This window comes from Sciurus carolinensis, chromosome 16 (assembly GCF_902686445.1).
Source record: "Sciurus carolinensis chromosome 16, mSciCar1.2, whole genome shotgun sequence".
Lineage (NCBI taxonomy): Eukaryota > Metazoa > Chordata > Mammalia > Rodentia > Sciuridae > Sciurus > Sciurus carolinensis.
In genome coordinates, this window is record NC_062228.1 from 179428 (window position 1) to 232157 (window position 52730).

Below are 52730 nucleotides of genomic sequence, written 5' to 3' on the forward strand. Positions count from 1 at the left end.
CCCTCCCTGCCTTCCCAGCTCAGGTCTCAGGTTTAGGTCTGAGGCTAGTTCCTGCACTGAGCAGGAGATGATTAGAGAGAAGCCTGAGAGTAGGATTCCTCCTGAGTCATAGGAGATGCACTGAGGTTCTGGGACAGGGCTTTATCAGACATGGCTGGTATCCTCCAGCTCCCCTTCCCCACTTCCAGGAGCTCCCCAGGGCTTTGCCCTTGAGATACCCGGCTTCCAGCATAGGTTTGTCTCAGTCACCAGCCTAGGAAACCATGGCCTGTCCCTACTGGACCACCCTGCTACCTCTCCTCACCCTTCTGAGACACTTTCACAAAAAAAAAAAAAAAAAAAAAAAAAAAAAAAAAAAAAAAGTCTCCAGCACCAGGCAGGGGCATCTGACAGCAATAGATTTATTAAGACCCCCCCAAAATATAAACACAAACCAGTAAAAAACGAAACAAACCATAAAACACAGGCCTGGAGCCACAATTAAGGAGACAAAATGAGCAACACGAACACGGAAGTGGCCTAAGTGGGAGGACAGCCCAGTGGACTCCTGTGGGGCGGGGTTGGCCATAAATACTGAAGGACAGCACGGGAGCCCCCAGGTGCTGCGACGGCGCTGGGAAGCCAAGCTGGGGCAGCACGACCGCGCCACGGCGCGGGGCCAGGCCGCGCCGGCTGTGAGCCACCTCACTTGGGGCCCTGGGCCTCCGACTCCTCCTCGTCGTCCTCGTACATCTCGCCCTCCTCCTCGGCCGTGGCGTCCTGGTACTGCTGGTACTCGGACACCAGGTCGTTCATGTTGCTCTCCGCCTCGGTGAACTCCATCTCGTCCATGCCCTCGCCCGTGTACCAGTGCAGGAAGGCCTTGCGGCGGAACATGGCGGTGAACTGCTCCGAGATGCGCTTGAACAGCTCCTGGATGGCCGTGCTGTTGCCAATGAAGGTGGAGGACATCTTGAGCCCACGGGGAGGGATGTCGCACACGGCCACCTTGACGTTGTTGGGGATCCACTCCACGAAGTAGCTGCTGTTCTTACTCTGGATGGCCAGCATCTGCTCGTCCACCTCCTTCATGGACATGCGCCCACGGAAGACGGTGGCCACGGTGAGGTAGCGGCCGTGGCGTGGGTCGCAGGCAGCCATCATGTTCTTGGCGTCGAACATCTGCTGGGTGAGCTCGGGCACGGTCAGCGCGCGGTACTGCTGGCTGCCCCGGGCGGTCAGCGGCGCGAAGCCCGGCATGAAGAAGTGCAGGCGCGGGAAGGGAACCATGTTCACGGCCAGCTTGCGCAGGTCGGCGTTGAGCTGACCCGGGAAGCGCAGCGAGGTGGTGACCCCACTCATGGTGGCCGACACTAGGTGGTTGAGGTCCCCGTAGGTGGGCGTGGCCAGCTTGAGGGTGCGGAAGCAGATGTCGTAGAGCGCCTCGTTGTCGATGCAGTAGGTCTCGTCCGTGTTCTCCACCAGCTGGTGGATGGACAGCGTGGCGTTGTAGGGCTCCACGACCGTGTCCGACACCTTGGGCGAGGGCACCACGCTGAAGGTGTTCATGATGCGGTCGGGGTACTCCTCGCGCACCTTGCTGATGAGCAGCGTGCCCATGCCCGAGCCGGTGCCGCCGCCCAGCGAGTGCGTCAGCTGGAAGCCCTGCAGGCAGTCGCAGTTCTCACACTCCTTGCGCACCACGTCCAGGACGGAGTCCACCAACTCGGCGCCTTCCGTGTAGTGGCCCTTGGCCCAGTTGTTTCCGGCCCCACTCTGACCTGTCAGGGAAGAGGAGGTGGTGACAGGCCCGGCCAGGGGCCTGCTGCCCAGATCAGCACCTGCCTGAGCACGGCAGAGGGTGACTGTGGAAGAGCTGGTGCCTGCGTTCTGTAAGTACATAACCTGCCCAGTGCACCTTCTCCACCTGCCGAGGGTCCCTGGCCATGGCAACTGGGTGCTGGGGGCCCCAGCTGCATGATGCCCAGCATCAAGAACTCTGGACAGGAAACTGAGACCCTGGGGTCAGTCCAGTGCCTTGCTGTCTCCCAAGGGCAACCTGGATGTCCAGCCCACCTTCCCTCCAACCTCAGAATACTCGGTAACTCAGGACTGGAGGAATACTAGCATCCACCAGCTGGGCGTGCCAGATCAGGAAGGAGGAAGTGAGGTGAGGCCTCTTTCCGCACCTGTGTGAGCAGGTGCCTGCCTGGGGCACAGGCGCAGAGGTATTGGCCTCTCCCTGCATGCTCATAAATGGTGTCCCCAGCTTCTGTCCCACCAGTTCTGTAATGATTCCAAAATCTTACTTGTATTTTACTCCTCATTCTTCTGGAAATGCAAAAGTGGTGTTTCCCACACAGAATCCTTTCTCTGCACCTCCAGTGCCCAAAAGATTATTTTCAACCTGCAAGAGGCTTTGTCCTATTTCTGACTCGCCCCCTCTACAACCTGGGTTCACCTGCCCAGGCTGCTGGACCCTCAGAGCATATATAGCAGGGGAAACTTACCAAAGATGAAGTTATCAGGCCTGAAAAGGTGCCCGAAGGCCCCAGACCGGACACTGTCCATGGTTCCAGGCTCCAGATCCACCAGGATGGCCCGAGGCACATACTTGTGAGCTGAGGGGAGAGGGGGGTTCAGTAATGTGGTTACAGTGAGTCAGGACTCCCCTCTTCCTTCTAAATCCCGCCATGTGTAAAATGGTCGATACCCTAGATGGGCAGAATCAAGTCACACATCCCTGTGGGCAGGTTAATATTTCACCAGTTTGCTTGGAAATCACTGTGTTGGTTACCAAACAGCCCCTAACCAAGCCCTCCAGGTGACCTGGCTGTGGGCCCTCCCACTGCCTGCGCCTCTGGACTGCACACATGCCCCGATGGCCAGTAGATGTTTGCAGCTCACTCTGCGCTGGTTGTCAACTGATCTGTCATTTTCATTCTGTGAGTTTGGATGCCCCATCTCCAGTACACCTGTTGGCCTCTAGGCCACCTGGTGGAGGTGGAGATGTTAGAACTCCGCCTGCCCAGGCGCCCGTGCCCAGGGGGAGTGCTCACAGGAGGCTTCGTTGTAGTAGACGCTGATGCGCTCCAGCTGCAGGTCTGAGTCTCCCACATAGTTGCCACTAGGGTCGATGCCATGCTCATCACTGATGACTTCCCAGAACTGCAACAGAGGCACAAGGAGGGTCAGCAGGCAGCCATGCCCCAGGCTAGGCCCCGTCCCACCTGGAGTCTCACAGCCCACAGCCCATGACTAGAAAAACCCTGGCTGTCACCTGTCAGTTGACCCACTGCTTGCATGACCAGGCTGCCCAGGGCCCAGGGGTGGACCAGGGCTCTGCCCACACAGACCAGGTTCCCAGACCCAGCTTTGCATTCATGGGCAAAGAGAAAACACCTCCTAGGGTAGTTTTACTATTCCTTCTTTCCAGACAAGGAAATGCAGGCCCAGATCTGGCATGTTCTCAGCCATTGTGTGTGGCCCTTGGCGCAGAGTAAGCAGGGTCCAGTGCTGGGGCTCAGCACTGCCTGTCATGATTTAGATGTGAAGTGTCCCCCAAAAGCTCACATGTGAGACAATGCAAGAAGGCTTAGAGGAGAAATGACTGGGTTAAAAATGACCTAGCCCAATCAGTGAACTGATCCGCTGACAGGATTAACTGAGTGGTAACTGAAGGCAGCAGGTAGCGTTAGCCAGAGGAGGTGGGTCCCTGGCCTGGGGGCGGGGGGGTTGTGCCTTTGGGGTATATACTTTTTATCTGGCATGTGGAGTCTCTCTCTCTGCTTTCTGATCATCATGTGAGCTGCTTCCCTCCGCCACACTCTTCCACCATGATGTTCAACCTCACCTTGAACCCCAAGGAATGGAGCTGGCCTTCAATGGACTGAGACCTCTGAAACTATGAGCCCCAAATAAACATTTCCTTCTCTGATTGTTCTTGTCAGGTCTTTTAGTCACAGTAGCAAAAAAAAAAAAAAAAAAAAAAAAAAGTGACCAAAACACTGCCTCAACCAGGTGGACTCCAGGGACCCTGAGAGCCAGTCTCAGCAAGCACCCCAGCTGGGCCACTAGGGTCCCACCCAGGAACAACTTCCCTGAGGTCACCTCAGCCAGCCTGTCCACATGTAGCCTGAGGTACATGTTCTGCCTCCTGCTACTCTCACCTGTCCCACCTTAGACAGGAACACACAGTGCTTCTCAAACTCTGGTCCCACACCTGCAGCAGAGCAGGGTAGCATGGGGCACATGCAGAAGCATGGTGAGTGAGGACTCACAGCCTGGCCCCACCTCTTCCCAGCTGTGTCACCTCAGGCAGGTCACCAGGATTTTCTGTGCCCTGGTGCAGTCTATACAGTGAGCCAGATGATAACAGGTCTTTGTAGGAATACAGTGAGCTAATCGATGCAAAGCAAATTAACAGCTCATGGCAGATAGTTAGTGCCATGCAGAACCATTAGCACGCATGCCAGCACACAACACACCCCAGGTGAGAGGGAGCTGCAGAGAAGGTCTGCTTTCAACCCAGGGACACTTCCTTGGGGCACAGGGTCTCCTGACAGGAAGCAGGCCTCCTCAGTCACATGCCTATGACTCCCAGGTCTGTAGGACTGAGGCCCCTCCCATCACCTCCTCTTTGCTCCTCAGGGCAGCTGTGACTTTCAGAAGAGTTAATGGTGGGAAGGCCTCCAGAAACAAAGGGCCTCTACACAGGAGTCATGTGCTGGTGGGAGAAAACCCTTTGCATGTGCTTGTCTATATTTAGATGTCTGACAGAAACAGGGGTGCCTGGGCTCCTGGGCTGGGAGAGGGACTGCTTTTCACTGACCACTCTTCTTTGGTACTGTTGGAATTGTCATGTGCACATGTTGGCTTTTAAAGTAAGATTAGTTAAAAATAAAAAAATTTAAAAGTCCAAAGAGTTTGAACAGAGCAGTTATTAATAAAACAGGAACCTGGCAGCTTATCCCAAGGGACTATTTTCGGAGGTCACCTCTCAGCAAGATGGGACTGGATTTCTTCCCCTCTTGTGCACTTTTGTCATTACTAAGTTTTGTTGTTCTCTCTGCAGTAAGTGTGTGGTAATTTTTGTCAGGGAAATAAAAACACGGAAAGGTCGGAGGCATTTGGAGCTGTTTTGCTCTGACCCTGGAGGCCATCTCAAAGAACTGTTTGGTTGCTGACAATCCAGAGCCAGGGTTGAGAGGAGCTCAACAGAGTGTGTGTGAGCCACTCAGTCACACGTGGTAGCCATGCATCCAATGAGAAGCAAACCTCCCCAGAGAGGGGACCAGTCTCAACCCTGACAGGGTGGGCGAAAGAATGACGCTCACAAGTGACGGCCCAGGCTTGACAAGAAAGCCTTCCACAGGCTTCCTGTGGGCCTCACTGCTAACGAGACCTTCAGTGCTATTTAAAGTCTTAAAGTCACATGCACAGGTGACTTAAATGATGTGGACCAGAAGAATGGGAAACCGTGTCCGGGCTGGGGAGTAGGACCCAGAGGGGAAAGGTGTTTCCGGTTTGCGGTGCTTCTTCCTTTTTTTTTTTTTTTTTTTTTTTTTTCTTCAAAGTCTCAATACGTTGCCCAGGTGGGCCTTGAACTCCTAGGTTAAGTGACCTTCTTGATCCCCCTGTCTTCCCTAGCAGCTGGGACCAAAGACTAAAGCCATCAGACTCTGCAGTGTCTCAACTTTTTACAGGAAAAACATATTAACCATTGCATTTGTAGTTTAAAAAAAAATTGGTGGGCACAGTGGTGCACACCTGTAATCCTAGGGACTTGGGAGGCTGAGGCAGGAGGATGGCAATTCATGAGACCCTGACTCAGTGAAAAATCAAGAAAAAGGGACTGGGGATGCAACTCAGTGGTACAGCTTCCCCAAGTTCACCACTCAGATTAAACAAATCTAAAAATCTTATCAGTAAAATACATTATGTAACATGTTTAATAAACAAAGCAATATAATTTTGAAAATTAAATAGCATTATTGCAGAAAAGGCGTAGCATGGATCCCTGGTTCCGGGTTCAGTCTTGCTTTGCGACCCCAGGTTGTCCACAGCAGCCGGCGCTGCAGCCTCGGAGGACGGGAGGACCGGGCTGGGCCCAGAGCGCCAGGCGGGGAAGCTCCCGCCCAGTGGCTGGCAGGCCCCGCCCGCAGGCCCCGCCCAGCGGCGGAGGGCGGGGCGCCCAGTCCTCCCGTCCCGTCCCACCGCGCAGACAAAGACGCCTCGAGGCCAGCCCAGGACTGCCCTGCCCCGGGCGGAGAATGGGGTCGGGCCCAGACCCCGGCAGGGAACCGGGGAGGGAACAGGGCGCCGCCTCGTCTGCTTGGGTGGAGACGCTGGTCCCCGCCCACCCCGTGGTGACCACGCCGTTTCTGCAACAGACCTGGACCTAAAACCCTGCTCTGCCCAACCTGTGGCGTGATCCCGGGCAAGTGACTCAGCTTCCCGGAGCTCCGGCGTCCTGTCCTTGGGGGCGGGGGTCCATCTCGCCACTGCCTTCGAGATGACGGAACAAAGCCCTAGGACGGCGCTTCAGCACGCTCGCACTCGGCGGTGCTCTCACGAGCAGCCAATGCTCTGCTGCCTCTGCCGAGCAGCGTTCCTCCTGGCCGCCCACCCTGGCCTGCCTCCACCCACGCACCCCAGCCAGGCACCCCCTGGAGCCCTTGGCCCTTTGTTTTGAACCAGGCCCACCCAGGAACCCAGGAGCAGGGAAGCGGCCCCTTGCCCACCTGCTGCGAGTAGGCAGGTGAAATGCAGCCCATGACAGGGACCCTGCCACCGGCTGTACCATTGGCAAGCAACAATGGCCAAGAAATGTCCTGTGGTCTGGGGTAGAGGCCGAGCAGATGAATCCTTCACATAGGAGCGGGCCCAGGGGCTTCCAGCTTAGTCTCTTGGGACCCTCCAGGGCAGGGTTGGGGGGCTGCAGAAGGGAACTGCTAAGTTGCTTCACACTGATCACTGATCACCACAAAGGGGGAATGGAAAAGGAAAGTATCTCTATCCCCCCAAGAAAATTTGCCTGTTTGCTTGTTTTTGTTTGTTTGTTTCCTTTTAGTACTAGGGATTGAACCCAGGGCCTGCCACACACCAGGCAAGTGCTCTACCTTTGATAAACATGCCCAGCCCTTTATATTTTGAGACAGTCTCACTAACTTGCTCAGGCTGGCCTCCAACGTGGGGTCCTTCTGCCTCAGCTGGGATTATGGAATAGCTGGGGTTAGAGGCTTCGCCACCACGCCCAATCAGAATTTTTTTTTTTTTTTTTTTTTTTTTTTTTTTGTACCAGGGATTGAACTCAACCACTGAGCCAGCCACATCCCCAGACCTATTTTGTATTTTATTTAGAGACAAGGTCTCACTGAATTGCTTAGGGTCTTGCTAAGTTGCTGAGGCTGGCTTTGAACTCTCGATCCTCCTGCCTTAGCCTCCGGAACCACTGGGATTACAGGCGTGCACCACCATACCTGGCCAGAAATTGTTTTATTGTTGTTGTTGGTTTTGTTTTGGTACTGGGGATTGATCTCAGGGACACTTAACCACGGAGCCACAACCCCAGCTCTTTTATTATTATTATTATTTTTTTTTTATTTTAGGGTCTTGCTAAATTGCTGAGGCTAGCTTTGAACTTGTGATCCTCCTGCCTCAGCCTCCCCGGTGACTGGGATCACAGGCATGCACCACCACGCCCAAGACAGAAATTAAGTTTTTAAACAAATTAAGAAGAACAACTCGAAAGGAATTAAAACAGGCAAACCTAAGGTCCATAGTCTAGTTCTTAAGACACTGTCCAGCACTCTGTAGGCTGCATGAGGAACTGGGTATAGCCTTGACTTCTAGCCCTGAGCTTTTGCCTGATGCCTGCCTGTGGGATTTAAGTGCTGGGCCAGTCCTAGCAATAGGAGCAGGGTCACCAGGCAGGCCTCAGGGTTGCCAAACTTCCCTCCCCAAACTAACCTCTGACTCTTCCAGGAGCAGATGTTCAGAGCAGGCCTGGCCCCTGTGACCACAGTAAGGAGTCTTCAGCCCCTCCCATCAAGTCCAGGCAGCTGTCACAGAGTGCCCCAGGGGTCCTGATTAGATCTGAGAACCCTGGCCCTCAGGCCTCCCCTCCCCCAGGATCCCTCCTAGAGGGACACAGCTGTCTCTTCTGGTGATTAGGGAGTCTCCCAGGTACTGCCCCCCCCCCCCCATCAGAGGCATCTCCACCCTAGAGCTGAACTTGCAATTAACATGTCAGCCACGTGGCTGCCCCAGCCCATTGTAATTAGCTTTTTTGTTCCTGCCTGGTTTCCATGGTAACAGTCTCCCGAGGAAGTCCTTGCCCAGCCCCTTCCCCTCCAGGACCTGTCTCCCCCAAGGTCCTCCTGGGAACTAGCTCCACAGCATCCCTGAGCTGCTGTCCCTGGCTTCAGTCCTGACAAAGCCCTGTCCCTCCACATTGTTCTGCGGACGGACGCTTCCATCCACCCAGCCCAACCCCAGGTCTGCAAGGGATAGAGCCAAGGGGACAGCCAGCTGTCTTCCACCTGCTGTGTAACCTTGGGCAGGGAACACCCTTCCAGGACTTGGGGACAGGACAGCTACCACACAGTTTGGGAGGGGATGAGGACACCTGAAGTTCCATGCAGAGTCACACACCAACACCTTTCCTGGGCTCAGTCTGACATCTGTGAGGTGAACTAACAATGAGGGAAAAGTGGAGGGGGATGCGGCCTCCATCCCTGGACCACCCTTTGTTCCGGTGTCCAAGCTGTAGTGGTAGGCCCTGGGTGGGCGCGGTCCAGGGAGGCAGGGGGGCCTTTGCCCAGAAAGAGCAGGGTTGAAAGCAGAGTCCAGTTTTGGACCAAGGTCACCCCAGAACAGGCCCAATTACTCCAACAAAGGAATAGGGTGGGGCTAGGAAGCTAGGGTTGTCAGAACAAGGTTGGGGACAGGAGGGTGGCTGTGTCCCTTGGAGGACATCCTGTTCCTCCAGTGAAGGTTTGGGCAGAGGGAATGATTGTGGCTTTGGGGGAGAGCCCCACCCAAAGCTGCTCACCCTAACCCTCACTCAAGGCTAAGGTGCGGCCCCAAAGAGGGCCACGCCCAGGCAGTCCCCCTGCTGGCCTGCTGAGGCCCCCGGGGGAAGGAGAAGGCATAGATGGAGCTGAGGTTTAGAGGTTGACGTGTGCTGCCCCCCAACTGGCCGAGGTCACCTGGGCAAGGGCTGAGGAAAGGCGGGGTGGGGACGCAGGGCGAGGGCGGGGGACGACGCTCATCCCTTTGTTCCGGGCTGGGAGCGGCGCGGGGTGCAGCCCGCGGTGCACCACGTATCGCTGCCCGGGGCCGCTGCCCGGTGGGGGCGCCGGGCCGCGCCGGGACGCAGGGCGGGCGGGGGCGGCGCGTGTCCTCACCTTGGCCCCGATCTGGTTGCCGCACTGGCCGGCCTGGATGTGCACGATCTCCCTCATGCTGGCTGCGTCGGGCGGGCGGCGGCGGAGCGCGAGCGGACAGTCGGGCGGGCTGCGGAGGGTCGGCGGCCCCCGCCGCCCGCTCTTATAGCGCCGGCCCCGCCCCCGCCGGCCTGACATCAGCGGGCGCGGCCAATCCCAGGGCGCCGCCGCAGAATGCGGCACCGGCTCTGCAGCATCAGCACCGCGCATCCCGGCTCCGCCCGCGCAATGCGGCGCCTACTCCCGCCGCCCGGACTGGGCCCGGCCGGTGCCTCTGAAAGGAGGGGCTGGCCCCTAGAGGGGCCGGTTGTGCGGGTAGGGGCTCCGGGGAGGACAATAGAGCTCCCCGTGGCCCTGGACATCCCTTCCCGCCGCGGCTGCCCTATTGGGTTCCACCGCTGCTGCAGCCCCACCCCGAGGCTTTGTGAGGAGGGTCTTTCTTCTCCTCTTCCGCTTAGGAACCAACTCCCATCTTCCCGGGTCCCTGTCTTGTGGCAGACAAGGTACTCTGTTCTCTGCCGGGTCGGTCCGTAGGGGTGGGTGGGCGAGGCAGGAAGTGCTGGAGCAGACCCTGAACCCACTAAGAAAGCAAGCTTCAGACGGGACCCAGAAACATCCAAGTCAGGAGAGCTATGGGACAGAGGGCGGCAGGTTATGTGTGCAGCTCAGAGTCAATGTCGTGGCAATGGAGGGTGCCACCTGCCCTTCTTCCCCAGTGGGATGCCGTGAGGAGGCATTGCACTCCCGGGCATCCCCAGCGCCTGGCACACGGCCCCTGCTCTATGAATATCCACCTCAGGAATCGTCCTAAAGGTACATAAGCCAGGCAGTGGACCCCCGCCCGCCCCCAGGGCAGAAGGTAGTGGGCAGCAGTTTCTGACTGACTGGTTCCCTGATGTCACCTATATCCTTGGACTTTTGCTACAAGTGAGGGCGAGGAGCAGGCCTGGAGCCATCGGGAACTGCCTACCTAGGGAAGCTGTGTGCATGGAGACGGGAACATCTGGTAGAGAAGTCCAATGGTCAGGAGAGGAGGGAGAGGGGAGTGGCCGTGCCCCACTCTATACATACTTACTGCACTGGTTTAATACTCATCTAGGGCCAGACATTACAGTGGCATCTTATAATGAGGTCCTCCTGACATTTTGATGACAGAAATCCCTTAGGAAGGGTCTCCGGCAGCACCACAGTGGTAGCGCCCCAAGCAGCATCCGCTTCACAAGCCAGCAGCTGAGAGCAAGCCCTCCAGTCTTGCAGGAGTGCTCTGTGGTGAGGTCGCGTTTCTCTGCCCTCTCAGGAGAAGCTCTGCACTTTGGCAAGCATAGAAATGGGTCTTTTGTTCTCAAGATGTGCCCCTCCCCCATGGTGTCCATGATGTGGCTTTCTGTGGTTGGATTCCAGCTGTCCCCATTCAAGGAGTCCTGGGTGAGCATTTGGCTGTGCCTCCTTGTCTGAACAAGGGAAGAAGCTTGGAACCATCCATAGGCCTGGACTGCCTCTCTGCTGGGATGGCCTCAGACCAAGCCAGCTCCCCCTCTGTCCCCAGAGGGCTCTGATGCCAGGCTGAAGGCTGACTCACTGTTCTGTCTCCCAGCAGAGACGGGCCTTGCCGGGAACAAGCAGTCAGCGCTGGAGCTGATGGCATGGTGGGGGCTGCTTACTAGACCTGTCTGAGAGAAGGTTAGCACACACAATAGCTCCCACAGATCCTGCCCCAGGGAGTGACATCCACTGTCTATGCAGGAAAATGAGGTTGCCATCTCAGCGAGAAGCCTAGGTCGCCTCAGAGGAGGGGCCCAGGGGGTCTACCACTCCCTAACACCAAGCAGTGTAATTCACCCCAATTCGCCTACAGCCCTGAGCTTGCTCTTGGACATCCTGAGTCCCCAGGCAGACTCATCCCATCATCAGAGGCCTTGTCTAAATATTTCCCAGGGCTGGCAGAGCACTGACCCAGCTCCCAGGAGGGCAGTGCCTAGCAGAGAACAGCTCCTAGCCCCTGTTCTACCCTGGACCACAGAGCCCTCTGGGCATCTCATAGTAGATGAGGATGATCCCATTCACTGTGTGCCGTAGCTGGGGGATTGCAAGGATGGGGACAGGAAAGGGGCATGCTCTGGTTGGGGTCAAGTATGTGCACCTCGGGGGCTGGGATTGGTGATCCTGATACTACCAGTGTGTAGTTGGGTCAGAGGCAGCCTGCGTGGTATGAGTCTTATCACCATGGGGTGACTGGGGGAGGGGGCTGCTGAGCATGTGTCCGTGGCTCTGTATCGGGGTTTGCAGCCACAGAGAGACAGACAGCCAAGAAGGAGTTGAGGGTCTGAGGTCCACACGCTCTTCCCTGGACACTGGAGGCCACTGGGACTGTGGTCTCTTCCCCTGGGTAGGCAGCATGGTTTCTGGGATTCCCTTTTCCCCATCATAACTCCTGTCCCTGCCTTCCCCCGACCCAGATTTCAAGCAACTTCCGGAAGAAGCCAGACAGATAGTGGTCAGGCTGAACCTGAGCACAACATTATTACCAGACTCTTCCTGGTCCTGAGGCCAGGCACTGGCTGCTGATTCAGGCCAGCAGCCTCTTCTGCAGCCAGAGCATGCTTTTGCTGGAGCCCCATGCCTGGGGTGAGTGTGGTGCCAGACTCACACTCTCGGGTTTCCACTGAGCCGGCAAACTGGCCTTCAGATGGTCAGCCCCACTCTGTGGACACCCCCGCCCCCATGCAATTAGGCCCATCCTGCATATCCAGTCCCCACAGCTCACTTTTTAGAGCAGCCTGCTGTACGGCTGCGGCTGGATCTTTCTGGTCACAAAGCCTTTTTTCCTGAGGCTCTGGACAGGAGCAGTGTCCCTTCTCCATGGCTCCCATTGCTCTTCTAACCCAGAGACTTCCTGTGCCAGCTGCTGAGGGCACAAGCCCCAGGAGCTGGCAGTAAAAGCCAAGTGATGGTGGAGCTGCCTATTCATGGGTGGAGGCAGAGCACCCTAGGACAGAGAATGTCTCCTCAGGAGCCTTGGATCTGCCCCTGCTGCCCAGTGCCCAAGGCCTTCCTCTCCCCAGCTTCCTCCATTCCCCACAACTGCTTTAGAGGGATGGTTCCTGGAGGTCAGACTTCCCCTCTCCCTGGGCCAGGTCTGTGCTTCCGCACCTTTAGAGATCGTCTAGTCTGTCCCTTGATAAACAGGACCTGGAAGGGAAGAGCCTACCCAAGGGCACACAGCCCTCGGGCGGCTGGATACCACTATCTTGCTCTGCTCAGCACCCTGGGCTTGAGACCAGAATCCACCCTCCCTGCTCACCAGGAGCACAGCAGCACCTCCTTGAGTGTCAGGCGGAGCTCACGGCTACGGAAGGCATAGATGAGAGGGTCGACGATGGAGTTGCAGATGATGAGGGCCAGGAAGAGGTTGAAGTTCTTGAAGACGCAGCTGCAGGCAGGGTGCTGGGGGCAGAGGATGATGAGGGTGAGGTGCAGGAAGAAGGGGCCCCAGCACAGGAAGAAAACACCCAGGAGAGTAGTGAGGGTCGCAGCGCCCTTCAGGCGGAAGCCCTGGTGCACTGGGCGCTGCCTCTTGTGGAGCCGGGCGATGCCCCGGGCATGCTGGCATGCCCGGGCAAGCATGTGGATGTAGAGAGCTGCCATGAGTGCCAGCATGGCCAGAAAGAAGGTGACGAGACAGAGCAGGACGGCCACGTGGTTGTAGTAGGTGATGAAGAGGGTGCTGGAGAGGATGCTGGCCATCCAGATCGCCACGATGGCCCACCGTGCACGGGGCAGCGTCACGATGCTGTGATAGCGCAGTGCGTAGAAGATGGAGATGTAGCGGTCCACGGCAATGGCACCCAAAAAGCAAAGGCTGGACACCATGGAGCCACAGGTGAGCACGTCGATGACATTGTCCAGCTGCTGCACCACGGTAGCTGGCGTTGCCAGGGCACCCACCTCCAGCAGTAGGAAGATGGTCGTCTCCAGTGCGTTGCTGGTGCTCACCAGCAGGTCCGACAGGGCCAGGCAGCAGATGAAGCAGTACATGGGAGAGTGCAGGTTGCGGTTCTTGGCGATGGCAACCACCACCAGCATGTTTTCCACCAAGCTCACCAGCCCCAGGCCAAGGAAGAGCCCATCAGGAATGGATACCAGCAGGCACTGGGGGCCGGTCTGGTTGGTAGCCAGCCGGAGCTGAGGGGTGGCCATGGGGGTGGAGTTGAGAGAGCCCAGGAGCCTCCTCTGTACAGGCATAGTCCTGTCCTCAGAGCAGGGTGGGTGGATGGGGGAGCTAGCTCCAGCTGTCAGTCTCCAGGCATCCTGCTCCACTCACTGTGCATCGGGAGGGTTCAGGTGTCACTCACACACGTCCTGCTCATACTCACCCTCTCCCTGGCTGGACAAAGTTGGCATAGGCATGGCCTGGGCAGAGTCCAGACACTTCCTGGCCAGGATCCTGAGTTCTGCGGTGTGGACCCTCTGCTAATGGAGCCTCAGTTCACAGTGCCAGCAAACCTAGTCCTCCACTGGCCTCCCGGCCTCTTTTCTGGAGGCTGCTCAGGTTGGGACATTTCTATGATTCTCGCCTTCTCCCAGACTCTAGGTCACCTGCCTCTGATAACTCTGCCTGGCCGCCTGCCTCCCTGGGCCAGGGGCAGGCTGAGGAAGAATGGAGCCTTTCTCTGCATCTTTTAAGTTGTCTGCGGAGCCCCTCCTCCAGAGGGTGGCACATGATGGGCGTGCGCCTGGGATGCGTGAGCGCCCCAGGAACCGGCCGCCAGGGGCGCGAGTGGCACCCACCAGGCGCCAGAGCCCAAAGACTCCTGCGCACAGCGCCACGTCAAAACCCTGCTGACCTTCCCGTGCTCCTGCCCCTTGCCACAGTCCTGCCTCTGCACCCCCTTCTGCGAAACTTCTGATTCTCCTGCAGCTTCATCTCGGCTTCCTCTGCGCTCCCTGTGCTGCTTGGCTCTGCTCCACGGTGTGTGCCAAGTGGCACTGACACCTCTGGGAATTTTTTTTTCTTTTTTGAGACAAGGGCTCCCTAAGTTGCCCACCACCGTGCTGGCTTTATAGATTTCTTTCTTTTTTATTCATTTTTACATTTTTGCTGTGAGTGGAGTCCCACCAGAGCCACACTTGCCATCCTGAGAACATGTAAAATGATTAAAATCTCAGAAAGTTGTCAAGGCAGGAGTCACAGCCTCAGCAGAGGCACAGCTCTGGACACACCCCCACGGGACCAGCGTGTGACACTAGGGCAGCTCTTCCCCCTGGCTGCAGCACCCTGGGGGCTGGCGGAGGACTGTGGCTTACTGGAGACTGGACTGAGTGCGTCCTGTCCAAGTCCACCAGCACCCTGTCAGCATGCGGGCGTGCCGCTCACTGGGGCACCAGCTGCAGCTGCCTGCCCCTCCCTGGTGGCACCCATTTCTCCTGGGAGCATCAGGACCTGGAGCTGGGGTCACATCAGGGCAGACTCTTGCCTCCGGCCTTAGTGGGCCACCGGCAGGTGAGCGATGAGAGCCATTCTCAGCCCTCGCCTGGGTGGGGAAGGCAGGCCTGCTCCCACCTGGGCCTCTGCTGGGCTCCCTCCAGGGTGTCCCAGCACTTCCTGGGCAAGACACATCTGCACGTGCGTTTGTGTCTTACGTTGTGGGGGACTGAACCCAGGGTCTTGCACATGCTAGACAAGCCCTCTACGAATAAGCTATAGCCCCAGCCCATTTAAAAAAATTAGATTCTCTTTTGTGGTACTAGGGGTTTAATCCAGGGGTGCTTTGATACTGAGCTATATCCCCAAACCTTTTTATTATTTATGATTTATTTATTTATATATTGGAGGTACTAGGGATTGAACCCAGAGGCCCTCTACCACTGGACCACACGCCCAGGCCTTTTATTTTGAAGCAGGGCCTTGCTAAAGTGCAAAGACTAGCCTCAAAGTCATGATCCTCCTGCCTTGGCCTCATGTGTCACTGGGATGACGGGTGTGGCCACTACACGCAGAAATCCTGGTATGTTTTCAAAGCATTTGTTACTGTGATAGTCATGCTAGAATCCATTCTCTCACTCCCTCATCTACCCCACTGCCAGATGACTCGGGCCACGCCACACACACCACACTGGCGTGTGAAAGCATAGGGCAGCACCCCTAACACCCGTTAAACACTCCTTACATCTCCACTCTGCAACTTAGGAGCTTCTCATTTTCACTTATGGAACACTTAAGGACAACATGAATGAAAATCCACAAACGGCAAACTCACAGAATGACAGATGCCCCAACCTGAGGACACCCAGGAAGCAGCACCTGCCCCAGAACAGCCTGGGGTCCCTGCCTGCCTGCCCTGCAAGTCACTGTCCTGACCTCCACACCACAGGGGGGATTCTACCTTTCTTGGAAGGTCATATAAATGGAACCTTCTTGTTCATATTTTGACTCACACTGAGATTCATCCTTGTTATTATGGGTAATTAAAATCTTCCCATTTAGACCATGTGGTATCCATTATGTGAGGAGATCATACTTGGCATTTGGATGGCTTCTGGCCACTTGGATGACCCAAGGTGCTGCTGAAGCCTTGGTGCCTGTCCTCTGGGGGCCAAGGGGCATGTTGGTGCCATGAGGTGTTCACCTTTAGTGGATCTGACCAACCATTTTCCACATTGGTGGACTTTTTCTTTCTGGCAGCTCACCAGTCCGCCCAAGCCCTCACTGAGAGGCTGCACAGTGCTGAGTCCCCCGTGGCCAGCATGGAGGACAGGGCCCACACTGCCAAATCCTCAGCTCAGCTCTTTGCCTCCATGACCTCTGTCCCTTATTGAGAACTGCCCAGGGGAGTGGGGTCCCCAGCAAGAGGGCTGTGCTGTATTACTGGCCCTGAAGCTACGTGGAGCCCAGACACCAGCAACTGCAGACCACTGTTCGCCTCGGGGCAGCGGCAGGCCAGCAGCCCCCACAGCCTGCTTCCGGCCACATCTCAGGGATGTGGGTGTTTCCACTTGCATGAACAAGGCCTTTGAGAGGGATGCAATCTTCCCCACCCCGCCTCTGCCCAGCTGGAGACTTCAAAGGCATGAGACTGGGGTAGGCTTTGTCAGAGGTGACCACATCCTTCCTCCCGTGAGACCCAGCTGGTGGGCCTCAGAAACAAGACAACCCTGCCTCAGGACTCCCATATTGGATCTCACTGGACACCTGCTGCAGGTTCTGTGGGAAGGAGACCTGGCTGTCTTGGCACCCCTGGAGGCAGGAGACTGGCCCTCAGTGCAGCTCCCTGTCTGGCACCAGGTGGACACACTTGGCCTTTGCTGAGTACCGTGGTGCCCGCAGCAGAGCAGTGCACAACAGGCCTGCCCTGCACACACTCCGTGGCTCCAGCCAGGCCACACAGGGATGGCGGGACCACTGCCTGACCCTTGTGGCTAAGCATGGATTCTCAGGAAGGACGGGGTCGCCATGTCTTGATGACGTCAGCGTCCTTTAAAGTCCCTGTCTGGGAGGTGACAGGGAGGTTTGCTCCCAGGTGCCCACCCTGTCTGGCTCAGCGAGAAAGGTGCAGCTGGTCAGCAACCCTGCCCACCACACAGGGCCTCCTGCTGTGGCCAAGGGGTCCAGAGCGGAGCCAGGCCTGCCATTAGCCCTGGCTTGCTCAGCAGCTAGGCCTGTGGCTGTTCAGATGAGATGTGAGCAACACTAGGAAAGTGCTCAGCTGCAGCACTGCTTAAACCCAAGTGGCACTGCTGAAATGCTGTGGACTCCAGGGCCTCTCGGGAAGCAGGCCTGCAGCTGAGCTGCTTCCTCAAGGCCCAGGGCCACTTCTTCCTGCTTCACTAACCCTGGAGTGCTGGCTCTTCATTTCAGAGCTTATTGCTTCCTGGTTGCAGGATGGCTGCTACAGCTCCAGATATCACACCCGCCCCAAAGGACTTAAGGCAGGCAGTAAGAGGAAGGGCACCAGGTTCTCCTTGCTTGCCTGTCATTTCCAGAGAACTAACCCTGTCCCAGCAGACCTCCCCTCCCCACTGCCTGAAGTTTACCACAGGTCACCCCAGCTGCGGGTGTTGGGGTGTTACCCAATCTGGAGGTGGGTGGAATCCCCTGCCAAACTCAGGCCAACATAAAACTTGGGGTTGCACCTCCTCCTGGCCCCTCCTTGGGTGGAAGTCAGGGCTGTGAAGGGGCAACCCCTCAGCTTCCCGACCCTTCCAGAACCAGACAGGGTAGGGATTGAAGCACACTCTACCCATGAGCTACCAACAGCCCTAACCTCAGCCTCCCATCGCTGAGATCACAGGACTACAGCGTGCACCGATGTGCTGGCTCGATTCACAGGCACCATGGAGTTGAGGCGCTGGTGTGCACTTGCTAAGTGAGTCCTCCTAGGGCTGGGGGTCTTATCAGAGCTCCTGGTTCATCCCCTTTACCTCTGTCACGTAACCCCCGACCTGCCTAGGGCATTTTTCTTCCTAAAACTTGCTTCTTGGGCTTCTCCTTCAACTCTGGACATTGCCCCTGAAGCTTCCTTCCTTCCCTCCTGTGCTGGGCACGGCACCCAGAGCCTTGGACGTACCAGTCGAGTGCTCCATCCCTGAGCTGCACCCCAGCCCTCAAGTTTTCCAATACAAGCACTGGGCTGGGCTGGAGGTCAACAGGAGAATGTGTGCTCACCAAGCTCAAAACTCCTGAGTTTGGACAGACCGTAGTGCTCGGCTGAGTGACCCCATCACATCATCCCCAACTGCTCAGAAAGAACTAGAGTGTGACCCTGAGGGCCAGCCATGCAGTGTCTCTTCTCAGCACAAGCCTGGAGACCCCACACTCCAGGGAGTGTGTGGAGACTTGGCGTTCAGCAGGGACCCACACTGGAGCCCTGTGTTCCATATATGACCCCACATCGGCCACGGGGTTGGCTCTGGACTCCTCTGAGAGCTACAGTGGAGCTGAGTGTTGGAAGAAGAGTTCACGCACGGCAGGGCAGAAACCCATCCACGTTTATAGGGGAACAGAAGACACAGCGGACGGTACATTCAGCACTTCTACTTCAGGGCACTGGTCAATTCCGACCAGAACAGAAATCAGGAACATAATTGCACAGCGCTGGGCGCAGCAGCCCGGGCAGCTCAGTCCCAGTCCCCCTCCCCCTCAGGGTTGTCCTCCCGCGGCGCCTCCAGGTCGTTGAAGTGGAAGTTGGCCATCATGTCCCGTACAGCCAGCATCAGCCTGTTCAAGCCTTGGTTGTGGTTCAGACCCCCGGGCACTCCTTCCTCTGGCCTCTCCCCCTGCAGCAGCAAGACATGTCTGAGCAGGGCTTCTCCATGCTGGGACTGGGGACCTGGGGCCCAAGCAGGGAGGGGCATCATCAAGCCCAGGGTAGCCTGCACCCCAACACAGGGCCTGGACCCTCCTCAGGTCCAAGCCAGCGTGAGGCAGTGGGCCCAGCAGCCCTGCCCGCAGGCCACTGCTCCTGCACTGCCCGGCATGGTGCTGACCTGGACATCTGCACTCAGATGACTCGCCTGCACCACTCAGCACAGAGCCCAAGGTGTGCCCAACGTACCTCCACAGTGTAATTTGGCAACAGTGACCGGAAGAAGAGGGCAACCGTGTTCCCATGGCTGACAGGACTCAACCTGAAACAGGAAGTTGAGAAAAGTCAGAAAACAAAGCTGACAGATGCTGTGGGGTCCCTGTCCAGTCCCCGACAGCCCTTGTCAGCTCATCCCATCCTTCTCTCACCTGCCATGGGTGGGGAACAGCCCCAGACAGTGGAGCATGTCCTGGATTCCCCCCAGGGCAGGTCAGGGCCTGGGAGGGCAACAGAACAGCTTGGGGTGGGGCCATGGACACCCAAGGGCAACTGGGAAGGAAAGGAAGGGAACGGGGGGTGTGGTCCTTCAAGAAGCCCAGCCTGTGAGCCAGGGAAAAGAGGAGAAGTGACCACAGCCAGCTGCTCTCTGCAGGCCTTGCTTCTAAGAAGAGCTGCAGTTTCACTGGGCACAGTGGCCACGCCTATGATCTCAGCAACTTGGGAGACTGAGGCAGGAGGACTATGAGTTCAAAGCCAGCCTGGGCAACTCAGCAAGATGCTGTCTCAACATTTAGAAAAGGGCTGGGGCTGCAGCTCAGGAGTAGAGCACCCAGGTTCAAGACCACACACAAAAGAGGGCTGCAGGTTCAACGCCTCCTTCAGTTCTGGGACTGCAAAGAACATCAGAGTCGCAGGCAGGAGATGCCAGGGCCATACCCATGCTCTGACGAGGCAAGAGCCCAGGTGGTCAGAGAGCAAAGGGAGGTCCTGGCTGACCAACCTGACAACAGAGTGACTGCCCCGTGAACATGCAGTCCACATTTTACAAGAGAAGTTGGTGGGAAAAGACAGGCCGGAAGGCAGGCCTGCCTTAAGGGAGGGTCTGCAGGTCTGCTGGGGCTGACCCGAGGCAGGCAGCTGCTCAGCACTTTTTTCCCTTCTGTGTCGGGCACTGACCCCAAGGGAAGGCCTCACACATTCTAGGCAAGTGCTGTGCCACTCAGCTACATCCCCAGCCCTTTTTATTCTGAGACAGGGTCTTGCTGAACTGCTGGCCTTGAACCTGTGGTCCTCCTGCCTCAGCCCTGAGTAGCTGGGATTATAGACGTGGTCATGACCCCAGCAGCTCTTCAGCCTTAAAGACCAGAAGTAAAGACGCAAAGGCTCTGTGGGCTCCGAGAGCTGCCTGCACTCAGGTGGGCCTGGAGTCAGCCTCTGACCTGTTCCTTTGTCACTGTCTTTTTTCTTTTTTTCTTTGGGGGGTGGGTACTGGGGATTGATCTCAGGGGCACTCGACCACTGAGCCACATCCCCAGCCCTAATTTTTTTGTATTTTATTTAGAGACAGAGTCTGACTGAGTTGCTTAGCTCCTTGTTTTTGCTAAGGCTGGTTTTGACTCACAATCCTCCCGCCTCAGCCTCCCGAGCCGCTGGGATGACAGGTGTGTGCCCGGCTTCCTCTGTCACTTTCTGTCCCACCTCTGGCTCTCCTTGCTGCACAGGGTATGCTTTATGCATACCCTTGGCCTTGGCATGCACTGACTCTGCTGCTAGAACACCAGTCCCACCCTCTGCCCGACCAGGGCACCTTCCTCGCCCAGGCGAGGTGTCACCATGCCCTCGCAGTCGCTCTTTCCCAGCAGGCTTTGGTGCAGGTTTGATTCTACACTCATTTCTAGTTCTACATTCGTATCTGTTCCCACTTCACAGCGTGCGCCCAACGGCAGAGATGGCTTCTTATTCCGCTTCCCACTGTGTTTCTAGTACCTGCTAAAAAATCTGGCAGAGAACGCTCAGCGTTGGGCGGATACATGCGAAGAGAGCTGTGACCCGAGTGTCACTGTCTGCTCCCTCCTCCCTGTGCCTGATTGCTGGCCTTCTGGGTCGAGAGGGCAGCGAGGCCCCGGGAGCCCCGAAGCACTGACCTGGGTCTGCATAAGCACAGCGGGTGTGGGGGCATTACCTCTCCGGTCTGACGTAAGAGTAGATGGTGTCCAGGGGAGGCAGAGGGTCAAACCCCATCACAGACTGTGTGGTCACATCCTTCAGAAAGGGGCAGAAACAGAGAGGCTAGAGTCTTCTGGGGACCCTGCCTGCCCCCCAGAAGGTCACTTAGTGGAGGGAGAAATGGGCTTGGCTTTCTGCCCCTGGGCAGGGGTGTGGTGGGAAAGGGCAGGCACACAGGAAGTGCCCATGCGTGTTACAATCCACACCACGTGTCAGAGACCGCGGTGCCCCAGCAATGCAGCACGTGGCTGAGCCAGGGCCATACAGGGCTGGCATGCCCACCCCGCTCCCCACTCTCTCCAGCAGCACGCTGTCACTGCTCCTCAGAATAAGGCCTCCGGCCAGAGGACACTAGCAGTGCCATCCTGAGAAAGCAGCTCAGGTGGGTCAGCGGTGGCAAGGGCCTCGCGGGCCTGGTCTGGCACCTGACCTGCCTCTTCCCACCCTCCTGGGCGCCCTTGAGGTTTCTTGACTGCAGCAGCCTGCTTTCAACAGTCTTGCCAGGCCTGTAGTGAGGACACTGGGCTGAGACCAGGGGTGCAGCTGCTCCCAAGGACACGGCACAGTGGCTCAGGCTGAGGGCCAGCTCTGTGGTCCTGGCTTGACCAGCATCCCAGCAGGCCAAGGGAAGGGTACTTGTGCTACCCTTAGCCCACCTGCCCTCCTGCCCGTGGGCTGCCAGGAGCAGGAGGGGAACAGTGACCACCCTCACAGCCCACCGTCAGGCCCTTTTCCTCACCGGGGGAAGTGCAGCTACAGCCTCCCTGATCTCAGAGAGGATCACGTGGCGGTGGACATTTCTGGGTGCACGCTGGTAGAGCACCTTCCGCCTGAGGCCAGGGCAAACAGCAGCAGATTAACGGTGCCCGCCATGCAAACCGCCAAGCCCCTCCTCCCTGTCCCAGTGGAGCCTGGTGGGGCTCCGTCTCCCAAGGGCCTCCAGTTTCGTTCCCAGGTGGCCAGGCAGTCCCTGTTGTGCTCAGTGAGTCTCTGCAAGGACCTGAGTGTCAGTACAGCTGCAGCATGGGGCCTGCCCCTGCTGGATGTGGGTGGGGTGGGAAGGGCACACAGGGAGCAGAATGTGCTCCTGCCCAGGACAGAGGAGGGCCCAGTGTCCACCAACTGTGAGGGCTAGGGCACCAGTGCCTCCTCTCCTGCCTCTCATCTCTTCAGCCAGCTCAGGGTTCAGCCTCACGTCCACAGCAGAGGGATTTCCTCTGTGGGAAGACACGTGGCCAGTACAGACTAGAGTCCTCACTGAGCTAGCCAGCCTGGCTGCAGCTGTCCCCAGGTCACAGTGCTGACAGGGCCATGGGCCAGACTGGGTGGGAGCCAGCAAGGATGCTGCTTGCTGCTCTTTGTCAGCAGGGTGTGAGACTGGCAACTGCCACAGCAGACATGGAAACCAAGCGCATGGCAGGAGGAGACAGCAAGCCCACGCCACGTAGGAACAGTCCACAGCAGCAGCAGCGACCCCCAAAGAGGCCTTGGGGTCCACGCGCTTACCCACAGGACAGCAGGGTTAGCGCCAGTGGCAGCAATGAAGCCACTCTGGCCCACAGCCTCTGTCATCAGAGGATGCCCAGAGAGGGCAGGAGGGACTGACCTACACCGATGCCCAGTGTCTCACCTGCTCTCACAGGCCTCCACAGCAGGGTCCCCAGCGTCCACTGCCTGAAGAACCTCACGGACATTTTCCTCCAGCCAGCTCATGGTGGCAGGTTCTTTCCAGAGGAAGTGCGACCTCCCTAGATACAGACTTACCAGCTGGGTCAGGGCAGGGGGCTGGCTGTGGAAAGCAAGGCTGTGAGCAGACCCCCCAACAGGGCCCACTGGGCGTGCCCTGGGGCGAAAGGAGGCTGTCCCTCCACTACTGAGGGACAGTGCATCTCCTGAGGGGTGGGCACAGAGGTCTGCTTCTGTGAATCTGTGCTCCTCAGCTGGCTGAGTCACTCAGTGTGCATGTGTGACTGTAGAGATCGTGCACAGGGGACAGCAGGTTGGCTTGGGGACGGGGACCCTGGGTGACCCCCCCTTTTTTTCTTCCATGTATATTTTCTCTTTATTTTTGGCACTGGGGATTAAACTTAGGGGTGCTATCTGCAGCCTTTTTATTTTTTGAGACAGGGTCTTGCTAAGTTACTGAGGCTGGATCTTCTGCCACAGCCTCCTGACTTGCTGGGATTCCAGGCTTATCACCATACCTGGCTGTTTCCTCTGTATTTTTTATGAGAAATCTAAAAAGGTGGTATGTGCCAAAGCAGAGCATGGGACACACCAGTGACGCCTGACCCTCTGCCTGTAGCCAGTGCCCTGTGGGTCCTGCTGACCAACCTCAAGCCCTGCTGCCCATTCCTGTCAGGAGGCATCTTGTGGACTTCATGTCTCAGGCCAGAGGCCATTGGCTTGACTCACTAGTGTTTCTCCTCAGGGACAAGGATGTCCCACATGTGGATGTGGGCTCCAGGGCCTTCCTCAGGGGACAGTAGCCCAGCTTCCCCACAGGTTTCCTGCCTCCGAGGTCACCACCAGGCCAGAGCAGGTGCCAGGAGACAGCTACATTGGCATCCTGGCCCCGCAGTGCTGAGTGTGCCTGGCAGCCCCTCCACCTAAGGACGCAGGCCAGGTCCTCCCAGCAGGCACCCTACCTGATCTCGGCGTCTGGTCCGAAGAAGCGGTGACTGGAGACGGTGGCGTCAGGACGCACGCTGCAGCACTCGAGCAAGGGCATGAGGACTGCAGGGAGAAGCAGAGGCTCATGCGCACGTGGCCAGGCAGAGGACGAGGGCGCCGTGGGGTCCACCAGACACGACTGGGAGTTACAACATGGCAGGCGCTGGACAATCACTGGGTCCTTGAGTCAGACCAGCATTCCCAGCTGCTGCCGTGGGGGGCATGGCTGAGGCTGGGGCTTCACACAAGGCAGTGTGAAGGGCAGTGCCTCTGCATTCTGGAGGCGGACACTTGTCCTCCAAGTGCCCCTGCATGTCTCAGGAAGACCTGCCCACTGCCCCACAAGCATGAGCAACAGCCCCCCTGACCAACTGGTGGGAGTGGAGATGGCCTGTACCTGAAGGAGCTGACCCCACAGGGTCCCAGGGTCAGGACAGGGTCCAATCCCTCTGGACAGTCAGAGCCTGTCCACATCCAAGTCCACCTGCATGCAGTACTCTCCAGCTGAGCAGGCAGGGCTTCCCTACACAGCCCGCATGTGACCCTGCCAGAGGCAGCTGCTGGGAGAGTCAGCCTCCCAAGCTACCTCCCGGGCACAAGCCACATCAGGCCTCTCCTGTGAGCCAGCAGCAGTAGCTCTGCTGTGCGACCATAGGGACCCCCAGCCTGTGTCCCCACCATGGCCACTGGGAGGTTCCTAGAGTGTCTAACCTGAGGGGGAGAGAGGCATCTGCCGGGATGACAGGCTGAGCCGAGTCAGTGGGCCCAAGACACCACTGGCAGTTCTGCCCAGGTCAGAATTCCACCAATGCTGGGGCCTCTCCAAGGCTTGGTCAGGGCCCTGAGAACCCCAGAACCAACAAAGCAGTGCTGACTCTGGGACTCCCCTCGGAGGGGTGGTTGCTAGGCGTGTGCACACCCCTGTACACAAACACTCCCACCCACAGGGGTAAGGACGGCCTCCTCTAGAGGGTCACTTCCTAGATACTTGTAGAGAAGGGTCATCCCCCCACAATCTGAGCAGCAGGCAGCAGCCTCCCAGGCCTGCCCTGAGTGCAGATGGAGGCCCAGTGTGAGTGTGGGCACCCTGGAAGTGAAGAGCCACACTACCCATTGCCTCTGGACTGCCTGGTCCCAGGCCGCACTCGATCCTTTGCTGCTCTTTCTCTCCCTAGCACCAAACACCACCACACATACCCTCTATCTCGCAGGTAGTCACCTGTCTCTCTGCTGCAGACAGAGTTATCCCTCTCCCCTGAAGCCCCCCTCCCACCTGGCTGGCACTGGTAGGCCCACTGACGAGGACTGGTCAGCTGACGGCAACTTCAGCAGGTTTTTAGGCTGGTTAGAGAACACATCTTTCTTTAAGCTAGTGGAGCACTGGTACCAGGACTCCGCCCTCAGGAAGAAGAGCTGCTGCCCAGGTGAGGCGGCACCCACCTCCAGGGAACATGGTGAGCGCCTGCTGGATCAAGAGGGAGGCCTTCTCTCTGGCAGAGCTGAGCTCATGCTGGGGGAGGTCTGTCTGCTGACTCAGCAGGAAATACGCCAACGGAACTGAGAAGGCAAAGTTCGGGAGCTGCGACAGGTTCCGATGAGCCTACAAGGGACCAAGAGGCCTCGTGAGGGGCCTTCAAGGATCAGACTCATGAGCTGCCAGGTGAGCCAAGGTGCAAGGACGCAGGGGCTGCCCCATGCCTGGACAGAGGACTCCACCTGGGGGTCTTCTACGTGCAGAAGGGCAACATCAGTGGGAAAACAGCTCCGCTGGGCCCCTTGGACTTGGCTCTCAGGGGACAGCAGCACCTCCCTCTCCCCACAGAGCAGGATCCAGCATGGAGGCAGCTGAGCTGTGACTGCCCCCACCTGGGAGAGGTCACGACCATGTTCGAACGTTCCCCTGCTTTTCTCAATGCAGGTATGTAACAGACACGTGTTCGCTCACGCTTCTGTTAAGACAGAACCCTCATCTCCGCAGCATTCTGTCATCCTATACACCACCATGAACATTCTCCTGCAGCCCCGTTCTGGGAACCCCGTGGGTTTCCTGCAACTTTTTTCATGAGCTACAGGTATCTCTATAAACTAGATCCCTGGAAGTGAGACTTCTTGGCCAACTACATCAAGGGTTATGTGACTTTAAAGGATTTACCTTTCTTTCATTACTCATTTTTTATGAAAAACTTTTTAATTATTCATGATAAATACGTACTGTGAAAAGGTTCAAGAAGAAAAGTAGAGTAAGCACAGGCTCCTCCCCTCCTCCCCCTCCCAGGCCTGCGCCTCCCATGGACAAGCTCGGTCCAGAGCCGCCATGAGGGCCCATACATCCACTCACAGTTTGCAGCACCTGCACTAAAGTGAGAGGTGAGACTGATCTTCACAGGTGGATCCTGACCTGATGCACCCACACTGCCACTCCAACTCCTGTGCACACCCCACCTACCAGCAAGACAGTGCACGCTCTGGTGCTGAGTGGAGCCCGAGGTGCACCCCACACTCATGGTGCTTGGGCCAGGTGTCTGGGGCCCCAGGATGGCAGGTGGCATTGTGTGAGATTCTGACCATGTAACCGATGGTGACTACCTGGACCGCTGGCCCGTGCTCAGGACCTAGGTTCTCTGTTGACTCCACACAACCTCCCTCACCACCTTACTGTGCTCAGCATACTGAGCTCTGTGATCTGCCCAGTTGTTCATTACTAAGCACCATCTCTGCACACATGCTTGTGCAGGTGTGTGAGTGACTCAGGGTTCCGATGCAAGGCTGCTTCCCTCTGGGAAGACCAGATTCTGCTCAGTAGCAGAGAGGAGGGAGACAAGAGAGCAGGAGGACCCTGGAAGCCACCATGGCTCTGCTTCACACCCTCTCCAAGGCTCTGAGTACACTGCTGACTCACACCTACCTCCCACTCCTGGAAGAGGCGGATCAAGTACTCGTAGTTCCGGGCCCGTAAGGCCAGGTGGTCGACAAGCAGCAGCATGCACAGAGGGTCCTCGTCTGGCTCAAGGCTTTGCAGGCAGCACAGTAAGGGAAGAGCAAAGGAGAGCAAGGGGATGTCAGGGCCCAGAGACCCTGCAGCCCAGCAGCCCCTGCAGCAAGGACTGGCGGCAGCATGGCCCTGGTAGATGCTCACCTCAGGATGAGCTTGCAGAACTCCAGCGCCGTGCGCGGGCAGCCACGTTTCTCCAAGAAGCTCATCTGCTTGTAGAGGGCCAGGTAGAAGCTCCTAGGTCCAAAAAGGTCCATGTGAGTTCAAGTGGCAGTACATAGCAGAGCGGCCTCTGAGGGCTGCCTGGCTCCACGCCAGCTTCAAGGTCCTTGTAGAGAGTCTGTGAATGTCCTTTGTGTCTGTAGTGAAGGTGTGTGTGTGCCTAAAGCTAAAAATGCACTTAAGTATTGGAAATCAAGCTTTCTGAAACCATTATCTTGCTTTCAGTTTGCTACTTGTTATTCAAGGGAAATGAGCTTAAAGCTATTATAATTATGATCTCAATTTACCCTCAAATTTCAATGGTGCTGCTGCTGGGTACATAAAGCTGTGTGACTTTAGTCATCCTGGAGACTTATTTTTAGAACTGAGAGTTTAACTGGAAGAAGAAACCAGTGGAGAAAGTCTACTGGCGTGGCCAAGTTGCTGCAGTGAGACAGGATGTGCTGGCCGTAGGGTGGGGGCTATGCCATGGCTGACCAGACAGGCCAGAGAAGCGAGGACAGAGAGGAGAGCAAGGAGACTGTGGCAGCTGTGCAGACCTGCCTCTGGGCTAATGCCAGAGGTGATCAGGGCAGAAGCATCAGAAAGTGGAGCAGCCCCAGGCCTGCTGTCAGGCTGGACCTGACTGAAGCATCACTGACCTAAGAATCAAGCCTGCTAGAGCACCCCAGGCCCATAGGAGGGCTGCCCTCAGGAGACGCAGCTCACCTGTTTTCGGGTCTGCGGTAGTCCAGTCGGCACGTCCCACTGGTGAGACTGAACAAAGGATGGAAGGCACACTCCATGCTGTAGAGTGCTCGCTCTGTGGGCAGAAACATCAGAGGCGGGAATCAGTCACTGTGGGCACCTGCAACTCCCAAGACCCCCAGCAAGGCAAATGCTGGAAGAAAGGGGTCACAGAATGGGGAATTCCTGGTGCCATGGCATTAAATGCAGCCATGGAACTTGTGAACCTGCGAGAGAAATGCCCTCAACACCATGAGGTGCAACTGCCACGTGTCCTGTTCACTTCTAGTTCCCAGGTGTGATGCACACACAGGCCCACACACTCACAGCAGCACTACACACAAGAGAAGCAGCCGGGAATCCACCAACTGATGACAGACTTGCCAACCGCGCCTGTCCACAGGTGGAGTACTATCCAGTCACAAACACACGCAAACGTGGGTCACACAAGCACAGGGCAAGCAACAGCAGGCACAGAGACCATGCACAGTGCTTCTGCTGACATGGACTCTCCACACAGGCAGGGCCAAAGCGACAGAGTCTGACCAGAGGTCAGGGTCTGGGGCCTGGGGGAGGACAGCAGATGGTGGGGCTCCTTTCCTGAGCGATAAACATGCCCAGAACGGAATGCAGTAATGGCTGCCCAGTTCCAGGGCACACTAAACCCAGGAATCTCACACTTTCCACAAAGTGCCACTGGACAACATCCTGGCAGCACATCTGTGGGCTGCATCTGCTTGAGGGCAGGAACAGGCAGGCTGCCATGCCTATCAGGTCTCACCTATGAGGTCTCGTGCCATCTCCTGGTCCTCCTGAAAGCGGCAGGCATCACTGAGCTGCAGGAGTGAGTCCACATGATAGGGGCTTGTCTGGAGCAGAACCTATCAGAAAAGAAGGGTGGCCCTGGAGGAAGGTCACAGGCAGGGACCCACGGGACACACCCCTGCAGGCCACCAGGACCTACGCACACCAGGAGAAATGATCACCAGAATGACAAATGAAATTCCCTTTGGAGCCAAGGAATGCACTGCTGAGCCTCGGACCTGGCTCAAAGTGGGAACTGAGAATTCTGCCTGCCCAGGTGGGGCTGTCTTGGCTCCCAGTCTCAGGACAGAGGAATGGAAGGAGACTTCCTTTCCCACATGCCACCATGGGGCCAGCAGGATCTATGTACTCCCCCTGCAACACCAGCAAGGCCAGAGGCAGAGGCAGAACTTGAGAAGGATCCACGCTGCCACTGCAGCTCCCACAGGGGACATGAGCAGCAGGGCTCTCCTGAGTGCCGAGTCTATAAATGTGCCCCATGGGTCTGGGACCCCACCGCCCTGCACACAGGCAGCCCCATTGCTCGGGGAGCAGCTGCCTGGACACTCGCCCTCTGCCTGCTGGCAACTGCTGGGTCCACGCACCACAATGTTGTTTGGCTCCATGGACTCCACAGCCAGCAGGAACTTGTGCTGCGCCTGCTGGTACTCCTCGCTGTGCTCAAATGCAAAGAAGGAAAGACCTTTTTTCGATTCCAAGAGGCGCATCGACAGACCTAGCAGGTGAGAGTGCACAGAGAGGGTGTGTAGGGGCAGGGATGTGGCACCTCTGCAGAGTGCAGTGGCCCCAGCAGTCAACCCGTGTGCTGCTCTCAGCAAGGACTCTGTGATACTGACACAACTCAATCTGAGTGGGTCTCATGCAGGTCACCCAGGCCTGGGGCTGGGCTGCCTCTGGGTCAGAGACTGATGTCCGAGTGCTCTCCCAGAACACCTGGGGCTTGTTTCCCACTGGTGTTGCTTGGGCTGTACCAGGAGCTGGCATCTGTCTGCTTGGGTTTTCTACAAAGATTCCCTTCTCTACAGAACTGAGATCCAGCTTAGGTTACAGACAGAGCTGAAATGTCCCAGGACAACAAGCTTCGGGGGTGGGAGCAAATAGGCCCACTTGGTCACCCAGATCGATCTGCATCTGGTTGTGATGAGCAGCCAGGGTGGTCATGAAGTCCTGGGGCAGAAGACATGCAGTTGGCACCGTACCAGGCCTCAGAGGCCTTGGCCATGTGTAACCCGTGACCAGACATCATTCTGCTCCTTGGGTGTGACTCTGTGTGGAGGGGCCATTTCATCTGATAAACCTGAAAAACTCAGTCTGCTAGGCCAACCATGAAATGGTCAATGGTTCTTGGCCTCCCCTTAGTTATTCCCTCCTGAGAGCCCTCCCTGAGGTCCAAGTCCTGCAGATTGAGCAAATGAGCCCCAATCTCCACTGTGTTCATGTGCCTTTGCTAGAAGGGCAAGAATCCTGGAGGGGACGAAAGATACCTCAGAGGCATCAGGGTTGATCCTTTCCTACAAGCTCAGGCCCCGAGCTCCTAGTCAATCCTCACTGATTCCAAGGGGAATCTTGTAGAACCCCCACAGGCACGGGACTGGTGCCCTCCTCTGCACGTGTCCTCTACACACCCACGACCTCTTCCTACAGTGGGAGTCCCTGCCCGCTGGGGCCATGTGCCCGATCAACCCCAGAGGCTCTCCAGTGCTTCTCCACACCATGCAACCCAACTTCAGAGACCTCGTTCACCTCACACCCTGCACTTTCTGCACAGCTGTTATCTTTTTTTAAATTATGTGTACTTGACAGTTTGCAATAAACATAAAATCATCATACTTTAAAAATGAACTCAGGGGCCAGGAATGCAGCTCAGTGGTAGAGCCTGACCTAGCACATGTGGCCTAGAGGGCTCAGGCTAGTCCCAGCACCACGAGAGGAAAAAAAAAAAAAAAAGCACTTAAAAATGCAAGCGATGGCTTGGCTGCTTCCCGTGCCACAGCGCCCAGAAGACAAGGCAGAGGCAGGAAGTCGAGCACGTCTACGCGAGGACAGCTGGGGACACAGGGCTGTCCATGCCCTCGGGAATGCCACACTTCATACACTGCTCCACACGGGGCCGTGAGGCCCACCCAGGAGGCACCAAGGCCAGCGGTGCCTGGTCCTCTGCTGCCAGGAGCCACGGACCTCACCTGGCTTGCTGTACCGTGGCCAGGTGCTCTTGGGGGTCGTCAGCCACGTGCACTTGGGGTACACACGCTGCCTCTGTCGTGGCCTGGGGAGAAAGGGACAGAGGCACAGCTTTACCTCCATGGATCAGGGGACCAGGCTGGCTGCCTAATCCCTGCAGGAACCCTGGAGGCAGAGCTGCAGGCAGAGGGCACGCAAGGAGGGAGAGAGAGTACGTCCACTTCTGCGTGAAGATGGGGACCCCAGCGGGTAGCCTGTGCTGCTACGGAAGCAGCCACCACCAGGTCCAGCGGGACAGGGAGGCCAACATTCCAGCAAAAGGCAAGAGGGGCAGAAAGGAAATCAGCGAAACCCTAGAACATGGTGAAGAGCAGAAGCCCGGGCCTGCTGGTGTTCCATGAACAAATAAGCTGTTTCCCGTGGGCCAGCTTCCACAGGAGCGACGTGGCCAAAGGCAAAGGATGAAGGTGGACCTCTGACCCAGGCCCATCAATGGGACCCAGCTTTTTAAAAGGAAAACATGGAAACAATGAAGGAAACTGAGGAGGAAATTGGCATATTCCCACAAGGAGCAAGACTGAGAGAAGGGTGTTGAGGGTCCTCAAAGAAGGGCACCCAGCTCCGCACGGCTCTTGTGGGTGTGGCAGGTTGAGAGTACTGGGGCCCCCCGGGCAAGTGCTCTTAGCTGCTGCTAAGGGGTCTGGTTCCCTGGCTAGGTGGTGTATTGGTCAGGCCATGGATGTGTGTATACTATTCTCTACACTTTCCAGACAATGTACTATTTCATTAAAACAAAACAAAAAATAAGCAGTAAGGAGCTGGACTACCTGGAAGAGGACAAAACAGCATGTTTCTTTTCTCAAAAAGACATGAAAACTGCATGAGAAGAACAAATACACGAGAAAAAAAGCATGACCAGTGTGAGAGGGATAACGTGGCACAATCCTGGGTACCTGGAAAATCTCCAGGTGCCTGCCAGTTGACAGCGTCCTGCAACACCAGGCCTGCCTGCACCAGGGCGGGGGGGGGGTGGCGGGAGAAGCACCATGGCTGGAGACACATGGGGCGCAGAGATGGCGTAGATGTGGGGAGGTGGCAACCCCATCTGTCTTGGGAGGAAGCCAGGTTCCCCAGAGAATCAGCGCACAGTTATGTGGAAATCCTAAATGGTCACCAGGAGGGGAACAGGAAGAGGCAAGGTTTGTCTGAGCAAGAGTACAGTGGTGGGGACCAAGAAGGAGGAACCACAGTTTCTCACTGGCTGTCAATCAGTAGGACTTGAATTTTTGAAGAAATAAACAACAAAAAAGTGCGGGAGTCAGATCTAAGGAGGTGCGACTGGCTGGGTGCCACCGAGGGGCGCGCCTTCCGCGGAGTCGTCCTGGTCTCAACGAGCTCCAAGACCGACCCCCCAGTCGGCTCGTGCCCTTTGCTCCTAGCATCATCTCCGCCAGTCGCCTGAATTGGAGGTGTGCGGGCAACAGGGGATTGGGTCTGAGCGCTCCCGGACCAGGGCCAGGGCGCAGGCTGGCATTGCCTGCTGGGGGATTCAGAAGCCATCCTGAACACCCTCCACCGTGTTTTCTTCGTGGTAGGAGGCTCGACTTCTGAGGAAGGTACCAAGAAACTGATAATGTTTCCTTGAATTTTCTTCTTCAATGTCTCTCATTCTGAAAATCTTAAGCGAGATGCGGGCATATTTTGGTGTTCCCATAGACCAGGTTTTACTGATTTGAGAAAATAAAGACTCGGATCAGCTCGGAGTATTGTTCGTATTATTGGGAAAATGCTTCCTTTAGAACCTTGTCGAAGACCTGCTTTTGAGTTGATCCCGCACTTGAACCCTGTAGAGTCTGATAATTGTGGATCTATGATTCCATCTTTTGCTGATATTTTGTGTGTGGCAAATGAGGAAGAAGTCAGTTATCTCAGATTTCGAACTAGTACATGGAAAAATGAAGAAAAGGAAAAAATTGAATTTTTCCATCCTTTACAACTAGTTTCGGATCCATTATTATCAGCTGAAAGACACAACAAACCAGTGAAAAATGATCTGCAAGTTAAGTGAAGCTGCAATTAAAAAATAGCTGCCCTTGAAGATGAGCTTACTTTTCTTCACTCTCAGATTACAGCAATTGTGGAAAGGCATGAACTAAGAAATAGAACACATTCTGGCTCCTTTGACTTGAACAACGAGCCCAGTGGTGTGGGACAAATGCCATCACTGGGGACAGCTGCACTGAGTGTGGAACCAGATCAGTTTCCAAGTACAGTGCTCTCTCCTCCTCCTCCACCGCTGCTTCCTCCTCAGTTTTCTTCTCCTCAGCCTTCAAGTTTTCCTCATATACAACCAGGATGTATTCATATTTGTGACTCAGATAATCCAACAACTGAAATAAAGCAGCGCCTGATGCTAATAAGACCAGTTATAGTCATCATTCAAAAAGTCAGAGAAATTCAGATGTTCCAAACATGTTGGATGTTCTAAAGGATATGAATAAGGTCAAGCTTCGTGCTGTTGAACGGTCACCTGGTGGTAGACCCATTCATGAGAGGAAAAGACGAAGTTCACATTGGGATCCAATGTCCTTAATATCACATGCACTTAAACAGAAATTTGCATTCCAAGAAGATGATTCCTTTGACCAAGAAAATAGATCCTGGGAGTCTTCTCCATTTTCTAGTCCAGAAGCTTCAAGGTTTGGAAATCCATTTCACAGTCAGAAGGACAGTGATCTGAGGGAAAAGCTGATGATGCACAAAAGCTGTTGGCTGAAGTATCGGCAACAAAAACTATCTCTACACGTGAAAGGAAAGATGCAGAAATATGGCAGCATGTCTTTCCCTGCCTTTCAAAGGATCATATCCTCTGAAAAATAACATTGAATGAAGCCTGTATCCTGGGATGTGTCAGAGCCCAGATCTAAGGAAGACTCCTAAGAACACCTATCTGGTTTTGGAAGATTCTGCAGTAAACTGGCTCCTTCTTTTTTTGTGTGTGTGGTGCTGGGGATCGAACCCAGGACCTTGTGCTTGCAAGGCAAGCACTCTACCAACTGAGCTATCTCCCCAGCCCCGTAAACTGGCTCTTGAAGAGAGTTGTATGGAGTTTTCCCCTGTATGTTAACATTATTGAAAGCAGAATATATGCTTCAACAATTGTCCTAAGCAATTCTGACTTCCCAGTTTAAGAGCCTTTGAATCTTTTAAAAATTGATAAGTGATCTGGTTTATGTGAACTTGAGTAACTTGGAGATTTTCAAAGAAGATGAAATTATAATTTATTTCATTAGGAAACTCATAGTCTTAATCAGAGGGTTGAGCTTTTTAAAACTTCTTCTTGAGATAATAGTCTTGGACACAGATTTTAAGTGATACAAGTAGAAGTATTTAAAGAATCTTCTTGACATATTTTGCCTGCACTTGCTATGTAAATATGTATGCCTGACATCTGTTTCCTCTATTCCTTATTACATTTATACATTGTTCTTTTGCAAATAGCTTGTACAATAAATGTGTCTTTTGAACATGAAAAAAAAAAAAAAGTGTGATACTACAAAGAGAGTAAGGGAGCCAAGCTGTGGAGCAGATTAGCTGGGAAGCTGAGGGGGAGGCCATGAGCGCTGGCCAGTGTGCAACCAGCCTGGGAGGCACTGCAGGGCCACACCTCAGAAGAGAGATGAACAGGTAAAATACAACACGCCAGGAGCAGGTGCAGTTCAGTGGTCCAGCACTCGTAGGCATGTGTGGTCCCACAAAAACCAAAAAGTAAATATGGTCATTAAAGACTAATAATTATCACAACTTACGGAAATAAGGGGTGGGTCGATGGAGCTGGGCTGGGGGCTTAGCCTGGGCAGTGTGGGTGGTGTTTTATAAAAGTGCTTTTCACAAACATCCCAAAACACCCAGAAGTCAGAAACCCACAAGTCCTCAAACACTTAAAAACAAAAATACAAGGCAAACACTGTTAAACACAGGGAAGTGGGAGCGAATGGAGTCTGCGAACAATCCTTGGCCCACTCACGTCCTCGAGACCCCAGTTAGACATGGGCGTCTCTTGTGCACACACTGCAAGGTTCCAGCACACCACCTGGCTGCGTCTGGAGCGTGAGGACCTCCAGGCAGAGAGGGCTCTCAGCTTCGCGGCTCCTGGGAAGGCACTCCACAGGCACAGGTGCGGGAAACCTGGCGCAGGCCATTTCACGGAGGGCTGCGTAGCTGCAGGGCCTGCTGCCAGCATGTGGAGAGCCTAAGGCCTGGCCTAGCACAGAACCCTGGCGTGTCAGGCACAGAAACGACACTGGGGCTCAGACATGCAAAACTGGCGAGACGTGTGCCTGTACAGAAATGCTTGGGAAGATGCAGCCAACTTCTCTCTGCAGCAGGAGAATGGAGTAAGAGGGGACATTTCTAAACTGCTTCAAAGTTTTAATAAAAAGCATTTAGCTCTATAATCAGAAAAAATATACTTAGAAAGACACAGGCTTCTGGAGGTTTTGTTAAAAGAGCTGGGGAGCAGAACCCCCACCTCCTATGAAGAGTCCCGTGAGGAGCCCTGACCTCCCCCAGAAGGAGCCAAGGGACACTCCAATGCCTCCTCACCATCAGGGGGCCCTGTGGAGGCCAACCAGCACCAGGAACTAGTAAGGTAACAGATAAAACTTATCTCAAAACCCAAACTGTATCAGTTCTCCTGCTAATGGAGAAACAAAAGGAAACTGGCTAAGATGTCAGGACTCGGACCTTTCTAAAAATATGAAGTGCACAGTGGAGAAGGTGTGATAGATGCCGCCTGGCCACCCTGTCATCTCAGTAACCCCACCAGGCCCTGGAAGGGCTCATTCATCCATCGTGGCTTTCAGTACTCTCCCCAGGGTTTTCAGTGGCTCCAGAACACTCCCCCGCCCATCAGAGATGAAAATGGGTGAAACGAATTTGAGACTACAGCTAGTGTAAGCCTTACCTTTGTTCCCCCAGGACCGCTCGAGCACCAAAATACCTTTTCAGTTCTGTGTCTGGATTCAAGTGTCTAGAGTGTGGGAAATTTGGGGAAGAAAAATTAAGTCACGCTCTCCTATAAGACTTGAAATTTCAGAAAGCTGTGAAAGAGTCCAGCAGGAGAATAGCATTTGGCTTGAAAGATTAGTTCCAAGTCTACTTTCTTTAAATCTGCCACCCCACCTGCAGTAGGACCTGATCACTACTGGCCCCATGAGGCACCCACTGGATGCAGCGGGTCACTGCCAGGAGAGAACCTGGGGTCGGTGTTCCATGTGGGTCCAATGGCTGTCTGCCAGGCTGTGTATGGGGAGCCTGCACCCTGACACAGAGAAGAGGGTCTCAAAAGTTCAGGTTGCTTGCTTGTTAAAGCTGACAAAGATCTCTGCCCTAGGGATCAGGTTTCATTAAGTACCCACAAGACTAAGAGATGGGTGATTATCCAAGGGTGCCACCACACTGGTACACAGTTCAAGATGCCTCATAAGACACACAAAGGTAAGTTATTTAAAGTCCTGAGTTGGGCATGATGGTGCCATACCTGTGGCTATTTGGAGGCGGAGGCAGGAGGACTGCTTGTTCAAGGCCAATCTCAGAAACTTAGCAAGGCCCTAAGCAAGCTAGCAAAACTAAAAAAATTAAAAAGGAACCAGATGCAGTGGTGCTCGCCTGTAATCTCAGTGTCTCAGAAATCTGAGGACAGCTTCAGCAACTTAGTGAGACCCTGTCTCAAAAAAGTAAAAAAGCTGGGGATGTGGTATAGTAGTAAAACACCCCTGGGTTCAATCCCCAGTACCAAAAAATCTTCCTTTGAAATACAGATGTCTTTTCCTTACTTTTTTCTCCTTGTTTCTACTTCTGTTTAATAATGAACTCTCAACACTTCTAAATAAATAAAGACAACAAACTGTCTTCTTTCTAAATCATTCTTCCCCCTCTGGGGAGAAGGGGCAGGCAGAGGCCATACCTGTGCTCCACATACAGGACATGCTTCCTGGAGCTCAGGGGAGGGGGCCCCGGGCGGCTGAGCCCACTGCCGTCCTCGATCCTCTCCAAGATGCGGTCGATATCCTCCAGCCCGCTTTCCTGAAAGCCCAGACACACCGTTAATCACCTTGGGCTGTGACAACAATAACAGCAATTTATTTTAAGAACAATTACATTGTATTTACTTCCTAGAAGATGATATAACTCAGGAGGAGGCGATGTCTTACAAGAGGAAGCTCAGAACAACCACTAAGAGAAGGCCTTGGGACCATTAGGCCAGACAGCCACACTTCATGTCTCATAGGTGAGCTCACCTCCTCAGGTAAATGGAATTGGGACCTGTGACTCCTCTGAACAGCAACAAAGCTACAACCTCTCGAGGACAGACAGAACACAACCAGGAGGATCACGGCAAAAATGGAAACATGAGGGACATGGTCTGTGGGCTTCTACACCCACCACCCAGGCTGCACTGGCTGGACAAAGGCCCAGGGAACAGCAACAGGGAGCAGGGCTTGACCGGGGCTCTCCCTGCAGGGCACAGCTGGGACACAGAGACCAGCAGCAGGCTATGACCATCAAGGAACAAGGGGCAAATCACAAGCAGAACTGTAGGTGACTTTTCTTTTCCCTTGACCTCTTAGCTATACTCCTCATGGGAAGAAATGAAGACATCAAACAAACAGCCTTCTCCCAGCACCACCGTGAGGGCACAGAGGGATTGGGCAGGGGCCAGCCAAGACTGGTCACATACCGAGGCTTCTCCTGCACTGTTTTTCTTATTTTTCTGCTTCTTTTTCTTCTTTCGAAGTTTTCCACTTGCATTAGGCTAATAAAGTAAGACATTTTGATCAATGGAGAGAATAGTAAAATCTTAAAAACTGAGAGCCAGAGCAGCAAGCCCAGCGCCCTCCTTGAGCAGTCCCTGCCCACCCTCACATCCTGCATGTCTCGACTCAGGTCCTGCTCTCCCACAGGACCCTGCCCAATCCTCCCTGGCTGCTGGTGTGGTCTTTCTCTCCCAGCCCATCCCTGCACAGAGTCAGGTTCAGGTTGCCCCTCACCCCTGCCTGCCCCTGCACTGGGTCAGCTCCTCTGGACAGTGAGAAGCTCCTTGGGGACCCCCATGTCTCAAGGCCTCATCAGAGGTGGCTGCTCCAAGTGAGTACAGACCTGCCTGGAGCAGTGCACAGGGCAGGCAGGGCAGGGACCTGAGTGCAGTATCCCTGAGGCCACCACTGGTCTCAAGGATTTTAGCACAAATTTTATCAGGGTTCCCAAGGAATCAGCCAAACCAAATTCAGAAAATTATACCTCCAAGAAAAAGACAACATAGGCTGCATGTGGGGGATACTGGGGCCCTCCCCTGACATGCCAAGACCTCCTTGTCCCCACGCAGCTCCCATACCTGCTCTGGAGGTGCAGCCTTGGCCACATTTCCTTCCCGCTTGGTCTCTGGGTTTCCACGCTGAAACCTTCCTTTGTTCCCTGTTACTGCAGTGTCTGTCAGCACACAGTCAGACCTCCCTCCGTTCACCACAGGGTCGTCCTCAAGATCCTCCACGTTTATCTGGAAAAACATGCGAGGGCTTTTCTGCACATGGGTCACAGTGTACATGATGAAGTAGAGATGAGATAGACACAGAGAGGACTTGCTATGCCTGTCACCCCAAAGACTCAATTTGGGAGGCTGAGGAAAGAGGATGGCAAGTTTGAGGCCAGCCTCAGCAAACTCAGTCCCAAATGAAAAATAAAGAGGGCTGGGGGCATAGTTCAGTGGTAGATCACCCCTGGATTCAACTGCAATACTTTGAGGAAAAAAAAAAGGATTCTAAGGATTCTAATTTTCTAGTATTATTCATGTTGAAATAATTCTGTCCTCCAGTCAGGTAAGGCAATTCTCCTGTCCCAGCCTCTGGAGTTGCTGGGATTATAGGTATGCATCACTGTGTCCAGCTGCAATCAAAATCAAATGACTAATTGGTGCAACCACTATGGAAAGCAGTACAGAGATTCCCCGGAAAACTCGAAATGGAACCACCATTTGACACAGTTATCCCAACTCCTCTGTTTATACCTGAAGGACTTAAAATCAGCATACTACAGTGATGCAGCCATGTCAATGCAGTCCAACTCACAATAGCTGAACTATGGAACCAACCTAGGTGCCCTTCAACAGATGAACAAATAAGAGAAAATACGGTGTATACACACATGGAATATTACTCAGCCTTAAAGAAGAATGAAATTATGGCATTTGACGGTAAATGGATGGAGCTAGAAAATACTATGCTAAGCAAAAGAAGTCAATCCTAAAGAATAAAAGGTCAAATATTTTCTCTAATCTAATAAGTAGATGCTAATTCACAATAAGGGGGAGCTAGGGAAGAATAGAGGTACTTTGGATTAGACAGAGGGGAATGAAAGGAGGGGAGGGGTATGGGATAGGAAGAATAGTAATACCTATTGGACATTATTACCCTAGAGGCATATATGATTACACAACTGAGGTAACTCTATATCATGTACAACTAGAAGAATTAGAAATTATACTCCATTTATGTATGATGTGTCAAAATACATTCTATTGTCATATATAACTAATTGGAACAAATTAAAAAAATAAAAAATAATAAATTTCTAAAAAACCAAATGAATATCACTGAGTGTGGTAGTACATGCCTATAATCCCGTGGCTGAGGCTGATCTCAGGTTCAAAGACAGCCTCAGCAATTTATCAAGGCTATAAGCACCCTAGCAAAACCTTGTCTCAAAATAAAAAATTTTTAAAAGGGCTGGGGACATGGCTCAGTGGTTAAGCACCCTTGGGTTCAGTTCCCAGTGCCCACCCCCCAAAAAAACTAATGACCATCAAAAAGAAAGATGACACAGAGTTGGCAAGTTTAAGACTACCACACCATTTCAAGTCTTTACTCCAGCCTAACAGGAGCAACCTGATCACTGAGATTCATTCTGGAGATCTTTTTGTTGTTCGATTGTACAATTTAAATCTATTTCATCACCATCAGAGAGCAGCAATTATATTGCACATGAAAACAAGACAGACACACATATTTCTTTGAAAAAGGACTGAAGGAAAAATTTTCAATGCAATAAAAATCAACTCTGATGATTTTTAGGTGTCTGGTTTCCACCAGAGTGTCAAAGTAGCCATTGGCTCCCCCAAATATTAAAGTGTCCATTTCCATAATGTCATTTCTTAATGGCTGTACAGCACTGTCACCTAAACATCAACGGGAGTTTCCAGTCCCCTCTATGAAACGTATGGTGTCTGCACAGAGCCAGGGCAGCTGTGTGCTGACTCCCCTCTGTTCACTGCAAACCTAACTGCACGCAAACACTGTCTACACAGCCTCCACTGTGCTGCTCAGGGAGTGGTGAGAAGAAACGCATCTGCACACTCAGTACAGCCCTGACTTTTAGGTACATTGCAACCTGCAGCTGGTGGGATCTGCAGGTGTGCAGGACCCACTGCCTCAGGCTGCATGCCTGCTGTAAGTCGGCCAGGCCGCCATGGCACTTAGGTCTCTTCCTAAGCACAGGTCAGTTAGTTATAAGGTCAGGTCAGTTATAAGTTGTACTATAACAAATCTCCACATCACAATTTTGATCAGAGTCAGGGCAATTTCCTTTCAGTACATTCCTGAAGGGAAACTACCAGGTCACTGAAGGTTCTACCCAACTGCCCTCTGACACTCTCACCAGTGCACCCACGTTCTGGCTGTGCAGACAGGAAGCAGCTACATGTCAGGCACACCTCTGCTGCTTCTTCACAGAACACTGATAGAAGCTGTGCACATGTGTGCACGGTGCTGGGGATCGAACTGGGCCTTGTACACACTAACAAACACTTCTATTTCCACATGTGAGTTACAAGGGCAAAAACCCATACAATGCTTGAATTAAGACTGATGTGTAACCCTGAAGAAAACTCTTTGGAAACCCATAGGCAGCAGCGAGATAAGCAGTCACACGTCTGCCCAGGTGTCAATGCTCCACACTCAGAGCAGCCTGGGTGTCCACTAGAGCAAAACGTGAAGAGAGGTTCACAAAAGATAAACGAATGGCCGATAAGCACATGGAAAGATGCCCAACATCTTCAGGGAAATGTAAATCAAAAACCAGTGAGGATCACTGCACCTCTGAGGGCTGGGGGCCCAGGCTGGCCACACCAACCCCCAGGATGCCCAGGCACCTGCAGCCTCAGCACAGCACACAGGCAGGTGAACGAGACCCAGGAGGAGGGCTCGCCGCCTGCTAATTCAGGTACACACACCCACTCTCTGCATTCTGGATGCAGTAGTTCTCCCTGGAGATGCCCCATCAACCAAAAGGGAAACTGCACCCACAAAAAGCCTGTCCTCAGAGCTTATCAGTTCCAGTCACAGCAGTCCCAAACCAGAACTGAGCCAGAACCCTGGGACACAGATGGATGAATGCACTGGGACACACTGCTACGCAACCAGAAGGAACAGGCCATGAGAGCCCACAGGCTGCATGAAGCTCAAGAGCACACGCTGGGTTGGGGTGGTGGCTCGGTGATGAAGCACTTACCTGGCAAGCGTGAGGCACTGGGTTTGATGCTCAGCACCACATAAAAATAAATAAATAAAGTTATGTGTCCATCTACAACTAAAAAAGTATTGGGGGGGAAAAAAAAAAAAGCACATGCCTAGCTGGGCGTAGTGGCACATGCCGGTAATCCCAGTGACTCTGGAGACTAAGGCAGGAGGATTGAGAGTTCAAACTCAGCCTCAGCAACTTGGCAAGGCCCTGAGCAACTCAGTGAGACCCTGCCTCTAATAATATCTAAAAGAAGTCTGGGGATGTAAACGTCCCTGGGTTCAATCCCTGGTACCAAAAAAAAAAAAAAAAGTACATGCTGAGCAATCAAGGCAAAAAGGAACGAGCACATTCTGAAAGATTCCCCCAGTGGGAAGTGTAGGCACAGGCAGGACTCACACACAGGCAGGGAAAGAGGGGGCACAGGCTACAGGGTGTAGGGCTCTCAGAATGTGGCATGGCACTCATGCTGTGCACGCCTGTCTAGACTCACTACACACCCCAGGGTGCATCCGACTACACATCACGACTTCAGTAAGCTGGCCTTTAGGACCCCCTGACTGAGGCAGTAAGGATGATTTCTAACCAAAGCCAAAGAAACACCCATGAGTCATCCATGATACCAAGGTCCACACCAGAGGCGGCAGGAGGGGACCATGCAGGCTGCCTGCATCCCCTCTCCTGGGAGGCACCTTCTGCTAGAAAAGCTCTCTTGCTCCGTTTCAATAGCACATCATCTCTGCACTTGCTGAGTGCCGACTGTGTGCCCAGCATGCCTTCACCACAATCCCACAAGGTGAAGAAGAGCATCCCCAAAGCTTTCATTAGCTATCTCATCCTGCTCCCACATCCAGAAGGGTGGAGCCCATATTCGAACTGAGGTCACTGACTCTATAGCTGAGGTGCCTGCAGACACATTGTTCGCCTTACTGGAGGAGCTCTGGGCATGCCTTCTGGGTGCCAGATGCTGCTGGGTGCCAGATGCTGCTGGGTGGTGGGGATACGCGAGTGAGTGAGTAACAAAGTCCGTTTTCAGGAAGCATGCACTTCAGCCCCAGAAACAACCCATGCAAAACAGAAGAACGAGCAAGTAATTTATACAGTTTGTTTGCAGGTTAACTGCAGGGGGATGGAGAAGGACCAGAATAGAGGGCATGGTACTGTGGGGCAACTGTGGCTGCAATCAGGCATTATGGTGGGGAGGAGACTTTACCTCTATGGGAGGAAGGGATCCAGCCATGTGCTGGTACTTGAACCCAGGGAACTGCAGGCATAGAGGGCAGCAAAGGGAGGTCAGTGTGGCTGAGCAGAGCAGGTTAGAAAGTCAAGGGGGAAGAGCTGTCTGGGCAGACTGGACAAGCAGAGGTGAAGACTGAGAAGGAAGGGACATGACCCTGTACACCTAGAGCCACCACAGGACTTTCCAATGGCCTGCACAAATGTCAAGAGACCAGATGGCTGGTCTTAGCATGGGGCCTTCAACAGAGACAGGGAAGCCTGATGAGCAGGTAAGGTCAAGTTCATAAGGTTGGATGCATTTGGACACATGGGTACAGATACCGAGCTCACGCACAAATCCAGAGACTTGGCAGGCGTTCTGAACCAGTGATACTAATATCCTCTCAGAAAGCAGAGGTAAGGGGTGGTAGAGCATGCGTGAGGCTCTGGGCTCAATCCCCAGCACCAAAAAGCAAGTTCCCGGCAACTGGGGAGGCTGAGACCAGGAGGATCACCAGTGTGAGGCCAGCCTCAGCAATTCAGTGAGACCTTCAGCAATTTAGCAAGACCCTGCCTCAGTAGTAAAGTGCCCCTGGGTTCAATCCCCAGGACAAAAAACAAAAACAAACAAACAAACAAAACCCCACACACAACAAGCAAGCAAGCAGAAGGCTCACACAAACACCAAGCCCTGAGCCAGTCTCTTGAACCTGTGATTGGAGGGGTCCACATAAGCATCATTTTTTCCCATTCAGACACAAAATCACCTGTTCTTTTTTTCAGGACTCTGAACACCTCTATTTCTCCATTCACCCACATTTTTTTCACCATTGTGTGGTTTTAAGAGCACAAGGTTTAAATCAGAAGGCCTAAATTTAATTATATATATGGGATTTTTTTTTTTCTTTTCTTAGTTCTTTTTTTTTTTTTTTTTTTTTTTGTAGTGTAGGGATAGAACCCAGGCCTCATGCATGCTAGGAATCACATCCCAGCCTGAAAACCTGGATATAAACTGAATATGTCACCGCTGTTGTCACCATCATCCCCTTCCCAGACAGTGAGGATGAAATGAGCAGTACCCAGAACATGTAAATGCCTTCTGCCTAAGAGATATTCTTAAAGACAATCTGGGCGGCATACAAATAAGGACAAAAGATCTGTGAAGTGTCAGATTTCAGTACAAACTGGTTCGGAGCTAATGATGGGCCAAGATGAAAAGTGGTACATCCTGAGAGTAGTCAGAAACACAACTGGCAGGTTTAAGGGTAAATGATGTGATGTCTGGGATGTTTTGAAATCTTGCCTGCAGAGGAAGGAGTGAAAGTCCAAGGCAGACACCAGTTGCCAAGTGTCCATAATTAGGGAACCTGGGGATGGACACATGAAGTATCCGTACTACCCTATCTGTGTGTATGTTTGAAATTTTCCATAATAAAAAAAGTTAGGCAGAAATTATAAGAAATGGGAAGCTGGGGAGAGTTACTTTCCGGCTGAGTGAGAAACAGAAGAGGTAGAGTGCAGAGAATTCAAAGAAGAGAATTAGTCCCACCTCCACCAGACTATGGGGTCAACCAACCCTTAAGTGGCAAGGTCAATAAAATTTTTTTTTGTGTGGTGCTGGGGATTGAACTCAGGGTCTGTGCATGTGAGGCAACGCTCTACCGACTGAGCTATATCCCCAGCCCCAAGGTCAGTAACTTCTAAAGCAAATTCCCAAACTGTCTAACGACAATTTTCACACCCCACAATGTCTTTTAACATTATGGCCTTTTAACCTGTCAACTCAATAAAAAGTTGGGGGCAACTGTGACTGATATAAGGTAAGCAAAACAGTCATGCTACCTGCCAGCACTGGGAGGTCGGAGAAACCAGTATCAGATAATCCATACACACCGGAAACTACAGATGGAGTCCCGTGCTAAGGGGAAAACATCGCGGGGCCAGCTGGGCATTTCACTTTCCATGTTACCTCGCTGTAGCAGACACCTGCAGCGAGGGATGCAGGAAGGAGCAAGATGCAACATCCCGGGTTAGGCAGAGGTGTTATGAGGAGTAAACTGAAATGTGTGTAAAGGACAAGCAAGTGCTAGGCTCAGGAGATACTAGACCTTAAAAATCTAGGAAGATCACTCATGTTTCTGAGACACAAAGCCCCATCCCACCCCTCCATTGCAGCTCAAACAGCCACACTCTGCCCCTGGACGTCATGGCCCCACCTTCCCCTCAGCAGTGGGGAAGACACCTCCCTTTGACACCACCCTGCTCAATACAGCCTCACCCCTAACATCACACACCGCCCTCCCCGCAGCAGCCCTCCCTGCAGCAGTGCAGTCCCATCACCCAGTTCATTCACTGAGTCCCCGCTTAGCAGGTGCGGCCCGTCACGGCCCCGCCCACTCCACTGAAGCCCCACCCTCTCTGCTGTAGCTCTCCTTAGCCCCGCCCCTGGACGCCAGAGCCACACCTACTCAGGTAAAGCCCCCCACCCTGCCCAATGCAGCCCAGTCTCATCATACTGCCCCTTGACAGCTCGCCCCGCCCCTGGACGGCACAGCCCCACCTTCTCTTCCGCGCCCCCGCCTGCCTGGGTCCCGCCCTAGTCACGCCCCTGACGTCATGGCCCCGCCCTCCCCGCTGCAGTGCTGCCCCGTAGCCCGGCCCCACCCATGACATCACGACCCCGCCCACTCAGCCGCAGTCCAGACTCAACTTTACGCCCACCCCGCCCTCCCAGGACGTCACGCCCCGCCCCCCGCCCCCTGTTCCCACAGGTCCCCAGCTTCTCACCAGCTCGAACCGGTTGTTGACTTGGACACCCTCCTTTCCTGAGCCCCCAGGGCGCCGGCCTCCCGGCCCCCGTTTTGGTCCTTCTTCTTCTGCGTCATCATCATCACAGAGGACAAACTGCAAGGCGCCGGGCCCGAGGGGCTCCTGGCCGCGCTGTTCCCCCCTCAGCCTCCGGAGGGCCCGGCGCGACATAGGACCCGACGGCCAGACGTCTGGAGAGAAGGAGAAGGAAGAGCTGAAGAGAGAGTGGCCGGCGCGCCTGCGCACTGAGGGCGCGCTGGCGCGAGGCTAGCGTGTCGCGCCTGCGCGCTGCGGCTCTCCGGAACTTCTTCCCCGTCACCACTGGCACCAAAGAAGGTGCAGGCGCTTCCGGGCGAGTTTTCGCGAGAGTTGAGCGTCCCCGCGCGGCCGAGTCCGGCTGACTGCAGTACAGTGGTCTCCGGACTTTCAGAGTGTGCTGGGTACAGATGACAGGCTGTGACGGGGTCCGGGGCGCACGGGCTCAGAGCGACCCGACCCAGAGAGCGGGAGGCCCTGTTAGGTGAGGCGGGGAGGAAGGAATGCGCGCAGGTGGGCGACTGCGACGCGTGGCCGGTCGAGGAGACGGTCTGCGGGAGACAGCTTGGCACACGTGGCCTGCCTGTGTGACATGGGCTCTGTGCCCCTTCTTGGCTGCAAAGAGACAGTTCTCTCCTGAATAGACGTGAGGAGCTTCCCAGAGTTAGATTCCTGGACACCCCTCCTCCCCCACGAAGCTCGGAAGGAATCTTAGGAGTAGGTCTTGAGAGTTACTCTGTGTGGAGCAACAGGCGAGTCTCCTGTACGTCTACGTATGGGAATCAGTGGGGGAGGTCGACCTCTGCCCTCACTGTGCATCACGACCTCCCAGGAGGTTTTTACAATGGAGACATAAGTCCCACCCCGTAGAATGAATTGGGGTCCGACTTTGATATTTTAGAACTCCTTTTGGGGGGCAGCCAAAGTAGAGAATTGCAGAGGTCCAAATGCATGAACAAGATGAACTGGTGTTGGGGTATGGACCTGCCCCACCTAGACAGCAGAGGATATGGCAGCCTAAGTGTGGGGATAGCCCCCACTAGGGAGTTAGGCAGGGCACTGTACCAAATTCCTATTTCATCTTGAGAGGTAGGAATCCCCACTCTGACAGTTGAAGAAACTCGTACTCAGAATTAAGTGACCCAGAGAGAACCTGGATTTGCATTCAGTTCTATGAATTCAGAGTCCAAATAAGGTGGTCTGCTGGTAAGAGCAGAGAATGGAGGCAGGGACAGGATGGGTCCCTTGGCTTCATCCCTGATGCGCACCTGCTCTTGCGGTGCACCTGAGTGCTACCCTCCCCGCTGCCGCCTCCAAGTTGGGAGCTGAGTCAGTGCTACTCTGTAGAGCACATGCCTGACCTATTAGGTGACCTGACTATACCATGCTAGAATCTTGAGGTACTCCACAGGGGTATGTGGTTGCTGCCTCAAGTCCCCACCTGCTCACAGCCACTCCTGACCCCTCCCAGTCATGCTCAGGACACCAGTCTAGTCTGATTGTTCAGGATGTGATGTGGCTAGGTGTTTGTGTCACCCTAGGTCAAGAGTGTGACCAATTCCACAGGCCAATCAACAGGAAATGGGAGGTCTCAGTCTGGAACAGCTTCCTCTCCCCAAGAGACAGGCTGTTTACACTAGGAGGGACACATCAGGCCCCACTTGAAATTGTTACCAGAGTCCTAGGCCTGAGAACCAACAAATCAAGTCTGGCCACTCACTACAAAAACCAAAAAGAAAAAAGTGAAGTAGTGAAAAGAAGGAAAGGAACTTTAGCCAACATGGTCATGTTGGAAAAACAAATGAGACCAAGTGTCTCAGCCTTGTCTTTAGGGGTTCTGATGTGAACTTCAGATTTGAACAGAGGAAGAATTGGGATGGGGGCAAGATGTGCACATATGAAGCAGTTTTGGGATGGGGGCAAGATGTGCACATGTGAAGCACCACTTGTTCTGGTGGATGATGATCTCAATTTTAGTCCTGTGACATAACTCTGAAGAAGTCCTTGTCACTGGAGGGGACGGTCTCCATTTACTTCACAGGGTGTTGTCAGACCTGTGATCCTGGAAGTGGGGAGCAGTTGGTTCCCATGGGATGATTGCTCCTTGCAGGGCTGTCTCATCATGGGGTGATCTGCCTCCAAGGCTCTGCTGTTCACAGAAGGTGTCAGGCAATGACTGAAGACTTCTAGGCATCACTCTGAAGAGGTCTGGAATAGGACTTATAGAACCTGGCGATTTAATTTTCCTGCAAATCTTAAAAATAATTACTCTTATGTTTGCATCTTCAGCCTTAAAAGGATAGGATTACCAGCTTTGGTGAACACTTCTTAAATGATTATCATGTCTATTTGCAGAGTTAAGCAGGAATCCGACCCAAAGTTTAAAGGAATAGAGACATATACTAAATGGAGGCAAAGAATCCAAACTATCATTCCACTTGAGTTGCCTTTCAGGCATATGCAGGCCTCAGTGAAGAGAAGTGCTTTTAGCAAAAGCAGCCTTTAGTCCCCTCTTATATAATGGTTCTTCCCTGAACAAGCAATTCCAAATACAAATTTCCTTTGAACTGCTGAAGTTCTGGTCCTCAGCAAGGAGTGTTTGCTTCTAAACAAATTCTACTGTCAAGATCTCAAGGGCTGGGGAGATAGCTCAGCTGGTAGAGTGCACAAGGCCCTGAGTTCAATCTCCAGGACCGCAAAAAAAAAAAAAAAAAAAAGATCTCGAGTATAGGAGACTGAGGTTGGTTCCCTGAGCTGAGTTTGCAGCTTCCTGTAACCTGGGGTTGGGAAGAGAGATGAGCCCAGAAACTCTAAGGGCAGCAAGAAGACAGAAGTGCTGGTTGCTCTCCTTGACTTTGCCTTAGAACTCACTGCCTGAGTAGGCTCAGGAAGAGCTCTGTGTGGGTGCTGTGGATAGTCAGCAGCACCCCTCAGCCCAGTCCAGCTATTCCCAAGATATGCTTCCACTGTTTGCACATGGGCTTTCCTTGCCATGTGTGGATCAGCACCCAGGTCCACCCATGGTTGGGAACGTGAGCAGATGTGTTGCCTGGTGCAGTTTCTGCATCTATAGGATCAGGAGTGTAACAGCAACAGTACTTAGCTCCCAGAAGCATCTGTCCATGGGAGGGCTGCATAAACATGAGCTTTGTAGTTTTTACTTTATTAATTTTGGGGGGGTGGATACCAGGGATTGAACTCAGGGGCACTTGACCATTAAGTCACATCCCCAACCCTATTTTGTATTTTATTTAGAGACAGGGTCTCACTGAGTTGCTTAGTGCCTTGCTTTTGCTGAGGCTGGCTTTGAACTCATGATGCTCCTGCCTCAGCTTCCTGAACCACTGGGATTATAGGTGTGTGCCACCGCACCTGATTTTTTTTTTTAATTTTTATTTTTTTTGCTGTGCTGGGGATCAAACCCAGGGCCTTGTGCTTGTGAGGCAAGCACTGCACCAACTGAGCTATATCCCCAACCCTTATTAATCGTTTAACATAATCTTTTTATTACTGGCTCTGGCAAGAAAATTCCTTTTTTCCTATTTTCTTATTTTTAAACAGAAATAAAAATACAAGGACAAGTGGGAGTTGGTGATTTTTATTGGCTGCTCTAATTTTGTGTATTTGAATTTCACAAACTCCAAATGTAAGAGTATTCTTTCCCACAAGCCCATCTAGTACCAAGTCATATTCCTTCTGGGTCTCCTCCAGCCGTGGGCAGGTGTTACAGCCTGGAGTCAGCAGGACTCAGCTGAAGTCTTAGCGTATTCCTGAGTGAGTATCCAGATACTTCACCTTGTTGAGACTTAGGTGCAGTGAGGACCAAACCACCTCAGGGTGCATGTGAGGAGGAAGGTGCTTAGCACAGAGCCTGCCTGGAGCCACCATTCTCCATGAACCCCACAAACATCATCTCCTTGGAGAACAGTACTAACAGGCTGAGAAATGAGACCAAAGGGTCCCCTGGACCAGCGATGTAGCCAGTGACCTCGGCTGCTGTTCTGCATGCAATCCTAAGATGACCAGGGCTTTGTGGACAGAAGTGAGCCTTGGCACCTCATTCTGTGATGGGCACCCTTTTTTTGCGGTACCGGGGATTGAACTCAGGGTCTTGTGCTTGCGAGGAAAGCACTCTACCAGCTGAGCTATCTCCCCAGCCCAAGGCTCATGTCTTTAAAGCTCAATCCCTAATGGAGACACTATTGTGAAGTGGTGGAAACTTCAGGAGGTAGGTCCTGTTTGGAAGAAGTGGCTCACTGAGGGCATATCCTTGAGGGTGTATTGGGACTTTGGCTCCTTCTTTCTCTCTCTGCTTCCTGGCCACCATGAGGTAAGCAGCTTCGCTCTGCCATGTGCTCCCATTATGATGTGCTGCTCACCACAAACCCAAAGTGATGGAACCAAGCAATGATAGACTAAAACTGTGAACCAAAATAAATATTGTCTGCAAGTTGTTTATCTCACATATTTTATCACAGTGACAGAAAGTCAACTTGCATAAAGAATTGGTACCAAGAAGTGGGTTGTTGTTATGTCTGTTCATGTGGTTCAGAGCCTTTGGAGCTGCTTTCCAGGAAGAACTTAAAAATTAAGAGAAGCAGGCTAGGAGAAGCTTAGAATGCCATACACTGAGCATAATGGGCAATTCTGGTTGGAGTGCATGAGCCAGAATGATGATAGGAATGTGAACAGTAAAGACTGTGCTGATGAAGCAATAATTCAGAGAAGTTTTTTTTTTTTTTGACAAAAGTATTCAATTCCCATGGAAAGATGTTTTTCTTCAAGTTACTTTCTCTTCCCTTCTCAATCTCTTCCTTAACTACTCCCTTTAGCATCTCCTTTTCATAGCATTGTAAATTCTAAAGAAAGACCTCTAAGTCTCTCCTGTTCTCAGTTCAAAAGGTAACATATTAATCTAAAAAGAAAATGAACTGAGCACAGTGGCACAGACCTGTAATCCCAGCAGCTCAGGAGTCTGATCATGAATTCAAAGCCATCCTCAGCGAAAGTGAGGTGCTAAACAACTCAGTAAGACCCTGTCTCTAAATAAAATAAAAAATAGGACTGGAGATGTGGCTCAGTGGTCAAGTGCCCCTGAGTTCAATCCCTGGTCCCGCCCACGCAAAAAAAAAAAAAGGAGAGAGAGAGAGAGAGAGAGAGAGAAATAAATGACCCCAGGAGGTAAATGTGAAAAGGAAGCAACGGAGACTCCAAGGAGGAAACAACAGAGGTGAGCATGCTCTTGGAAGAGGGTTTTCTGCCTTTTGAACCACTGTGCCCCTATTCCCCTCTCATAAAAACTATGCTCTCCTGACCCCCAAAGATGAAGATTTGAGACAAACTTCTCTATCTTCCTCAAAGCCAGCTTTGGGACTGTTTTTTCTCACAATCTGTCTCCTGAGCTTTTGTGGAACATGACAAGGAGTGAAATCTTCCTTCCCAGTTACACTGATGAGGTTTCAGGTGGGAACAAGGACTGTTAGGAATTGGACCAGAGACCATATGTATTACATTCTGCAAAGAACTTGTCTACATTTTGTCCATGCCCTGAAACTTTGTGTGAGGTTGCATTTAAAGGTGATGGAATCGTTTTTTTGGTGGAGGAAATTTCAAGGCAGCACAGCATTCAGATTGTAACATGGGCATTATTAGCTGATTTTATCCAGGTTTACCATGAGAATTGTGTACAAAAAACACAGCAGAAAGATTTGAAAAACTTACAGTTTGGCAAGAAAAGAAGCATGTGTAGTTTGGGCCAAGGAAGTTGTGATTGCTAAAGAGTTAAGTACCATTAAAACAAAGTCAAACCAGGCACGGTGGTATACACATGTGATCTCAGTGGCTTGGGTGGCTGAGACAGGAGGACTACAACTTTGAGGAGGGTCTGGGCAACTTATCATGACCCTATTTCAAGATAAAATGGTGGCACACACCTGGTAATTTTTATGACTCAGGAGCCTGAGGCAGGAGGATTACAAGTTTGAGACCAGCCTCAGCAACTTAGTGAGACCCTGTCTCAAATAAACAAATAAATAAATGAAAAGGTTTGGAATGTGGCTCAGTGGTAAAGCACCATGGATTTAATCCCCAGTATCCCTCCCCCTCAAAAAAAAAAAAAAAACCCAAAAAGATAAAATAAAAAGACTGGAGATGTAGCTTAGTGGTAGAGCACTCCTGGGTTCACCTCCTAGTGAAGGGTTATGGAAAAATGAAAAATAATATTCCTACAAGACAGCCCTTGGGAAAAACAAAAAGACAATATGGCTTGGGAGGAGGGAGGGAAATTAGCCAAACATTGAACCTCTCCCAGTACATCCTTTCCCAGTAACTTCCATCCCTTCCTGGGTTCATCCCCAGCATCTCCACCAAAAGCAAACATTCACTCCTTCCCAACCACAATGGGTCCTGAAGGAAGGATACTGAAACCTGGGCCCTGAACTTTTACCCTTTTCCGTTGCCAATGAATCCTGGAAGGAGAAAAGCAAACTGTGAAGCTCTGGGTAACAGTGAGTCCCAGAGGAAGGAGATAAGCTGTGAAAACTGAGTTCTGAGCTTTTCCCAGTGATAATGAGTTTCAGACTTTACAACCTCTTTCCTGACTGTCCAAACCAACACAACCTGCCTTGGTCTCCAGTGATTAATTCACCCTCATTTCAAACTATAAAACTCAGATTCCTTCTGTAACCAATGGGCCATTTTTGTGGCCCAGAAAATGAGCTCTTCCAGTGATTGACCCCGCTTCAGAATTAAAAAAAAGTTTGCTGATCCGTTTGAGGTCTCCTTCCATCCCAGTAATTTGTATTTTCATAATGGTACCAAAACCGTGTTGGTTATTTTTGCGTACACTCAGTACTGAGGGAAAAAAAGTAGAGGAACACCTGTAATCCCAGCTACTCAGGAGGCTGAGGCAGAAGGATGGCAAGTTCTAGACCAGCCTCAGCAACTCAGTGAGACCCTGTCTCAAAATAAAAAATAAGACATTGTTGGGCATGTATTTCAGTGGTAGCATGCAGGAGGTTCCTAAATTAACTCCTACATCAAAACAAACAAACAAGTACTTTACATTTGCACCAGAACAATAGGAAAGATGTTTGAGAGCACTTGAGGAATTGACCAGACCTCACCTATCTTAGACTCCAGAGTGTAAAAGAATAAACTCATTTGAAAGGATGCCCTGCTTACACAGGGCTACCAAGGAAGTTGTTTTCCTAGAATTCATTTAACCAAGCACATCAGTCCAGGCCCCTGCACCTATGGTCCAAGTGGGCCCTGCTACTGCTTGAACTGGTGGCAGATCTTGGCATCATCTTTGTGATGCTGGTTTTGCAGGAATGCAGAATACAAGAGTTGTAGGATCATGGAGGCTTCCATTAGATTTCAGAGGAGGGCCTGAGAGGCCAGGCACTGTGTGGCAGGGTTGGTACCCCTGCATGAAGCCCAAAGAGGGCAATGTGTGAAGCTGTGAGAGTGAAGTCCAAGCAGTGGACACCTCAGGAGCATGGACCATCTGCCAATAAAAGT

At 53.3% G+C, this 52730-nt stretch overlaps 3 protein-coding genes and 1 pseudogene across 3 annotated transcripts; 1 reads left to right on the forward strand and 3 right to left on the reverse strand.

The window, feature by feature from the left end:
- Window positions 1-382: 382 nt before the first annotated feature.
- On the reverse strand, window positions 383-9539 carry Tubb3 (tubulin beta 3 class III). Its single transcript, XM_047527076.1, has 4 exons — window positions 9390-9539; window positions 3039-3147; window positions 2490-2600; window positions 383-1760 (listed from the first exon to the last, which is right to left on the reverse strand). Exons 1-4 carry the CDS (start codon window positions 9444-9446, stop codon window positions 685-687), a joined length of 1353 nt encoding a protein of 450 aa, XP_047383032.1. The 5' UTR covers window positions 9447-9539; the 3' UTR covers window positions 383-684.
- A 949-nt stretch (window positions 9540-10488) lies between these two features.
- On the reverse strand, window positions 10489-13670 carry Mc1r (melanocortin 1 receptor). Its single transcript, XM_047527077.1, has 2 exons — window positions 12730-13670; window positions 10489-11098 (listed from the first exon to the last, which is right to left on the reverse strand). Coding segments are annotated over exons 1-2 (942 nt in total). The 3' UTR covers window positions 10489-11097.
- A 4721-nt stretch (window positions 13671-18391) lies between these two features.
- On the reverse strand, window positions 18392-45431 carry Tcf25 (transcription factor 25). Its single transcript, XM_047528672.1, has 18 exons — window positions 45153-45431; window positions 37972-38133; window positions 37318-37392; window positions 36544-36662; window positions 35542-35607; window positions 30578-30660; window positions 28979-29109; window positions 28351-28450; window positions 27552-27645; window positions 26766-26858; window positions 26535-26640; window positions 25070-25229; window positions 23605-23692; window positions 22587-22745; window positions 21696-21786; window positions 20913-20992; window positions 18980-19052; window positions 18392-18701 (listed from the first exon to the last, which is right to left on the reverse strand). The coding sequence occupies exons 1-18, from the start codon at window positions 45342-45344 to the stop codon at window positions 18543-18545; spliced, it is 2031 nt and encodes a 676-aa protein (XP_047384628.1). The 5' UTR covers window positions 45345-45431; the 3' UTR covers window positions 18392-18542.
- Window positions 32159-33448, forward strand: LOC124966485 (mitochondrial fission regulator 2-like; annotated as a pseudogene).
- Window positions 45432-52730: the final 7299 nt, after the last annotated feature.

Excerpts from the sequence above, each read along its gene's own strand:
- Tubb3 (XM_047527076.1), bottom strand. The coding sequence starts at position 9,446 with ATGAGGGAGATCGTGCACATCCAGGCCGGCCAGTGCGGCAACCAGATC. Across the intron at positions 3,148-9,389 it reads GCAACCAGATCGGGGCCAAG|TTCTGGGAAGTCATCAGTGA; the intron begins GTGAGGACACGC and ends CCTCTGTTGCAG. Across the intron at positions 2,601-3,038 it reads CTACTACAACGAAGCCTCCT|CTCACAAGTATGTGCCTCGG; the intron begins GTGAGCACTCCC and ends CTCTCCCCTCAG.
- Mc1r (XM_047527077.1), bottom strand. The coding sequence starts at position 13,670 with ATGCCTGTACAGAGGAGGCTCCTGGGCTCTCTCAACTCCACCCCCATG.
- Tcf25 (XM_047528672.1), bottom strand. The coding sequence starts at position 45,344 with ATGTCGCGCCGGGCCCTCCGGAGGCTGAGGGGGGAACAGCGCGGCCAG. Across the intron at positions 35,608-36,543 it reads GTCCTGTATGTGGAGCACAG|ACACTTGAATCCAGACACAG; the intron begins GTATGGCCTCTG and ends CCCACACTCTAG. Across the intron at positions 30,661-35,541 it reads GCGGTCCTGGGGGAACAAAG|GCCACGACAGAGGCAGCGTG; the intron begins GTAAGGCTTACA and ends CTTTCTCCCCAG.